Genomic DNA, 72,089 nt, shown 5'->3' with positions numbered 1-72,089 from the left:
TTTTCTCAGAGGACACCATGTCCTTGTGAGGACGGACAATACGACCACAATATCGTATATAAACCGACAAGGGGGTTTGCGCTCTCTCCAGTTACACATGCTGGCACGCAAACTGATCTTGTGGAGCTGCGGCCGTCTCCTCTCTCTGAGAGCGACGCACGTACCGGGTGTGATGAACCTCGGTGCAGACCTGCTGTCCAGAGGTGTACCACTATATGCAGACTGGACTCTACATCCAATGGTTGTGAGCCAGCTGTGGGTGCGTTACGGCCGAGCCGCGGTAGATCTGTTCGCATCAAAAGAAAATGCTCACTGTCAGCTTTTCTTTTCAATGCGCGATCAAAACGCACCATTAGGCGTGGACGCGCTCGCGCACGTTTGGCCTCCGGTCCTCCTGCTTCCTCCACTAGGTCTCTTTATGACTGTAAGTGGAGGGTGTTTGAGGACTGGTGCCTTCAAAAAGGGCACACCTCTTTTCAATGCCCTGTGGGAGTGATTTTATCATTTCTACAGGACCTAATTGATAAACACAGAGCTTTCTCCACGATCGAAGTCTACCTGGCTGCTATTGCTGCATGCCATGTGGGTTTTGGGGGTAAGACGGCCGGCCAGCATCCTCTGGTCTGCCGTTTTATGAAGGGAGCTCGCAGGCTCCTTCCTGTTTCCAGGTCACTGGTGCCCTTATGGGACTTGACAGTGGTTTTAGATGGGCTCACTCGAGCCCCATTTGAACCCCTGGAAGAAGCCGACATGAAGCACCTGTCACTCAAGATAGTGCTGTTACTGACCCTGGCATCCGCCAAGCGAGTCAGTGACATTCATGCGCTATCTGTACATCCTTCATGCACTCAGTTCGCCCGAGGGTTGACGAGAGTGTTGCTGAAGCCCAACCCTGCCTTTATACCTAAGGTGGTTGGTTCATGTACCCCCTTTGACATTGAGGTATTTCCTCCGCCGCTGTGTCCCTCCGGGGAACAGCAGCCGAATTTGCTATGTCCAGTCCGTGCTTTACGCACTTATATGGACAGATCAAAAGAGTTTCGTCATAATGACCAACTCTTTGTGTCCTGGGCTAACCCTCAGAAGGGCAAGCCTGTTACTAAGCAACGGCTCTCTCACTGGATTGTGGAGGCAATTGCTTTGGCTTACACGAGTCAGGGTCTGCAGGCACCTTCGGGTTTGCGTGCTCATTCGACTCGTGGTCTGGCTACATCCTGGGCTTTGTTCAGGGGTGTTTCCATCCAAGACATTTGTGCAGCAGCGAGCTGGTCCTCGCCGCTCACTTTTGTCCGCTTTTACAGATTAGACGTCTTTGCTCCCAGTGTGGCCCATGCAGTGCTGGGCCCCCTGCTGAGTTAGAGCTCTAACTGTTAAGTTCTGGTTGGTCTTGGTGACTTTTGAGATAAGCTCGTCTGGCAATTCGGGAGCTACAATATCCCATAGTGAGACATCGAACGGAGTGTTATGAATGAGAACTATAGGTTACTTACGTAACCCCAGTTCTCAGAGTAACATGAAGTGAGATGTCTCACCAGACGGCCCTCCTTGCTATGGTGAAGCGAGAAGAGGTGCTTATTTTTGAATGACGCATGCGGCGTAGCGCAAGCTACTTATAGGGGGTGGATTCCCTGACGCTGACGTCAAGATCACCAGCCAATCAGGATTGGCGTAATGAGATTAATGCTTCTGTTTGCTCCGCGATGAGGCGCATCCCATAGTGAGACATCTCACTTCATGTTACTCTGAGAACTGGGGTTACGTAAGTAACCTATAATTTTGCATTGACTCCTCCTTTCTGATTGAACATTGTCCTCTTTTAACAGTATTTTATGTTAAAAACATTATCTCTTACAATTTGTATTTGGTAAACATTTATTATTGGGCTGTAAGTCACTTTGTAACATTTAAATATTTGTATGTAATTCAGATTTGTCAAACGAAACAAATAAATAATTGATTTTATTTACTGTTGATTAAAATAAAAATATTAACATTATTGTCATTAAAAAATGCTTTGAGTTAAATCGCTTTTCAGGGTGTATCTACATCTCATGTCTTTAACATTTATATTTTTAATCAAAAATGACGTTTTGTTTCAAATAAAGAACAGAAATGACATCCAACAATTTGTTGTTGTGTTTTGGCTCGTAGATGTAGTGTTTATTATTTGTGAATAAATAGTGTGAACAATATTCTTAGAGCTGAAATTGGTTGTAAAGAAATTTAAATTTAGAGAACAAAATGGAATTCCTGAAAATATGAAATTAAGGATACTTGAAAAGGCTGATGTTTAATAATTTAAAGAAGTGTTATTCATTTTTTTATTCTGGGAATACATACAGTAATGTATCAGTGATTATAATCTCTAAATGTTTAAACTGATGATGCATAGTGAGCTGGTGTTGAGATCATTTCTGGTCTGAGGGCTCCTCCTCTGGTGGCTTCATGTTACAAGTGTTCAGGCTCTGAGGGGTTTTTGTACAGCTCTACTGATGGTGTGTGTCACAGTGTGTCTCTGGCACAGTAATACACAGCAGAGTCTCCAGGCTGCATGCTCTGTCCGTTCAGAGTCACTGTTTTGCTGGAAGAGTCTAAGTCGATACTGAACTTGCTCTTCAGTGAATCTTTGTAGTATGAACCTCCTGTGTTTTTCATTCCTATCCACTCCAGTCCTTTCCCTGCAGGCTGTCTGATCCAGGCTGTGTAGTAGCCAAGAGAATAAGAGACCTGACAGGTGATGGTCAGACGTTGACCTGGCTGCACAGTCACAGAGGCTGGCTGTATCAACTGCTCACACTTCACACCTGTGGAGGGAAACATGTTGAATAGTGAGCGAGGTTAATAACAGTGAGCAGTCAGTGTGAGCGTTCTGTCAGTGTCTCTGCCTCAGTGAGACTCACAGGATCCAGCAGCCAGCAGCAGCAGCAGAGCTACAGAGAACATGGTTGGTGTTGAAGGTGACCTGATGGAGCTTCTCTTCTTCTGCTGCAGCTGACAGCATGATATCAAGTCTTTATAGCAGACTGTGAGGAAGTTCACTTTGCATAGAGAGGGACACTGACAGGCTATAAAAGAGGGATGGACTGTCTTGTCTCGAGCTGTGTTTTGGACTTGAACTTGGACAACTATAAGGATAATAAGCGACTTATCACTAACTTTTATTTAAACGTAAATAAGATGTAATCATTTATTCTGCTCAGCAAAACCCTAACCCACATACTGGATACATCATGCAGAAATCCACTCTCGATACTTTCTGTCAAAATAAAAATAATGGTACAATATTGTTGTAAGAATGCCTGAAGTAAAATGTATATCTAAAAAAGGGGAAGTGAAATTCCACATCAGCTGTTGCTTTCATAGTGTGTTTAGAAAAGCTGTATTTTTCTCCTTACTGTCATCTGACTTTTTATCATTTACTGCCACCTGTTGGTAGTAGTGATAATAAATAGTTAGAGGTTTTTGTATAGCCTCTGGGCTTCCTTTAACCAGTGTGTGTCTCTAGCGCAGTAATACACAGCAGAGTCCTCTGGCTTTAAGTTGGACAGCCTCAGATGCACCATGCTGTTGCTATCATCTCTACTGACTTCTACACGTCCCTCCACACTGCTGGCATATTTGTTTTTACTAGCCGAAGAGAAGCCGCTCCCGATCAACTCCAGTGCTTTTCCAGCAGGTTGTCTGACCCAGATCATAACACAGCAACTAAATGTGAAGCCAGATCCCCTGCAGGAGAGACTGAGAGTCTCCCCAGGCCTCTTCACTACTGAAGAGGAAGGAATAGACTCCATACTCTGACCTGTACAACCTAATGAGATAAAAAGAAAGAGAAAGAGAACCAAAGAAGATAGTGAGATATTTTGAAAATGTTCTGGTATCACTGACTGACCATCAGTGGAAGTTGTCTGATAAAAGATAAAACATCAAGAAGCAGGAGAGCTCACAGGGCAGAGAGAGAGCAACCAGCAGAAGAGAGAGAGTGTTGATCATCCTGAGACTGGAGATGTGACCTCTGATGCTCCACACAAAGTACAGAGCAGTCAGACAGAAGTACTCTGCACACACTGGAGATTTGCATCAGGATAGCATGGGGAGGGAGGGGCTTTTGCAGGGACTGATGTAATTAATTCAAACCATTGAGTCCGACTGGATCCGATCAATAATGTTCATACCTGTGGAAACACAAATCAACATCATCTCATCATTAATCGGCCCACTCAGTGTTTCTGATGTGTTTATTAGTGAGATCTGCACCAGGCTGGTGACACCCATCTTAGATTCTTCAAAGACTGAACCTACAGGGTAACTTTGAGAGGATGTGTGTCTGACCCTCCTCAATGAGGTCCCTCAGGGGTGCGTCCTGGGTCCCCTCTTCTTCTCTCTGTTCACCAATTAATTGGCTCTGTCATTCTAAAAATATCTCAATATCTTGTTTTCAATATAATACATGCAGAGGCCTGAGAAAAGATATTTGGGGATCTCTACGTCATGTTGATCTCTCAAATGTTTAATAAGCCTAAGGAATTATACAAAATACCCCCTAGCTTAACAGTCTCCAAAAGAATAAGATTTTGATTATTATTTCAAACAAAGTCCTCATATTTATGTTGTATTCTTTAAAAGCCATATAACACAGAGGAAGACAAACACATTTGGACATTAACAGTCTGCAAGGATTTTGCATAGCTTCACTGGGGACTTCCACCACTGTTGCCCTTTTGGGGTAACCTTTGACACTGACTTTTTTTTTAAAACACGAAAGACGTCTTGTGACGAAAGCATTGTGTGTGGAAGTATTCACATTTTGTGTATATAAGATATCCTGATTTAAGGTGGAAAATGACTTGCACTCTCTATTGGTTAATGCCACTGACAATGCAGAGGTTTTTGTACAGCTCTGTGGCTTCCTGTATCACTGTGTCTGTCGAGCACAATAATAAACAGCAGAGTCTTCAGACGTCAGGCTGTTCATCTGCAGATACACCTGGTCCACGTTGTTGTCTCTGGAAATGGTGAAGCGATTCTGGACTGATCAAGGTGTTTGACAGAAAGCTAAATGCATACCACCACTGTACCATCCTTGAAAAACACAATTTCTTGATTTTTGACCATTTTAAGTCTTTTCAAAGTTTGTGTTTTTTTTATAAATGTTTACATGGACTGCCCCCCCCCCCCCTCCCTCCCTTAGGGGAATTCATTCACAAAAAACACACTGGACGCTGCACTAGGTCAGAAACCAGAGGAGACTGTGAAGTCCAACGTAGACGGACAACTTTTGGACAAAATGTCCTCTCCATTAAAGGCAGCTCTTTCTGGAATAGCCTTCCAACTGAGATACAGGATTGTCCCACTCTCAATAGTTTTAAAGGTCAACTTAAAGAATGGTTGAGAAACAAACAGACGTGCAATCACCCACTTTTATACAGGGGTTTCTCCTCTTGCACTTTATATGCCGTTGCTGCTAGATTGTACTGCCATGTGGTAAATGCTTGCATGCTGCTCTTGCTCTTCCTGCATATCATGCATTTATTTTTGCTATGTATATAAATGTCATGTTCTTATATGTTGTATGTGTCTGGACTACGGATTGAAATGAGCTCAAAGCTCAAATCTGGCTAATTTACACTTGTAAGCATTATTTTGTTTTAAAGTGTTCATCAATATGCACTGTCCCGATTCAAGTAAACCATGAAATGAAATGAAATTGTTATTATAACAAGAATACAATCACCTCAGTGTTTCAAGAGTCTACCATCAACTTTGTATACTTTGTTTTTGCAAAAACAGATCATTAAATTATTTTTGATCATTTCTACACCAGGTCTTGTCAAAACCTTTATTCCATATTCAATATCCATTACTAAACAAAACAGCACTCCTGAAATGTATATTTAAATACTTTATTAAGGGCAGGGAATTCATTTGTTCTGTATGTTTTTCAAATCAGTGTTATAAGTGTCACAGACAGAGTTACATTGCTATTATTGTCCTTAAAACATTTGTAAAACAAAACCACTTATGACCTTTTTATTTGAGTGGTTTACTAATGACAGTTCATTCTGTTTTTGCTATAGATGGTTTTATTTGTGTCCTTTTCTCATGAGAAGAATTTGAAGAGTTTTTAATGTACCTACATCATTAGTTATGTTATATCATTAGATAATTTAATAGTGAAAAAGGGACGCCTTTAAAAAATATGAGCAATGCAATAAATGTAGTTAAGGATCTATTTAATGTTCAAGTGGTGGGATTGAAGAGAGGAAGTAGTTGTTGTACGACTCTCCTGTTACTGTCTCTCACTGTGTCTCTCTGGCACAGTAATACACTGCTGTGTCCTCGGCCTTCTGACTGTTCATCTGCAGATAAACTTTACTGCTGGAGTCATCTCTGGAGATAGTGAATCTACCCTGGACCGACTGGGAGTAATAGATGGGAGTACTAGCTGTGTGTATAAAAGCGATCCACTCCAGTTCTTTCCCAGGAGCCTGTCTGATCCAGTTCCATCGTGAGCCTCCAAAGTTGAATCTAGATGTTGTGCAGGTGAGTCTGTGAGATTCTCCGGGTTCCCTGACTGCTGGTTCAGACTCAGTTATGGTCTGACCTTCAGCGACAGACCAAACAAACAGAGCAACCACCAAGAGTGTTAGCTTTCCCTGAGCCATGTTCACACAGTTTCTTGTGTTTTCAAAAGCTTGAGTCCCTCTTTAAATATGAAGTAAACTTGATCCCTTTGAGAATCCATTTGACGATTAGCTCCTCCTACTTCACATTCTGCTTTAAAAGTCAAATTCAAGGCTATACAAACAGCATTACACATCATTTAAACTAACAGCAAATAGTTATTTAAGGCAATTATTGACAAAAATTAACTTTTGATTAAAATACTATAATTATAATTTTTCAACGAAAGATCCGGTTGATTATTTTATTTTTATTTTATTTGACTCTAATTCATAATGAGTAAAATCAAAGCTTTACTTCTAATCATTGTTTTAGTTGTAACAATTTGAAACTAATTCAGAAATTGATTGAATCAGGTTTTTATTTGATTTATTTTGTAACTGCAATGAAGGAAAGCATGATGGTCTAAATGTTTACTTGTGTTCGCTGCAGCTGGATGAAGACCTGGGTTTTGTTTATTTTCTTACTTCAAAAGGTTTCAGTATTCAATTAGTGGCAATTTGAGGACAGATACAGAGAAACTTGGAGCCTTAAGAGGACATAAACTACTAAGGAAATGAAACCTATTTGACAATGTGCAAAACCACATTTCTACAGTGCATGAAAAATGCAAACTAAATAAGTTAAAAGACGTAGGATCTCAGATTAGACCATTTTCTAAATGTTAGCACATAAATGCTTTTTATGGTTCAGCTGCTGTCTTCTCTAAAGATACATTTTGATAAGGCTCTGTTCTGCAATAAACATGATACATCGATTTAGTGATTTCATTTCTACATTCAGCTATATGTTAAGAAATATTTTTCTAATCGTACATTGTTTGGTGTAACTACCGTCGTGTCATGATATTGAAAGACTCCAAATCTCACATTAACAGTGTGAGAAAAGTGTGGTAATACTGAGGGGTTTTTGTACAGCTGCTCAACCAGCTTCAGTCACTGTGTCTCTCGAGCACAGTAATAAACAGCAGAGTCTACAGCCGTCAGACTGCTCATCTGCAGATACAGCTGCTGTCTGTTGTTGTCTCTGGAGATGGTGAACCGGCCTTTCACTGACTCAGAGTAGTATGCGGTGCTCCCAGTGTCGAAAGAAGCGATCCACTCCAGTCCTTTTCCAGGAGCCTGTCTGACCCAGGCCATCCAGTAGCTAGTGAATGTGAATCCAGAGGCTGTACAGGTCAATCTGTGAGATTCTCCAGGCCTTTTAGTCACTGAATCAGATTCTGTCAGAGTCTGACCATCAACACCTGTAGAGAGGATAACAAAACATCTGGTGAAATAAGCTGGTGACACAATTAGAAGCTGTGTTAGATACAGATCAGTAAAGATGTTGACCTGCCCAGCAGACAGTGAGCAGCAGCAGTCCTGTCCTATAGTCCATCATGTTAAACTGTGTGTCCTCTGTCCTCTGTCCTCCTCTCTGCAGTCACATAAGTAGAGGGGGAGATATCTGAGTTTTGCATTGACTCCTCCTTTAACTAAGTTTGTGTGTCGTTTTAAGAATAATTTAGCAAGGGCATTTATAAAGCCAATTTACAAAGTGACAACAAATAGAAAATTATAATTTTGATTGCCGGAGGGACACATCTAGGCCTACATCCAATAAGACAATAATGTAAATGATACAACTAACCATTAATCTCGGGTGTATTTGATTTAATTTGGGTTAGAGATTAGATGATCAGAGTTGCTTCTTTCAGGGAAACCTTATTGATATATAATTTGTATTAAATCAACTTCTCAAATGTGTTTAGGGTGGACTTAATGTTTCCAGTTAGGTGACTGGAATCAGTTGTTTGTCTCCAGTGTTAAATATTAAATTTGTTTGATTTGGTTTTGGTTATGTTGCAGAAATGTTTCAAATTCAAACAGATGAAGCTTTCCTGATGATAATGTTTATGATATAATGATGATTTGTGTTCAATCGGCAAATCAAATAGATGTTTTTTTAATGTTTAATGTAATCAAAGTGTGCATTCATTAATGTATTTCTAGAGATACATGGGCACAGTTTAACCATACTGAATCAGATAAACAGCTGCGTTGTTTGAAATGTGACATTTTTACATTATCTTTGATATATTTAGTTGGAGGCACAAAATAAACAAAAATACATATTTTCTGTTTGAATTCACTATATTTCTTTAGGTTGCAAGTGAATTAAACATTGCGTCAAATGAGATGAAACAGGATGTTAATATTCAGTTACTCAGTATTTCAATATAAAGTGAATGCTCTCATGGGTGGTGGTAAATAGAGGAAGTAGTTTTTGTACGACTCTCCTGTTACTGTCTCTCACTGTGTCTCTCTGGCACAGTAATACACTGCTGTGTCCTCGGCCTTCAGACTGTTCATCTGCAGATACACTTTACTGCTGGAGTCATCTCTGGAGATAGTGAATCTACCCTGGACCGACTGGGAGTAATATGTATAAGTACTATAGGTATAAGCGATCCACTCCAGTCCTTTCCCAGGAGCCTGTCTGACCCAGTTCATGCCGTAGCTACTGAATGTGAATCCAGAGGCTGTACAGGTCAATCTGTGAGATTCTCCAGGCCTTTTAGTCACTGGTTCAGATTCTGTCAGAGTCTGACCATCAACACCTGTCAAGATTATGGAGAACAACAAGTTAAATAAACTGTTGACACAATTGGAAGCTGTGTTAGATAAAGATCAGTAAAGATGTTGACCTGCCCAGCAGACAGTGAGCAGCAGCAGTCCTGTCCTATAGTCCATCATGTTAAACTGTGTTCTTCTGCTGCTGCTGACAGCATGATATCAAGTCTTTATAGCAGACTGTGAGGAAGTTCACTTTGCATAGAGAGGGACACTGACAGGCTATAAAAGAGGGACTGACTGTCCTGTCTCGAGTTGTCATTTGGATTTGTGTTTGGACATATGAAAGAACATTTATTGTTTAAGACAATAAATGAAAATGATCTTTTTATTTTCAATCAAACCTCAGACAAATAGTATATTTATTGTCTGATGTAACTTTGGTAGCTGCTATCTGATGGAAGCAGTTTTATTGAGGCTGTATTTCCTTCAGTGTTTTGATTATGTTGAGCTCAAGGTTTTTTTATTGTGATTATTAGAGTGTAGATATCCTTTTGCATATTGAATGCTTATATATTCTTAAATGATAAGGATGAATTTCAAGTTATTTATCAGTTACTTGTGTTTAAACTTAAGTAAGTTTTAATCATTTATTCCCGCAAAACATTGGTTGCCCATCCACATACTGGAAACATCATGCTTAAATATATTATTGATACCTTATGTTAAAAAAATTAATCATGGGATATTATTGTTGCAGGAAAGCTTCAAGACTTTCATAGTGTGTGTTTAGAGACACTCATATTCCAGTTATTGTCATCTGTCTTTTTATCATTTACTGCCACCTGTTGGTGCTTGTGAAAATTAAAGAGTTAGAGGTTTTTGTAAAGCCTCTGGGCTTCCTTTAACCAGTGTGTGTCTCTAGCGCAGTAATACACAGCAGAGTCCTCTGGCTTCAAGTTGGACAGCCTCAGATGCACCATGCTGTTGCTATCATCTCTACTGATTTCTACACGTCCTTCCACACTGCTGGCATATTTGTTGCTGCTAGCCGAAGAGAAGCCACTCCCTATCAACTCCAGAGGTTTTCCAGCAGGTTGTCTGACCCAGATCATAACACAGCAACTAAATAGGAAGCCAGATCCCCTGCAGGAGAGACTGAGAGTCTCCCCAGGCCTCTCCACTACTGAAGAGGAAGGAACAGACTGCATACTCTGACCTGTACAACCTGATAAGAGAAAAGAAGAGAAAGAGAACCAAAGAAGATAGTGAGATATTTTGAAAATGTTCTGGTATCACTGACTGACCATCAGTGGATGCTGTCTGATAAAAGATAAAACATCAAGAAGCAGGAGAGCTCACAGGGGAGAGAGAGAGCAACCAGCAGAAGAGAGAGAGTGTTGATCATCCTGAGACTGGAGATGTGACCTCTGATGCTCCACACAAAGTACAGAGCAGTCAGACAGAAGTACTCTGCACACACTGGAGATTTGCATCAGGATAGCATGGGGAGGGAGGGGCTCATGCAGGGACTTGCAGTTTGATCTAATTGACTCAATTATTTTTCTTTTTTTTATTATATTCACTTATCCTTCTATTTGACATCTGACCATAAACTCAGAGTCATGTTCCCTTTTTGTCTTGAAGTATTTTATCCATGCCAAACAATGAGCCATGGTCCCATAAAAAGAGTGGTTGAGTAACTTGGTTATTGAGTATTTGTTGGCTTTGTTGGTGGTTCGTATCCTTGTACTTCTTACAGTTACACGGTAAAACCCAACAGTGTCCTCAGGCTGCAGAAAAAGTCTCTAAGGAAGTAGAAGAGTCACGATAGTTGATTTAGCTATGATTGTGTTGCCATTATTTAATTTATTGTAAAAAGAAAATCCTAAAACTCTCAAAATGAGTAGAGGTTATTTCAGTAAAAAGTAATTCTCTAATTAAACCACAGTATTCACTGGATTCAAATGTATGTTGTACAGGGTTATCCTTTCAAAAATGCAGGCATTGCTGTGAGTCATGAGAACCTGTCTCAACGCAATAACACACATGTTTTTCTTAATGAAATACATTTCATTATCAGCTGGCGATCATCCAATGGGAATTGTGTTTTCACAGCCCTGACATGCTTCAGTGGTTTTCATACAGGGATCAGTGTTGTTCAGTTTTTGTACTGCGTGGTAGTCGAGTGTGTCACTGTGTCTCTCGTGCACAGTAATAAACTGCAGAGTCTTCTTGTGTCAGACTCTTCACCTCAAAGTACACAACATTTTTGGAAGTGTCTTTGGTGATGGAAAACTGGCCTTGCAGTCTTTGGGCAAATATGGTTCCAGTTCCACTATCAATGCGTCCGATCCACTCCAGTCCTTTCCCTGGTTTCTGCCTGATCCAGTGCAGCCAAGCCAGAGGAAGTCCTTCCACCTTACAGGACAGAGAGACTGGTTCTCCTGCTCTGCTGACCACCGGCTCTGAGGAGGTGAGGGACTGGCCCTGAGCCGCTGAAAGAGACATAGAGTTTAGATGACGGGGAACCAGCACCTCTTCTCCTCCTCTGCTGGACCGACTTCACTCACCTGAAACCAGAGCCAGGAGGACCACGCTTTGTACCAATGTCATGGTGGGAACTTGTCTGAGTCTGCAACAACAGAGGCTGTATGAAGGATATATATTGTGCTCGCAGAATGGGTGGGGATTATCCATCAGTGTGTTGGGATTTGCATTTTTTGGGGGGGTCGCAGTGTTGATACATAAATACTTAATTTGTGAGAGAAGGAGGAGTGCTGAAATATGAGAGAAGCTCCATAACAGACCCAAAAATAAGATGTTGTTTATTCTTTTTTACTTGTTGGTATTTGCATTTCTGAGAAACTAACAGTGTGGTGGGTGATTTAATGTATACAAAACAAGCTGCACTGTCAGTCTCATACTTTCATTTGAAAATGATAGGTCACCTCAGTGAGGGGGATTACTGCAGCAACATGTCACTCAGGAAGACATAGATTTTCTCCCAGAAAGGGAAAGTTTGTCTTATTGCAGAATGATTTATTTATCCAGCTTACACCACACTGCACAATCACAAGAACAAACAGCCATTTTTCCTTCTGTTTATCATGAATTTATTTTAGCAGTGAGATTAACACTTGAGGCTGCTGCACTTCCAACTGAATGTGAGTAATGTGACAGAAATGTCTACATTTAGTTTTTCGTTTTGCCCATACATGAAACATACATTTGGAAGATGATTATTCTGTCCTTGGCTGTTTTATTAGGAAATAACATTTTTTAAGACATTTGTATTTATTAATGTGTTTTATAACTTGGCTCAGTAGCAACTCTTGTTTCCCTTTTCATAAAAATACAACAAGAAAATATTTAGTCAACGTAGAATTCTCTTTGTGCTCTATCAACATATCAAGGATGAGGACTGTAGGTTTTTGTACAGCTGCTCAACCAGCTTCAGTCACTGTGTGTCTCGAGCACAGTAATAAACAGCAGAGTCTACAGCCGTCAGACTGCTCATCTGCAGATACAGCTGCTGTCTGTTGTTGTCTCTGGAGATGGTGAACCGGCCTTTCACTGACTCACAGTAGAACTGTTTGCTACCGTCAGTGTATATTAAAGCGATCCACTCCAGTCCTTTCCCAGGAGCCTGTCGGACCCAGTGCATGCCGTGGCTACTGAATGTGAATCCAGAGGCTGTACAGGTCAATCTGTGAGATTCTCCAGGCCTTTTAGTCACTGAATCAGATTCTGTCAGAGTCTGACCATCAACACCTGTAAAGAGGATAAAAACACATCTAGTTAAATAAACTGTTGACACAATTAGAAGCTGTGTTAGATAAAGATCAGCAAAGATGTTGACCTGCCCAGCAGACAGTGAGCAGCAGCAGTCCTGTCCTATAGTCCATCATGTTAAACTGTGTGTCCTCTGTCCTCTGTCCTCCTCTCTGCAGTCACATAAGTAGAGGGGGAGATGTCTGAGTTTTGCATTGACTCCTCCTCACAGGGTTTGTAAAAAATATCATCCCTCCATCTCAGCTGTTTAGACTTTTCTCTTAACTAGTTTTAAGTTGTGTAGAATAATTGTATTGCAGTTACATCATCACATTTATCTAAACAAATTATATATATATTACATAATTCATGTTATAATAAATGTTATGTTTTGCATATGTCAGTTTGAGCATAATGGAAGCACATTTACTATAATATAAATATTCTGCAGTTTAGTTCTGATAGTAAATGGTAACTGTACTTATATAGTGCTTTATCCAGTCTTTACGACCCCTCAAAGCACTTTACATACTACATGTCATTCACCCATTCACACAGAGCAGTGTACCTTACTCTAGGAACTAACATTCAAACACACTCACACACCGTTGGCCATGCCATCGGGAGCAACTCAGGGTTAAGTATTTTGTGCTCGCAGAATGGGTGGGGATTATCCATCAGTGTGTTGGGATTTGCATTTTTTGGGGGGGTCGCAGTGTTGATACATAAATACTTAATTTGTGAGAGAAGGAGGAGTGCTGAAATATGAGAGAAGCTCCATAACAGACCCAAAAATAAGATGTTGTTTATTCTTTTTTACTTGTTGGTATTTGCATTTCTGAGAAACTAACAGTGTGGTGGGTGATTTAATGTATACAAAACAAGCTGCACTGTCAGTCTCATACTTTCATTTGAAAATGATAGGTCACCTCAGTGAGGGGGATTACTGCAGCAACATGTCACTCAGGAAGACATAGATTTTCTCCCAGAAAGGGAAAGTTTGTCTTATTGCAGAATGATTTATTTATCCAGCTTACACCACACTGCACAATCACAAGAACAAACAGCCATTTTTCCTTCTGTTTATCATGAATTTATTTTAGCAGTGAGATTAACACTTGAGGCTGCTGCACTTCCAACTGAATGTGAGTAATGTGACAGAAATGTCTACATTTAGTTTTTCGTTTTGCCCATACATGAAACATACATTTGGAAGATGATTATTCTGTCCTTGGCTGTTGCATGTTATAATAAATGTTATGTTTTGCATATGTCAGTTTGAGCATAATGGAAGCACATTTACTATAATATAAATATTCTGCAGTTTAGTTCTGATAGTAAATGGTAACTGTACTTATATAGTGCTTTATCCAGTCTTTACGACCCCTCAAAGCACTTTACATACTACATGTCATTCACCCATTCACACAGAGCAGTGTACCTTACTCTAGGAACTAACATTCAAACACACTCACACACCGTTGGCCATGCCATCGGGAGCAACTCAGGGTTAAGTATTTTGCCCAAGGACACATCGACATGTTGACTGGGATCGAACCCACAACCTTCTGATTGAAAGACGAGAGCCCAATATAAAGTAGTGTTTAGGAAATGTGCTTTATTCTCCTCTCACATTTCACCTTTCTAATAATCTAGTCACCCAGCCAAGCTCTGTGTCTGATCAAATATTGTTGTTCAGCATGTTTCTCTTTTCATATTCAATGTAATTTGGGGCTTGTATTTATAAATATGACATATGTTATTTAAAATAAAAGAATAAGAAATAATGAGGGACTATCTGGTGATTAATGGGAAACACATAGAAATCTGATGTGGATACATCCAAGTGCTTTTTTAATTTGTGAGAAAACCCAGAATTGTATAGGATCGCATTGCTTTGTGGCACAAACACACACACACACACACGCGCACGCACGCGCACGCACGCGCACGCACGCACGCGCACGCACGCACGCACGCACGCACACACACACACCCACACACACACCCACACACACACACACACTTTGCTGGTTTATGAGGCAACACACACAGATCATTTACATACTGATGATTGGAAATCAGCTGACTTGAGTTCATGTAAATTATCCAAAAGATGAGGAAATGTTCAGGTGTGGTTTTAATCACATCGAAAAGGTTGAGCAACACAATTTAGATTCTAAAAACAAACTTTTCTATAGTTTTATCAAAATAACATCACCATGAAGTCTGATTAAAATATTAATTATTCTCCTAATCCAGTTATGACACTGATACAGTTGTCTTTTATGTTATTGAATAATTATTTAATAGGAATTGTCTTTTAGAGGATATCATGATTATAATATAGAAAGGAATCTACTATATTATCAGACACTTTAAAAACGAACTTATGGTCTGACTATCCCTTTTAGATGTTATACCTACAGATATACAGTATCAGTGATTGTAATGTCAGATTGTTTGAATTGGTGAAAACCCTTTCTGTTGAATTAAGTTAAGAATATTTCTATGACATCTTAGTACTCTTTCCCTCTTGACTGTAACAGTGAGCTGGTGTTGAGATCATTTCTGGTCTGAGGGCTCCTCCTCTGGCGGCTTCATGTTACAAGTGTTCAGGCTCTGAGGGGTTTTTGTTCAGCTCTACTGATGGTGTGTGTCACAGTGTGTATCTGGCACAGTAATACACAGCAGAGTCTCCAGGCTGCACGCTCTGTCTGTTCAGAGTCACTGTGTTGCTGGAAGAGTCTAAGTCGATACTGAACTTGCTCTTCAGTGAATCTTTATAGTATGAAGCTCCGGTGTATTTCATTCCTATCCACTCCAGTCCTTTCCCTGCAGGCTGTCTGATCCAGGCTGTGGAGGAGCTGCTAACAGAATAAGAGACCTGACAGGTGATGGTCAGACGTTGACCTGGCTGCACAGTCACAGAGGCTGGCTGTATCAACTGCTCACACTTCACACCTGTGGAGGGAAACATGTTGAATAGTGAGCGAGGTTAATAACAGTGAGCAGTCAGTGTGAGCGTTCTGTCAGTGTCTCTGCCTCAGTGAGACTCACAGGATCCAGCAGCCAGCAGCAGCAGCAGAGCTACAGAGAACATGGTTGGTGTTGAAGGTGACCTGATGGAGCTTCTCTTCTTCTGCTGCAGCTGACAGCATGATATCAAGTCTTTATAGCAGACTGTGAGGAAGTTCAATTTGCATAGAGAGGGACACTGACAGGCTATAAAAGAGGGACGGACTGTCCTGTCAAGAGTTGTCTTTTGAATTTGTGTTTGGACATATGACATAACATTTATTTTTTAAAACAATAAATGAAAATGATATTTTATTTCTAATCAAATCTCAGACAAATAGTATATTGATTGTCTGATGTAACTTTTGGTAGCTGCTTTCTGATGGAAGCAGTTTTATTGAGGCGATATTTCCTTCAGTGTTTTGATGATGTTGAGCTCAAGCTTTTTTGTGATTGTGAGAAGCAGAACACAAAGTTTTGACTTTGTTTTGACTTGTTGAGTTTTTGTACAGCATTTCTCCTTTCTGTGTCACTGTCTCTCGAGCACAGTAATAAACAGCAGAGTCTACAGCCGTCAGACTGCTCATCTGCAGATACACCTGCTGTCTGTTGTTGTCTCTGGAGATGGTGAACCGGTCTTTCACTGACTCAGAGTAGTAGATGCTGCTACTGCCACTGCTGATATAAGCAACCCACTCCAGTCCTTTTCCAGGAGCCTGTCTGATCCAAGCAGTATCATAATTACCACTAAACCCTGAATATGTTCAGGTCAGTCTGTGGGACTCTCCAGGCTTTTTAACCGCTGGTTCAGACTCAGCCAGTGTTTGACCCTCAGTACCTACAGACATGTAAACAGCTCATTAGTTTCTGTAAAGCAGCCATATTGTCTTTGTACCAGGAGCTCTGTCAGAAAAACAGGTTTTGTTGTTACCTGCAGAGTAAATTGACAGGATGAGAAAAACCACCAGATAATCAGGTCTGATCATTGTGAAAGCCAGTTGCCTCTGTCCAGTCTACATTGTGTATGTCAGTGATTTAGTGTCTGTCCTTCACTCTGCAACACATATGTAGAGATGGAAGAGGTCCGAGTTTGCATTGACTCCTCCTCCTCAAACAGAAACACAGCACATCCCCTGAATAAATAAGATATAGATTTATTTTGTGCATACTATGATTGAATGCTTATATCCTTAAATTATAAGGTTGAATTTCAAGTTATTTGTCAGTTCCTTTTATCCAAACCTAAATAAGATGTAATCATTTATTCTGCTTTGCACAACATTGGTTGCCCATCCACATACTGGAAACATCATGCATACATATATTATTGATACCTGCTGTTAAGAAATTAATAATGGGACATTATTGTTGAAGGAAAGCCTCAAGACTTTCATAGTATACGTTTAGAGACATTGTCATATTCCCGTTATTGTCACCTGTCTTTTTATCCTCTACTGCCACCTGTTGGTGCTTGTGTGAGTAATTTGACTGACATTTTTGCCCATACATGAAAAACACATATATAAAATATTTTTCCTGTCCTTGGCTGTTTTATGAGGAAATTATTTTTAATAAATAAAAAACACATTTTTATTTATTAATGTGTTTTATAACTTGGCTCAGTAGCAACTGTTTTTTTCATTTTCATAAAAACTACAACAAGGAAAGATTTAGTCAACGTATAACTCTCTTTGTGTTCTTTCAGCACATGAAGGATGAGGTCTGTAGGTTTTTGTACAGCTGCTCAACCAGCTTTAGTCACTGTGTGTCTCGAGCACAGTAATAAACAGCAGAGTCTACAGCCGTCAGACTGCTCATCTGCAGATACACCTGCTGTCTGGTGTTGTCTCTGGAGATGGTGAACCGGCCTTTCACTGACTCAGAGTAGAAGATGTTGCAACTGTCATACACACTCGCAACCAACTCCAGTCCTTTTCCAGGAGCCTGTCTGACCCAGGCCATGTAGTAGTTACTGAATGTGAATCCAGAGGCTGTGCAGGTCAATCTGTGAGATTCTCCAGGCCTTTTAGTCACTGAATCAGATTCTGTCAGAGTCTGACCATCAACACCTGTAAAGAGAATAAAAACACATCTGGTGAAATAAACTGTTGACACAATTAGAAGCTGTGTTAGATACATATCAGTAAATATGTTGACCTGCCCAGCAGACAGTGAGCAGCAGCAGTCCTGTCCTATAGTCCATCATGTTAAACTGTGTGTCCTCTGTCCTCTGTCCTCCTCTCTGCAGTCACATAAGTAGAGGGGGAGATATCTGAGTTTTGCATTGACTCCTCCTCACAGGGTTTGTAAAAAATATCAACTCTCCATCTCAGCTGTTTAGACTTTTCTCTTAACTAGTTTCATGTTTTGTAGAATGTCTATCAGTATTGCGGGAACATCAAAAACAAAAGTATTGTAATAATAGACAGATGATTATGTTTGATCCGACTTTTGACAAGTTTATACTCAAATTATTCAAACCTGTGAAATCATAATTTATCTTTATCACATTTACCTAAACAAATTATATATATGTATATGTATATATATTAGATCATTCATGTTGGTATCAATGCTCTGTTTCACACAAGTCACTTTGATCATAATGGAAGCACATTTACTATAATATAAATAATCTACAATTTTGTTCTGATCACCAATATAAAGTAGTGTTTAGGAAATGTGCTTCATTATAGTCTCACATTTCACCTTTCTAATAATCTCGTCACCCAGCCAAGCTCTCTGTCTGATCAAATATTGTTTTTCTGCTTCTTTCTCTTTTCAGATTCAATGTAATTTGTGGCTTGTATTTATAAATATAACATATGTTATTTAAAATACAATAATAAGATATCATGAGGGACTATCTGGTGATTAATGGAAAATACATAGAAATCTAATGTGGATACATCCAAGTGTTTTTGCAATGTGTGAGAAAACCCAGAAGTGTAGGATCACATTGCTTTGTGGTTAGTGGAGGTTTTTGTGCAGCTGCTCCACTGTCTTTAGTCACTGTGTGTCACGAGCACAGAAGTAAACAGCAGAGTCTCCTGCTGCCAGGCTGCTGACCTCGAGGTACTGAGTGCTGCTGGGAACATCTTCAGTCATGGTGAAGCGGCTTTGAAAGGAGCTGCCATAATCAGCAGAGTTTGAACCTGCGTTCATCCTCCCAACCCACTCCAGAGCTTGTCCTGGTCTCTGTCTGATCCAGTGAATATAATAGCTTGTCATTTTAAAACCAGATGTGATACATGACATCTTCACTGTCCCTCCAGGTCTTTGCACCTGAGAGGAGGACTGCTCCAGTTTGATCTCACTCCAGACTCCTGAAAGTAAATCATTTTTGCTCATTATCCAACATTTCACCAAAGAAATAAAAAAAAGAAGTAAATCAGAATAGATTTTCTCACCATGAATAGTAACTAAAAATAATAAACTCCAGATAATTGTCCTTTCCATTATTTGAGAGACACTGTCAGTGCTTTCTGATCTGAGTGTTTCAGAAACATATAACACTTCTCTGGTGTTCTGCAACAAGTCGCTGATGGTGTGTTTTAAAGAGAGGAAGAGTTTGCATCGACCTCCCTCTACAGATTCAAAAAGGAACATGTGACATCAACATTTCCATAAGCAGAGTATCTCTACGACGGCTGCATTTACATTTCATATTCACTTACATTTCCTGTCAACTTATTTCTGGATTCATGAAAACAAAAAAAGAGGAAATTAGTTTGTTTATGTTCTGCAATGACATCCTGTCTCTTCAGTGGTAGAGCTACTGTTATTTTCTATTCCAGTAGATCTAAACAGAAACACAGAAAATGTGTTCTATATTTAACAGGCACCACAAGGCACACAACTCATTTAGTATGAATTCAATTAGCAATATGTGTTTTGCATTTGTGCAAAATGAAGCTTCTCTCAGTTTCTTCTATACTGATCTTAGCTGCAGTGGAAGGGAAATAATATTACAGAGACATTTAAATACATTTTGTAATGAACTTATCAGAGAGTGAGGTGTGTATCATTGTTCACATTTATACTCTGTGTGGTTGAGTCACATGTTGCTGAGTATTTGTGCAGGACTGCTGGTGGTTTGTGTCACTGTGGGCAGACGTACACAGTAATACACAGCTGTGTCTGCAGGCTGCACACTCTGTCCTGTTAGATTCACTGTTCCAGCAGAAGAGTCTCTGCTGTAGCTGAACTTGTTCTTTAGAGGATATCATGATTCTACTATAGAAAGGATATATTATATTACCAGACACTTTTAAAACAAACTTATGGTCTTACTATCCCTTTTAGATGTTATACCTACAATGATATACAGTATCAGTGATTGTAATGTCAGATTGTTTAAATTGGTGAAAACCCTTTCTGTTGAATTAAGTTAAGAATATTTATATGACATCTTAGTACTCTTTCCCTCTTGACTGTACCAGTGAGCTGGTGTTGAGATCATTTCTGGTCTGAGGGCTCCTCCTCTGGTGGCTTCATGTTACAAGTGTTCAGGCTCTGAGGGGTTTTTGTACAGCTCTACTGATGGTGTGTGTCACAGTGTGTCTCTGGCACAGTAATACACAGCAGAGTCTCCAGGCTGCATGCTCTGTCCGTTCAGAGTCACTGTTTTGCTGGAAGAGTCTACTTCAATACTGAACTTGCTATTCAGTGAATCTTTATAGTATGAAGCTCCGGTGTATTTGCTACCTATCCACTCCAGTCCTTTCCCTGCAGGCTGTCTGATCCAGGCTGTGTAGGAGCTGCTAAGAGAATAAGAGACCTGACAGGTGATGGTCAGACGTTGACCTGGCTGAACAGTCACAGAGGCTGGCTGTATCAACTGCTCACACTTCACACCTGTGGAGGGAAACATGTTGAATAGTGAGTGAGGTTAATAACAGTGAGCAGTCAGTGTGAGCGTTCTGTCAGTGTCTCTGCCTCAGTGAGACTCACAGGATCCAGCAGCCAGCAGCAGCAGCAGAGCTACAGAGAACATGGTTGGTGTTGAAGGTGACCTGATGGAGCTTCTCTTCTTCTGCTGCAGCTGACAGCATGATATCAAGTCTTTATAGCAGACTGTGAGGAAGTTGACTTTGCATAGAGAGGGACACTGACAGGCTATAAAAGAGGGACGGACTGTCCTGTCAAGAGCTGTCTTTTGGATTTGTGGTTAGACAATTATAAGGATACATTTTAAGTTACTTATCACAAACTTTTATTTAAACTTAAATAAGATGTAATCATTTATTCTGCTCAGCAAACCCCTAACCCACATACTGGATACATCATGCATAAATCCATTCGCGATATAAAAATAATGGGAAAATATTGTTGTAAGAATGCCTGAAGTAACATGTATATCTAAAAAAGGGGAAGTGAAATTCCACATCAGCTGTTGCTTTCATAGTGTGTTTAGAAAAGCTGCCTTTTTCTCCTTATTGTCATCTGACTTTTTATCATTTAGTGCCACCTGTTGGTACCAGTGATAATAAATAGTTAGAGGTTTTGTAAAGCCTCTGGGCTTCCTTTAACCAGTGTGTGTCTCTGGCGCAGTAATACAGAGCAGAGTCCTCTGGCTTCAAGTTGGACAGCCTCAGATGCACCATGCTGTTGCTATCATCTCTACTGACTTCTATCCGTTCTTGTAATCTACTGGCATATTCTGTTCCACTTGCATCGCTGTAAACAGGACCCATCCATTCCAGTGCTTTTCCAGCAGGTTGTCTGATCCAGTGCATGTTGCAGCAACTAAATGTGAAGCTAGATCCCCTGCAGGAGAGACTGAGAGTCTCTCCAAGCCTCTTCACTACTGAAGAGGAAGGAATAGACTCCATACTCTGACCTGTGCAACCTGATGAGATTAAAAAAAAGAGAACCAAAGAAGATAGTGAGATATTTTGAAAATGTTCTGGTATCACTGACTGGCCATCATTGGATGTTGTCTGATAAAAGATAAAACATCAAGAAGAAGGAGAGCTCACAGGGCAGAGAGAGAGCAACCAGCAGAAGAGAGAGTGTTGATCATCCTGAGACTGGAGATGTGACCTCTGATGCTCCACACAAAGTACAGAGCAGTCAGACAGAAGTACTCTGCACACACTGGAGATTTGCATCAGGATAGGAATCGGATGGGCTTTTGGAGGGACTGATATAATTAATTTAAACTTTTGAGTATGACTGGATCAGATCAATAATGTTCACACCTGTGGAAAAAAAAATAAACATTATCTCAATCATTAATCGGCCTACTCTGTGTTTCTGATGTGTTTATTAGTAATAGTCTGCACCAGGCTGGTTACACTAAACCAGGGGTACTCAAACTTTTTTATTAAAGGTCCACTTCTGAATTTTAAACAAGGTCACGGGTCCGGAACAATGCCAGTAAAGTGTGTGACATAAATCAACATCCATAACATATACACACACATTCAATACATACATTGTATTGAGCTAGTGGGAGAAATGGCACTGTTTGCCTGTAGCCAATGCCTTGAACCTTGGCACAAAAGGTGTGATAGCCAGGCGGAGGCACTGACCCAAGTGTTCATTTGTCAATCTGCTGCAGTATGAGTTTTTCACAATGTTCATTGTGGAAAATCCAGACTCACAGCAATATGTTGAACCGAACATGGTGAGCAAATGAATGGCCACCTTCTGAAGGTGGGGGACATTTGCTGCAGTAGCCATCTTTGTCCAGAATGTCACAGGGTCACAGTCCACTTCCTTCAGAGCAACATTCTCCTGGAGATCTATGAGCTCAGTTTGCAGAGATGAAACATTTGCCCAAGGGAAGATACTCTGTGTCTCTCTTGAGAATTCTTGAACATTCTTCACCAGAAATGGAGATCCAATACAGAGCAGGACTTGCTTACCAAGACTGAAATCATCAAAACGTTTTTGAAAATTCTCAGCCAGCCTCTCCAGGAATGCAAAATGAGTGTGATGGTGATTACCATTAGTTTGCTCCAATAGTGTTGGAAAGTGGAGATGTGCCTCTGTTATGTCACTCCTGAAGATCTCCAACTTTCTTTGGAAAGAACGTACTGCCGACATAAGGTCACACACTGTGTTGCCTTGGCCTTGGAGTTTGAGGTTGAGCTCATTTAGATGAGATGTCACATCCACCAAAAAGGCCACACATTCCATCTTTTCATCATCCTGCAAAAAAATCAAGGTACTGTTTGGCTCTGGCATTTTTCTGCTCAGACAAAAACATCTGCAGGTCTTTCCTTTTCTTTCTCAGCCACCTCACATTGTTATGAAGGAGAATGTCATCATAAGCTGCATTGACCTGGTGAGAGAGAGTGAGAGAATGAGCGAGAGAGAATGACACACAGTGACAGACACACACATACTTTTCTTTACTATGAACTCAAAATAATACTTTTTTTCAATTTTGATTTAGCCAAATGTCAAGTACCGGTATACTCACACACAGCAAAATAAGAGTAATTATTTTAACAAAGTAAACCTAATCTGTTTAATACAGATGACTGGCCATCATACAATGCAACCAAGAGTATTACACTTACCTCTGTCAAAAATGCACGCATAAGTCGGTGCTGAAGGGCTGAGGAGGCTCTCAGGTAGTTCACAAGCTTCATAATTGTCTCCATGACATCTGAGTATTATTTTCCAAGATTGGCACACCTCTGTGTTCTGGGGATACTCAAAATAGCTGTGCTTCGATTCATAGTGGCGTTTCACATTACCACTCTTTATGATGGCCACGGTTTCTGTGCAAATCAAGCACATTGGTTTGGTGCTGGACTGTGGGAGAATAAATGCATATTTCTCTGTCCATTCTTCTTTGAATTCTCGGTTCTCTTGATCAACTTTCCTTTGCTTTGCGAACTTTGAGAACGACATGCTACCAGCATTTGCAATAACTTGTGCAGGAAAATATCATAGCAATGAAGCTGCGCTTCTGATTGGGGAAAAACTCCCTCGATCCCTGACTCCTCCCCCTCCCGAATGCTACCAATGTTCTCATTCATAACACTCCGTTCGATGTCTCACTATGGGATGCGCCTCAACGCATATGCACCAGAAGCATCAATCTCATTACGCCAATCCTGATTGGCTGGTGATCTTGACGCCAACGTCAGGGAATCCACCAACCCTATAAGTAGCTTGCGCCACGACGCAGGCGTCATTCAAACACCTCTTCTCGCTTCGGAGCACATCTCGAGAAAGATCAGTAGCTAGCTAGCTTAACGGTCCACAGACTGATATACGAAGCTAACCTTCGGTCGACGGGCGCTCGCCAGCTACTTTTGCTTCGCACGGGAATTTACTGTATTAACACTCCAGTTAATATCAGAATCTACCCTGCCGTTTTTTTCCAACGGATAACGGTAAGGTTTTTGGATTTTTTCCCGCAAACGGTAACACGCCTGTTGCTCGTTTGTCCTTTCTACGCCGCACCAAGGCTAGCTAAGATGGACTCTTCCCTCCCTCACACCAGAGGAAACGGAGTGTCGGAGGCTCGGCTCTGCGGCTGCGGGCTAAAGATATCGAGTACTGACTCACACCAGGTCTGCTCGTCTTGCCTCGGGCTGCAACATGCCCAGGAGGCTATCGACACCCCCGGCGCGTGCGGGCATTGTTCCCGTTTTACCGCCAAAAGCCGCCGCCGGCGGCTAGCGCGCCAAGCTAGCATGCCGGTCCGAGACCTCCCCATGCCTGTAGACTCGCCGGCCGGCGAGCAGGGCATGGTGGCGACCGCCACGGGTGCCGGGTCCCGCGCTGTGTCAAGCTGGGACTCGGTGGCGGCGACAGCCGCGGGAAGGGGGCCCCGTGCTGTGTCAAGCTGGGGCTCCCAACTGGACCTCACCATGGCCTCACCCGCGGAGGATGTCCTGGAGCTGGACTATGAGGAGGAGGAAGAAGAATACGCCTCGGAGTTTCTTCTTTCCGACTCAGACGAAGGCGAAGATGACATCTTCGTCTCGTCTGCCCAGGCTGCCAAGCCTGAGGCCATGTCTACCTCCCCGGGCGGGGACGAGCCACCGCTCCCCCGCCTCAGCATGGACCTGCAGGCCGTGTGTCAACGCGCTGCATCTAAGCTGGACATCCCCTGGCCTGAAGCGGCCAGAGAGCCCTCCAGGTCTAGATACGAGGGAAAGAACTTGCCCCAAGCCGCAAGGCTGACCAGGCAACTTCTCCCCGTATTTCCGGAGCTGCTGGATGAGGTGTCGGTCTCCTGGAGAGACCGCCCCTTCAGCAGCAAGGCCCCAATCCAGGGAGCCTCCTCTCTGGACTGTGAGGGCATGGAGAAGCTCGGGTTACTCCGCATGCCTCCTATGGAGCCGCTTGTGGCAGCCCACCTCCAACCGCGGGTGTCGGCGGCCCCGAGCAGGAACCCCACACTGCCGACAAAGGCGGACCGGTTCCAGTCCGCAATGACTGAACGGGCCTACAAAGCGGCTGCTTTGTCCGCCAGGGCGCTAAATGTCTCCTCCATGCTAACCGCGTACCAAGCGGAGCTGTGCGCGGACATGACGGTGAAGCCTGAACCGGCCGTGTGGGAGGAGATCATGGCGATCACGGATATTTGCCTCCGCGTGCAGCGCTGTGCAGTACAGGCCACAGGAAAATCGCTGGGGATGATGGTGGTGCAGGAGAGAGCCAGATGGCTGAACCTGACAAACCTCCCCGACCGGGAAAAGGAGGACGTGTTGGACATGCCAATCGTCCCTGAGGGCATATTCGGCTCAGCTCTTGCCTCCATGCAACAGCGGTGTGAGGCCAAGAAGAAGGAGGATGAAGCTCTCCAGCTTTGCCTCCCTCGGAAAGCCCAGCCGCCGCCCCCAACGGTCCTGCGACGGACCTTCCCCCAGGCTACCCCGCACTCGGCCCTGTTCAAGGTCCCGAGATGGCAGAAGCCACAGCCCGCCCCCGGTCTCCCACCGAGACGCGAGGCGCGGACGAATTGGCCGAGAAAGTCCCCGGTCCCGGCAGCAGCCACACAGGCACCGCCGACCCAGACTTTCAGTCACCAGGCGAGGAAGAAGAAGAGGGCAGCCTGACAGCCTTCCCTCCCCCCCTCGGGGAAAGGGCTGGAGGTTTCCTGTTCTCTTTCAGCCCTGGATCGTGTTCCACACGTATCCAGCACCCATGTGTTTCCGGGGGACAACCACGCTCCCGCCTTCCCGCCGCCTCGGGTGATGACTGCACGTCATCCTCCAGTTCGCGCCATGAGGGAAGCAGACTTCACAGCACTGGCAGCAGTTCCTGCCAGTCGTTCAAGTCACACAAACACACACAAGGGTCTAAAAATAAAATGTTTGCCACTGTTGCTTCCAGGCTTAAAGCCAAGGGCACAGTCGAAAATATTAAAAAGACAAATAATAATGTCAATAAACAGTCAGGCGACTGCTCCGCTTCTGAGAGTGGCTATGAACGCCTCTCTCGGAATGCGGACGGTGGCCGGGCCTGTGAACGCACCATCACCGCGCGCATGCGCAGTGTCAACCGAGGTTGTCACCCTAGAGCGCCACCGTGTTCAGACACTAGAGGGCGCCATAACACAACCAATGCGGTCACAGGGTGCAGACAACAGAGATATGGTGACATCCCCGCTCGCTCTGAGGAGCGAAAGGTGGAAAATGCTCACATGCTCTGCTTGGGTTTTCAAAACGATATCACGGGGCTACAGACTCCAATTCGCTGTCACCCCCCCTCGCTTCTCGGGCATTGTGCAATCACATGCCCGGGGAGCGTCGGCTCACATTCTAGAGCAGGAGATTCTCTCGCTACTAGAAAAGAAAGCCATATCCATCGTACCCTCCAAACGGAGTCAGAGCGGCTTCTATTCCAAATATTTCCTCGTTCCCAAACGGGGAGGGAATGGAATTCGCCCCATCCTAGATTTAAGGGCTCTGAACGGGTATCTCAGAAAATACAAATTCCGGATGCTCACTCACACATCCCTACTGCGTCTCGTGCGTCAGGACGATTGGTTCACATCAATCGACCTGAAAGACGCGTATTTTCACATCCCAGTATATTATCCACACAGGAAATATCTGAGGTTCGCTTTTCAGGGTGTCTGTTACGAGTACAGAGTGCTTCCCTTCGGTCTGTCTCTCAGCCCACGGGTGTTTGTGCGATGTACGGAGGCAGCGATAGCCCCGTTAAGACAACAGGGGATTCGCCTGGCAACCTATTTAGACGACTGGCTCCTTCTGGCACAGTCGGAGCAGGAGGCTATTATGCAGACGAATATCCTCATGAAACACCTGCTCGACCTGGGTTTTGTAATAAACACAGAAAAGAGCATGTTGTCCCCAGCCCAGTCGGTGCTCTTCCTGGGCTTACGCCTGAGCTCGGTGCCCTTCACAGCCCGCCTGTCAGCGGAGAGAGTGAGAGCCTTCAGGGCTTGCCTCGCTCGTTTCCAGCCACGCAAATATGTTCTCTTCAGATCGTGTCTGCGGTTACTGGGGCTCATGGCGTCAGCCATCCTAGTAGTACGTCTGGGCCGCTTACACATGAGGGAATTTCAGCGCTGGGTAGCTGCCCTCAGACTAAACCCCACGCGTCATGGCGCGCGGAGAGTGATGGTCACTGTGCACTGCGTAACGGCGCTACGCCACTGGCTGCACCCGACTTTCCTGGTGCGAGGCGTGCCTATGGGTGCTGTCTTATCGCGGAAGGTGGTCACCACGGACGCATGTCTGACGGGCTGGGGGGGCATATACGAAGGTCGACCTGTGAGGGGTCTCTGGAGCAGAGACCTCCAACGGTCACACATAAATTATCTGGAGCTCTTAGCGGTGTTTCTCACCCTAAGACGCTTTCTGCCTTCTCTCAGGGGACATCATGTCCTCGTGAGGACAGACAACACGACCACGATATCGTATATAAACCGCCAAGGGGGTTTGCGTTCTCTACAGTTACACAGGCTGGCACGCAAACTGATCTTATGGAGCTGCGGACGTCTCCTCTCTCTGAGAGCGACACACGTACCGGGAGTGATGAACCTCGGGGCAGATCTGCTGTCCAGAGGTGCACCACTGTACGCAGACTGGACTCTACATCCAACGATTGTGAGTCAGCTGTGGGTGCGTTACGGCCGGGCCGCGGTAGATCTGTTCGCATCAAAAGAAAATGCTCAATGTCAGCTGTTCTTTTCAATGCGCGATCTAAATGCACCGTTAGGCGTGGACGCGCTCGCGCACGTTTGGCCCCCGGTCCTTCTATACGCGTTCCCACCCCTGGCTCTAATTCCTCCAACTCTGGCCAGAGTGAGAGAACAACGCCACACACTGATCCTGATAGCTCCACACTGGCCTGCAATGTACTGGCTGGCGGAGATATATCAGCTGCTGTGCGGACAGCCATGGCAGCTCCCGCTACACAGGGACATTCTATCTCAGGCGGGGGGAATGATTTTTCACCCTCACCCGGAGCACCTGGCGCTATGGGCCTGGCCCGTGAGTGGTATAACCTGAGTACAGTGGGGCTCCCTCAGAAAGTGATAAACACTATTCAGAGTGCAAGGGCTTCCTCCACCAGGTCTCTCTATGACTGTAAGTGGAGGGTGTTTGAGGAGTGGTGTCTTCAAAAGAAACACATCTCTTTTCAATGCCCTGTCGGTGTGATTCTATCATTTCTACAGGATCTGATTGATAAACACAGAGCTTTCTCCACGATCAAAGTGTACCTGGCTGCTATTGCCGCATGCCATGTGGGCTTTGGGGGAAAGACGGCTAGTCAACATCCCTTGGTCTGCCGTTTTATGAAAGGGGCTCGCCGGCTCCTCCCCGTTTCCAGGTCATTGGTGCCCTTGTGGGACTTGACGGTGGTTTTAGATGGGCTCGCTCGAGCTCCATTTGAACCCCTGGAAGACGCTGACATGAAGCACTTGTCACTGAAGACAGTGTTGTTACTGGCTCTGGCATCTGCCAAACGAGTCAGTGATATTCACGCGCTCTCTGTGCATCCTTCGTGTACTCAGTTTGCCCCGGGGCAAACGAGAGTATTGCTGAAGCCCAACCCGGCCTTTGTGCCTAAGGTGGTTGGCTCATGCACTCCCATTGACCTTGAGGCATTTCCTTCACCGCTAGGTTCCTCTGGGGAACAGCGGCCGAATTTGCTTTGCCCGGTTCGTGCTTTGCGCACTTATATGGACAGGTCGAAAGAGTTTCGGTGCAATGACCAACTCTTTGTATCTTGGGCTAACCCTCATAAGGGCAAGCCCGTTACCAGGCAACGGCTCTCCCACTGGATTGTGGAGACGATTGCTCTGGCTTATACGAGTCAGGGTTTGCAGGCACCAACGGGCCTGCGCGCTCATTCTACTCGTGGATTGGCTACATCCTGGGCTTTGTTCAAGGGTGTTTCCATTCAAGACATTTGTGCAGCAGCGAGCTGGTCCTCGCCGCTCACTTTTGTCCGCTTTTACAGGCTAGATGTTTCTGCTCCAAGTGTGGCCCGCGCAGTGCTGGGCCCCGTATTGGGACAGGGTTCTACCTGTTAAGTTCTGTTTTTGTGTTGGTGATTTTCGAGATAAGCATGTCTGGCAATGCGGGAGTCTCAATATCCCATAGTGAGACATCGAACGGAGTGTTATGAATGAGAACTATAGGTTACTTACGTAACCCCAGTTCTCAGAGTAACATGAAGTGAGATGTCTCACCTGACGGCCCTTCTTGCTGAGGCGAAGCGAGAAGAGGTGCTTATTTTGAATGACGCCTGCGTCGTGGCGCAAGCTACTTATAGGGTTGGTGGATTCCCTGACGTTGGCGTCAAGATCACCAGCCAATCAGGATTGGCGTAATGAGATTGATGCTTCTGGTGCATATGCGTTGAGGCGCATCCCATAGTGAGACATCTCACTTCATGTTACTCTGAGAACTGGGGTTACGTAAGTAACCTATAGTTTTATGGGAGCATTAGAAAGTCAAGTTAAACTTGCGGTTAACATGCGGTCTGCAATGCGTGTCACGCTCACGTACACAAGTAAATGTATATGCACGTTCATTCTGACAACGCGTAAGACACAAGAAAATATTGTAACGTTCACAGAAGGAGTCGGAAACCGGCTTCAAGTTATTAGGCTTTAATAACTCTTCTTAGCTTATAGGAATAGGCTACAGGTACAGATAGGCTACAGGTACAGGTACAGGTACAGCTTGGGGTTTCCACCTTACACACTCTGACGCTAACTCCCACACATACCCATATATATAACAGTGTCTACGTCACAACTTCCCCGCCTGCTCCCCCAACCACAGGACCGCACCTAGACCAGCATCACTGTGCAGCTCTGTGATTGGCAAAGAGATGGGGGATGCCTGAGTGACACCCTCAGCATCCTATCAGGGTCGCTACAATATACATTAATGTTAGGGATGCTCCGATTGATCGGCCGCCGATCGTTATCGGGCGATATTCACTCTCGGCCGATCGATCGGTGCTCTCTATAAAGGCCGATCAGGAGAGCCGATCACATGACGTAAAATACATGACACTTTTCTCTGTGCCTGGCAAAACAACATCGCCAAAATGGCTTCACTGGCAGTATTTTAAGGTGTCCGAAAAAGACAATAAAATAGCGGTATGCTCCGTGTGTGTGAAGCAGAAATCCTGCCGCTGTGACGGACCAGTAAGCAGAGCAAAACACACACATCTAGTTAGACCTAACATATTTAGCTATTTTATCTACCTCCTGAACAAGCTAAACTAGTAATAAATATGTTTATTCTTCATTGTCAGGTCACTCATTACTGGATCAGTGAGCTGCATGAGGTACTGACAGGCTGTCAGGGGAGGGAGAGAGAGAGAGAGAGGGAGAGTGAGAGAAGAAATGAGAGCGCTTCCGCTCATTTCTCAGACATCTCCTGTTTCTCCTAACCCTCCAACAAAGCAATCTAATTTACATCAGAATCGGAACGTTTTTATTTTTTTAATTTTTTTTTACAATGGGACACAGGGCTCGGTCCGGATTGATTTGCAGTTCGGTCCGGATGCGGACCTTGGTCCGGAGTTTGAGAAGCCCTGCACTAAACTGAGATTGTCAGTTCCCCTCATTCCCCTTCACTGTCGTCCTACTTTTTGACCTTTCCACTGTGTTCAACATTAAGTTTAAATGAAAAATATGAGGTTCAAGTCAATATTATTGCTTTCAACTAACTTAATTTAGTTATGTGACATTTGCTGACATAGTACATTTAATTAAAGTTAATGTCTCAGTTTTTTCAGTGAAGTAACCCACAAGATCTTTCTTCACACCCTCCAATAACTATTGGAGTCTCAGGCTCTGCACTCTCCCTGCTCACATCCTTCTTCAAAGACTGAACCTAAAGGGTAACTTGGAGTGGAGTTGTGTCCGACCCTCCTCACTGAGGTCCCTCAAGGGTCTATCCTAGGTCCCCTTTGCTTTTCTCTGTTCACCAATGCGTTGGCTCTGTCATTCCATACATTTGTTTATATCTTGTTTTCAATATAATACGTGGTCGACACATGCAGAGGCCTGATCTGATTTAACTAATTGGTAGCTGCTATCTGATAGAAGCAGTTTTATTCAGACGAGGTTTCTCTCAGTGTCTTGATGATGTTGAGCTCAAGCTTTTGGTGGTTGTGAGAAGCAGAAACCAAAGTTTTGACTTGTTTAGTTTTTGTACATGTTTTTCCTTTGTGTGTCACTGTGTCTCTCTGGCACAGTAATACACTGCTGTGTCCTCGGCCTTCAGACTGTTCATCTGCAGATACACTTTACTGCTGGAGTCATCTCTGGAGATAGTGAATCTACCCTGGACCGACTGGGAGTAATAGGTAGAAGTACTATAGGTATAAGCGATCCACTCCAGTCCTTTTCCAGGAGCCTGTCTGACCCAGGCCATCCAGTGGCTACTGAATGTGAATCCAGAGGCTGTACAGGTCAATCTGTGAGATTCTCCAGGCCTTTTAGTCACTGAATCAGATTCTGTCAGAGTCTGACCATCAACACCTGTAAAGAGGATAAAAACACATCAGTAAAGATGTTGACCTGCCCAGCAGACAGTGAGCAGCAGCAGTCCTGTCCTATAGTCCATCATGTTAAACTGTGTGTCCTCTTTCCTCTGTCCTCCTCTCTGCAGTCACATAAGTAAAGGGGGAGATATCTGAGTTTTGCATTGACTCCTCCTTTCTGATTGAACATTGTCCTCTTTTAACAGTATTTTATGTTAAATATTATCTCTTACATTTTTAATTGGTAAACATTTCTTATTGGGCTGTAAGTCACTTTGTTATATTTAAAAAAAAAAATTTTTAATTCAGATTTTTCAGATGTGACAAATAAATAATGGATTTTATTTACTGTTGATTAAAATAAACGTATTAACATTATTGTCATTAAAAAATGTTTTGAGTTAATTTAGTAAATTAATCACTTTACAAGTTTTATCTACATCTCATGTCAAACTCAATGTCTTTGAGAATTCATCCTCCTACTTCACATTCTGCTTTAAAAGTCAAATTCAAAGCTATACAAACAGCATTAAACATCATTTAAACGAACAGCAAAGAATTATTTAAGGCAATTGTTGACAAAAAGTAACTGTTGATTAAATTAAAATGCTATAATTACTCTTTTTAAACAAAAGATCCAGTTGATTATTTTTGTTTTCTTGAATTGACTATGACTCATATGAGTAACATAAAAGCTTTACTTCTAATCATTGTTTTAGTTGAAACAATTCAAAACTAATTCAGAAATTGGTTGAACAATGTGTTTTGTATTATTTTTATTTTGTGACTGCAATGAAGGAAAGCATGATGGTCTAAATGTTCACTTGTGTTTGCTGCAGCTGGAAGAAGACTGCAGCAGTCCTGTCCTATAGTCCATCATGTTAAACTGTGTGTCCTCTGTCCTCTGTCCTCCTCTCTGCAGTCACATAAGTAGAGGAGGAGATATCTGAGTTTTGAATTGACTCCTCCTTTCTGATTGAACATTGTCCTCTTTTAACAGTATTTTATGTTAATAGCAATATGTCTTACATTTCAAATTGTTAAACATTTCTTATTGGACTGTAAGTCACTTTGTAACATTTAAATATCTTTATGTAATTCAGATTTGTCAGATGAAAAAAAACAAATAATGGATTTTATTTACTGTTGATTAAAATAAAGGTATTAACATTATTGTCATAAAAAAATTATTCAAGTTAATTTAGTAAATAAATCACTTTACAGGTTTTATCAACATCTCATTTCTTTAACATTTATATTTTTAATCAAAGATGACTTTTTGTGTCAAATAAAGAACAGAATGCATGCATTTGTTTTTGAAAAGAAAATCTGACGTCCAACAATTTTGTGTTGTGTTTTGATCATAGATGTATTGTTTAGTATTTGTGAATAAATAGTGTGAACAATATTCTTAGAGCTGAAATTGGTTGTAAAGAAACTTAAATTTAGAGCAAAAAATTCAATTACTGAAAATATATAATACTGGATACATGAAAAGGCTGATGTTTAACAATTTAAAGAAGTGTTATTCATTTTCTTATTCTGAGAATACATACAGTAATGCATCAGTGACTATAACCTCTAAATGTTTAAACTGGTGATGTAACAGTGAGCTGGTGTTGAGATCATTTCTGGTCTGAGGGCTCCTCCTCTGGTGGCTTCATGTTACAAGTGTTCAGGCTCTGAGGGGTTTTTGTTCAGCTCTACTGATGGTGTGTGTCACAGTGTGTCTCTGGCACAGTAATACACAGCAGAGTCTCCAGGCTGCACGCTCTGTCCGTTCAGAGTCACTGTTTTGCTGGAAGAGTCTAAGTCGATACTGAACTTGCTCTTCAGTGAATCTTTATAGAATGAAGTTGAACCAACTCTCACTCCTATCCACTCCAGTCCTTTCCCTGCAGGCTGTCTGATCCAGGCTGTGTAATAGCCAACAGAATAAGAGACCTGACAGGTGATGGTCAGACGTTGACCTGGCTGCACAGTCACAGAGGCTGGCTGTATCAACTGCTCACACTTCACACCTGTGGAGGGAAACATGTTGAATAGTGAGTGAGGTTAATAACAGTGAGCAGTCAGTGTGAGCGTTCTGTCAGTGTCTCTGCCTCAGTGAGACTCACAGGATCCAGCAGCCAGCAGCAGCAGCAGAGCTACAGAGAACATGGTTGGTGTTGAAGGTGACCTGATGGAGCTTCTCTTCTTCTGCTGCAGCTGACAGCATGATATCAAGTCTTTATAGCAGACTGTGAGGAAGTTCACTTTGCATAGAGAGGGACACTGACAGGCTTTAAAAGAGGGACGGACTGTCCTGACTCGAGCAGTCCAAGTTTGGATTTGTATTTGGACATTTATAACACAACTTCTCACACAGGTCAGAAAAACAGACTCAAATGTACACTCAGATTAAAAGAATACCAAATGTGTGCTTTGACTATATTTTGTGAAGCCGCCATCTTAACAAGCAGTTTTTATTAAATCTCTTTGAGTGTCTTGATGATGTTCAACCTCATTTTTTATGTGGTGATGAAAACTTCTTTTTGACTTGTTGAGTTTGTGTACAGCGTTTCTCCTTTCTATGTCACTGTGTGTATCGAGCACGGTAATAAACAGCCCTTTTATTTAAACCAAAATAAGATGTAATCATTTATTCTGCTTTGCACAACATTGGTTGCCCATCCACACACTGGAAACATCATGCATATATATATTATTGATACCTTCTGTTAGGAAATTAATAATGGGACATTATTGTTGCAGGAAAGCCTCAAGAATTTCAATGTATACGTTTAGAGACATTGTCATATTCCCGTTATTGTAACCTGTCTTTGTATCCTCTACTGCCACCTGTTGGTGCTTGTGTGAGTAATGTGACTGACATTTCTATATTTACTGTTTATTTTTGCCCATACATGAAAAATACATATACAATCTCTTTCCTGTCCTTGGCTGTTTTATGAGGAAATAATTTTTTATAAATAAAAAACACATTTTTATTTATTAATGTGTTTTATAACTTGGCACAGAAGCAACTGTTTTTTTCATTTTCATAAAAACTACAACAAGGAAAGATTTAGTCAACGTATAACTCTCTTTGTGTTCTTTCAGCACATGAAGGATGAGGTCTGTAGGTTTTTGTACAGCTGCTCAACCAGCTTCAGTCACTGTGTATCGAGCACAGTAATAAACAGCAGAGTCTACAGCAGTCAGACTGTTCATCTGCAGATACAGCTGCTCTCTGCTGTTGTCTCTGGAGATGGTGAACCGGCCTTTCACTGACTCAGAGTAGTAGATGCTGCTACTGGTAGTAGGGTGCATAGCAGCGATCCACTCCAGTCCTTTTCCAGGAGCCTGTCTGACCCAGGCCATGTAGTTGCCACTGAATGACAGTCCAGAGGTTTTACAGGTCAATCTGTGAGATTCTCCAGGCCTTTTAGTCACTGGTTCAGATTCTGTCAGAGTCTGACCCCCAACACCTGTCAAGAGGATAAAAAGTAACATGAATGTAACATTGTATAAGATGCACATAAAACAAAATAAAGAATTGTAAAAATGAAGAAGAAAGTAACATGAGTTTAGTTGGCACACAAATAGGATCTATGTCAAATAATTATTGGTTAAAATATTGACCTGCCCAGCAGACAGTGAGCAGCAGCAGTCCTGTCCTATAGTCCATCATGTTAAACTGTGTGTCCTTTGTCCTCTGTCCTCCTCTCTGCAGTCACATAAGTAGAGAGGGAGATATCTGAGTTTTGCATTGACTCCTCCTTTCTGATTGAACATTGTCCTCTTTTAACAGTATTTTATGTTAATAACTTTATCTCTTACAATTTAAATTGGTAAACATTTCCTTTTGGGATGTAAGTCACTTTGTAACATTGTATGATTGTTATGGTATTCAAATTTTTCAGATGAAACAAACAAATAATGGAATTTATTTACTGTTGAATAAAATAAAGGTATTTATTCACATTATTGTCATTATAAAATGCTAATTAAAAACAATAATCGTGGCTTGATATTGAGTAAGAACCATAGACTGTACTGTATATATAAAGAACATGTTTTTATGAACCACACGGCTTCCGGTCTTCCAAGACCCGACCGGACAAAAAGACGAAACACACTACCAATAGAAATACATTGCTTTTAAAATCGTTCTGTGTGACACGAAAAAAAGGGGGAAATGGTGTTGGTGAACACGAATCAATAGATGAAATGTTGTGACTATAACACGACATGCCGTGAGACTGGGTTGTTCTATCCCACATTGAATACTGTTTGACAAACTGGTCGTTTGCTTGTGCCACAAACCTGAAACCCATAGAACAACAGTACAAGATAGCTATCAAGGTGTTTGACAGAAAGCTAAATGCATACCACCACTGTACCATCCTTGAAACCCCCCCCCCCCCCCCCCCCCCCCTCCCTCCCTTAGGGGAATTCATTCACAAAAAACACACTGGACGCTGCACTAGGTCAGAAACCAGAGGAGAGTGTGAAGTCCAACGTAGACGGACAACTTTTGGACAAAATGTCCTCTCCATTAAAGGCAGCTCTTTCTGGAATAGCCTTCCAACTGAGATACAGGATTGTCCCACTCTCAATAGTTTTAAAGGTCAACTTAAAGAATGGTTGAGAAACAAACAGACGTGCAATCACCCACTTTTATACAGGGGTTTCTCCTCTTGCACTTTATATGCCGTTGCTGCTAGATTGTACTGCCATGTGGTAAATGCTTGCATGCTGCTCTTGCTCTTCCTGCATATCATGCATTTATTTTTGCTATGTATATAAATGTCATGTTCTTATATGTTGTATGTGTCGGGACTAAGGATGGAAATTAGCTCAAAGCTCAAATCCGGCTAATTTACACTTGTAAGCATTATTTTTTATTTAAAGTGTTCATCAATGTGCACTGTCCCGATTCAAGTAAACCATGAAATGAAATGAAATTGTTACTATTACAAGAATACAATCACCTCAGTGTTTCAAGAGTCTACAATCAACTTTGTATACTTTGTTTTTGCAAAAACAGATCATTAAATTAGTTTTGATCATTTCTACACCAGGTCTTGTCAAAACCTTTATTCCATTTTCAATATCATTTACTAAACAAAACAGCACTCCTGAAATGTATATTTAAATACTTTATTAAGGGCAGTGAATTCATTTTTTCTGTATGTTTTTCAAATCAGTGTTATAAGTGTCACAGACAGAGTTACATTGTTATTATTGTCCTTAAAGTATATGTAAAACAAAACCACTTATGATCTTTTTATTTGAGTGGTTTACTAATGACAGTTAATTCTGTTTTTGCTAAAGATGGTTTTTACTGCTGGAGTCATCTCTGGAGATAGTGAATCTACCCTGGACCGACTGAGAGTAAGATATAGGAGTACTCTTGAGTGTGTATCCAGTTCCATCGTGAGCCTCCAAAGTTGAATCCAGATGTTGTGCAGGTGAGTCTGTGAGATTCTCCGGGTTTCCTGACTGCTGGTTCAGACTCAGTTATGGTCTGACCTTCAGCGACAGACCAAACAAACAGAGCAACCACCAAGAGTGTTAGCTTTCCCTGAGCCATGTTCACACAGTTTCTTGTGTTTTCAAAAGCTTGAATCCCTCTTTAAATATGAAGTAAACTTGATCCCTTTGAGAATTCATTTGACGATTAGCTCCTCCTACTTCACATTCTGCTTTAAAAGTCAAATTCCAAGCTATACAAAAAGAATTACACATCATTTAAACTAACAGCAAATAGTTATTTAAGGCAATTGTTGACAAAAATGAACTGTTGATTAAATTAAAATACTATAATTATTATTTTTCAACAAAAGATCCAGTTGGTTTATTTTTTTCTTTAATTTGACTATGACTCATATGACTCACATAAAAGCTTTACTTCTAATCATTGTTTTAGTTGTAACAATTCAAATCTAATTCAGAAATTGGTTGAACGATATGTTTTTATTTATTCTTATTTTGTAACTGCAATGAAGGAAAGCATGATGGTCTAAATGTTTACTTGTGTTTGCTGCAGCTGGATGAAGACCTGGATTTTGTTTCTTTTTTTACTTTAAAGGTTTCAGTATTCAAATAGTGGCAATTTGAGGACAGATACAGAGAAACTTGGAGCCTTAAGAGGACACAACTACTAAGGAACTGAAACCTATTTGGCAATGTGCAAAAACACATTCCTGCAGTGCATGAAAAATGCAAAACTAAATAAGTTAAAAGACGTAGGATCTCAGATTAGACCATTTTCTAAATGTTAGCACATAAATGCTTTTTATGGTTCAGCTGCTGTCTTCTCTAAAGAGACATTTTGATAAGGCTCTGTTCTGCAATAAACATGATAACTCTATTTAGTGATTTCATTGCTATCTGTTAAGAAATATTTTTCTAATCTTACATTGTTTGGTTTAACTACCGTTGTTTCATGATATTGAAAGACTCCAAATCTCACATTAACAGTGTGAGAAAACTGTGGTAATACTGAGGGGTTTTTGTACAGCTGCTCAACCAGCTTCAGTCACTGTGTGTCTCGAGCACAGTAATAAACAGCAGAGTCTACAGCCGTCAGACTGCTCATCTGCAGATACAGCTGCTGTCTGTTGTTGTTTCTGGAGATGGTGAACCGGCCTTTCACTGACTCAGAGTAGAAGATGTAGCTACTGCCATCACTGTAGATATAAGCAATCCACTCCAGTCCTTTCCCAGGAGCCTGTCTGACCCAGTGCATGTTGTAGCTACTGAATGTGAATCCAGAGGCTGTACAGGTCAATCTGTGAGATTCTCCAGGCCTTTTAGTCACTGAATCAGATTCTGTCAGAGTCTGACCATCAACACCTGTAAAGAGGATAAAAACACATCTGGTTAAATAAACTGTTGAAACAATTAAAAGCTGTGTTAGATAAAGATCAGTAAAGATGTTGACCTGCCCAGCAGACAGTGAGCAGCAGCAGTCCTGTCCTATAGTCCATCATGTTAAACTGTGTGTCCTCTGTCCTCTGTCCTCCTCTCTGCAGTCACATAAGTAGAGGGGAGATATCTGAGTTTTGCATTGACTCCTCCTGTTTGATTGAACATTGTCCTCTTTTAACAGTATTTTATGTTAAAAACATTATCTCTACAAATTTCATTTGGTAAACATTTCTTATTGGGCTGTAAGTCACTTTGTAACATTTACATATCTTTATGTAATTCAGATTTGTCAGATGAAACAAACAAATCATGGATTTTATTTACTGTTGATTAAAAGAAAGGTATTAACATTATTGTCATTCAAAAATGCTTTGAGTTAATTTAGTAAATAAATCACTTTAAAGGTCTTGTCTACATCTCATGTCTTTAAAATTTGAATTTGTAATCAAAGATGACGTTTTGTGTCAAATAAAGAACAGAAATGCATGCATTTGTTTTCGGAAAAAAACTGACATTCTACTATTTTTTGTTGTGTTTTGGCTCGTAGTTGTACCGTTTAGTATTTGTGAATAGATAATGTGAACAATATTATTAGAGCTGAAATTGGTTGCCAAGTAATTTACATTTAGAGAAATAAATTAAATTACTGAAAATATATAATTATGGATACTTGAAAAGGCTGAGTGAAAAAAAGTGTTTATTGTTTATTCAGGGAATACATACAGTAATGTATCAGTGATTATAACCTCTAAGATAAGATAGAGATAAGATAAGACTTTATTTATCCCGAAGGAAATTGTTGTGCCAGAGTAACAAAATACAATAAACACAATAAACACAGCAGCAAAAGGAGCAATTAAACATCCACAGACAACATGAAACGTAGAAACATAGAAAGTCACACAATAAATGCAATTATTATTAGCAGTATTTAGTAGTTATAGTGCAAAAATTAAAACGTAGTGGCAGTTACGTAATTGCACGTTATCATAGTATTATTAATAATACTAATAATAATAATATGATATAATATTGCACATAGTTATATATATATAGCAGCGAGTGTATTGCAGTGATGGAACTTACAGTATATTGCACATAGTGTTGGTGTGGGAGTTCTCAGTGCCCTTTACTTAGGGGTGAAGAGTTAAAGAGTTTGATTGCCACTGGGAGGAAAGACCTCCTGTGGTGCTGTGTGGTGGTTATGGGTGATCTCAGTCTGTGGCTGAAAGTGCTCCGGTAGGAAACCAGAGTGGCATGCAGGGGGTGAGACCCGTTGTCCAGAATGCTGAGAAGTTTCCTCAGCATTCTCCCCTCCGACACCATTGCCAACGACTCCTGATCCACTCCCAGGACAGAGCCTGCTCTCCAAACTCACTAGATGTTTAAACTGATGATGTAACAGTGAGCTGGTGTTGAGATCATTTCTGGTCTGAGGGCTCCTCCTCTGGTGGCTTCATGTTACAAGTGTTCAGGCTCTGAGGGGTTTTTGTTCAGCTCTACTGATGGTGTGTGTCACAGTGTGTGTCTGGCACAGTAATACACAGCAGAGTCTCCAGGCTGCACGCTCTGTCCGTTCAGAGTCACTGTTTTGCTGGAAAAGTCGATACTGAACTTGCTCTTCAGTGAATCTTTGTAGTATGTAGTTGAACCACCTCTCATTCCTATCCACTCCAGTCCTTTCCCTCCAGGCTGTTTAGTAGCTGCTAACAGAATAAGAGACCTGACAGGTGATGGTCAGACGTTGACCTGGCTGCACAGTCACAGAGGCTGGCTGTATCAACTGCTCACACTTCACACCTGTGGAGGGAAACATGTTGAATAGTGAGCGAGGTTAATAACAGTGAGCAGTCAGTGTGAGCGTTATGTCAGTGTCTCTGCCTCAGTGAGACTCACAGGATCCAGCAGCCAGCAGCAGCAGCAGAGCTACAGAGAACATGGTTGGTGTTGAAGGTGACCTGATGGAGCTTCTCTTCTTCTGCTGCAGCTGACAGCATGATATCAAGTCTTTATAGCAGACTGTGAGGAAGTTCACTTTGCATAGAGAGGGACACTGACAGGCTATAAAAGAGGGACGGACTGTCCTGACTCGAGCAGTCCAAGTTTGGATTTGTATTTGGACATTTCTAACACAACTTCTCACACAGGTCAGAAAAACAGACTCAAATGTACACTCAGATTAAAAGAATACCAAATGTGTGCTTTGACTATATTTTGTGAAGCCGCCATCTGAACAAGCAGTTTTATTAAATCTCTTTGAGCGTCTTGATGATGTTCAACCTCATTTTTTATGTGGTGATGAAAACTTTTTTTTGACTTGTTGAGTTTGTGTACAGCGTTTCTCCTTTCTATGTCACTGTGTGTATCGAGCACGGTAATAAACAGCCCTTTTATTTAAACCAAAATAAGATGTAATCATTTATTCTGCTTTGCACAACATTGGTTGCCCATCCACATACTGGAAACATCATGCATACATATATTATTGATACCTTCTGTTAGGAAATTAATAATGGGATATTATTGTTGCAGAAAAGCTTTAAGACTTTCATAGTATACGTTTAGAGACATTGTCATATTCCCGTTATTGTCATCTGTCTTTGTATCCTCTACTGCCACCTGTTGGTACTTGTGTGAGTAATGTGACTGATATTTCTACATTTACTGTTTATTTTTGCCCATACATGAAAAATACATATATCAAATATTTTTCCTGTCCTTGGCTGTTTTACAGTATAAGGAAATTATTTTTAATAAATAAAAAACACATTTTTATTTATTAATGTGTTTTATAACTTGTCTCAGAAGCAACTGTTTTTTTCATTTTCATAAAAACTACAACAAGGAAAGATTTAGTCAACGTATAACTGTCTTTGTGTTCTTTCAGCACATGAAGGATGAGGACTGTAGGTTTTTGTACAGCTGCTCAACCAGCTTCAGTCACTGTGTCTCGAGCACAGTAATAAACAGCAGAGTCTACAGCCGTCAGACTGTTCATCTGCAGATACAGCTGCTCTCTGCTGTTGTCTCTGGAGATGGTGAACCGGCCTTTCACTGACTCAGAGTAGTACGGGGTGCCACCATTGGTGATATAAGCAATCCACTCCAGTCCTTTTCCAGGAGCCTGTCTGATCCAGGCCATGCCGTAGCTACTGAATGACAGTCCAGAGGTTTTACAGGTCAATCTGTGAGATTCTCCAGGCCTTTTAGTCACTGGTTCAGATTCTGTCAGAGTCTGACCCCCAACACCTGTCAAGAGGATAAAAAGTAAAATGAATGTAACATTATATAAGATGCACATAAAACAAAAATAAAGAATTGTAAAAATGAAGAAGAAAGTAACATGAGTTTAGTTGGCACACAAATAAGATCTATGTCAAATAATTATTGGTTAAAATATTGACCTGCCCAGCAGACAGTGAGCAGCAGCAGTCCTGTCCTATAGTCCATCATGTTAAACTGTGTGTCCTCTGTCCTCTGTCCTCCTCTCTGCAGTCACATAAGTAGAGGATGGGATATCTGAATTTTGCATTGACTCCTCCTATAACTAAGTTTGTGTGTGTTTTTAAGAATAATTTTGCAAGCCAATTAACATAGCTACAACAAATGGAACATTATGATTTTGATTGCCAGAGGGACACGCCTAGGCCTACATGCAATACGACAATAAACTCAATTCATTAACTAACGATTAATCTCAGGTGTATTTGATTGAATTTGGGTTAGAGATTAGATGATCAGAGCTGCTTTTTTAAGGGTAACCTTATTAATATATATGTTGTATTGAATCAACTTCTCCAATGTGTTTACGGTGGATTAAAGTTTGGCAGTTAGCTGACTGGAATCAGTTATTTGTCTCCAGTGTTAAATATAGAATTTGCTTCATTTGGTTGTGTTTATGTTACAGTAATGTTTCAAATTCAAACAGAGGAAGCTTTCCTGATGATAATGTTTATGATATAATGATGATTTGTGTTCAATCGGCAAATCAAATAGATGTTTTTTTAATGTAATCAAAATGTGTATTCATTAGTGTACTTCTAGAGATACATGGGCACAGTTTAACCAAACTGAATCAGATAAACAGCTACGTTGTTTAAATGTCACATTTTTATATTATCTGTGATACATGTTGTTGGAGGCTCAAAAGAAACAAAAATACATATTTCCTTCAAAACATACAAATTATCTGTTTAAATTCACTATATTTCTTTAGGTTGCAACTGAATTAAACATTGCGTCAAATGAGATGAAACAGGATGTCAATATTCAGTTACTCTGTATTTCAATATAAAGTGAATGCTCTCATGTGTGGTGGTAAATAGAGGAAGTAGTTTTTGTACGACTCTCCTGTTACTGTCTCTCACTGTGTCTCTCTGGCACAGTAATACACTGCTGTGTCCTCGGCCTTCAGACTGTTCATCTGCAGATACACTTTACTGCTGGACTCATCTCTGGAGATAGTGAATCTACCCTGGACCGACTGGGAGTAAGAGATCGGAGAACTGCTTGTGCCGATATAAGCGATCCACTCCAGTCCTTTCCCCGGAGCCTGTCTGATCCAGTTCCATCGTGAGCCTCCAAAGTTGAATCCAGATGTTGTGCAGGTGAGTCTGTGAGATTCTCCGGGTTTCCTGACTGCTGGTTCAGACTCAGTTATGGTCTGACCTTCAGCGACAGACCAAACAAACAGAGCAACCACCAAGAGTGTTAGCTTTCCCTGAGCCATGTTCACACAGTTTCTTGTGTTTTCAAAAGCTTGAATCCCTCTTTAAATATGAAGTAAACTTGATCCCTTGGAGAATTCATTTGACGATTAGCTCCTCCTACTTCACATTCTGCTTTAAAAGTCATATTCAAGGCTATACAAACAGCATTACACATCATTTAAACTAACACCAAATAATTATTTAAGGCAATTGTTGACAAAAATGAATTGTTGATTAAAATACTATAATTATTATTTTTCAACGAAAGATCCTGTTGATTATTTAATTTAATTTGACTATAACTCATATGAGTAACATAAAAGCTTTACTTCTAATCATTGTTTTAGTTGTAACAATTCAAAATTAATTCAGAAATTGATTAAATTATGTTTTTTTATTTTGTAACTGCAATGAAGGAAAGCATGATGGTCTAAATGTTTACTTGTGTTTGCTGCAGCTGGATGAAGACCTCGGTTTTGTTTATTTTCTTACTTCTAAAGGTTTCAGTATTCAAATAGTGAAAATTTGAGGACAGATACAGAGAAACTTGGAGCCTTAAGAGGACATAAACTACTAAGGAACTGAAACCTATTTGACAATGTGCAAAAACACATTTCTGCAGTGCATGAAAAATCTAAACTAAATAAGTTAAAAGACGGAGGATCTCAGATTAGACCATTTTCTAAATGTTAGCACATAAATGCTTTTTATGGTTCAGCTGCTGTCTTCTCTAAAGAGACATTTTGATAAGGCTCTGTTCTGCATTAAACATGAACACTGACTCAGAGTAGTATATGCTGCTACTGCCACTGCTGATATAAGCGATCCACTCCAGTCCTTTGCCAGGAGCCTGTCTGATCCAGGCCATCCAGTTGCTACTGAATGACAGTCCAGAGGTTTTACAGGTCAATCTGTGAGATTCTCCAGGCCTTTTAGTCACTGGTTCAGATTCTGTCAGAGTCTGACCCCCAACACCTGTCAAGAGGATAAAAAGTAACATGAATGTAACATTGTATAAGATGCACATAAAACAAAATAAAGAATTGTAAAAATGAAGAAGAAAGTAACATTAGTTTAGTTGGCACACAAATAGGATCTATGTCAAATAATAGATAATAGACATTTTGATAAGGCTCTGTTCTGCAATAAACATGATAAGTGTATTTAGTCATTTCATTTCTACATTCATATATATGTTAAGAAATATTTTTTACAGTGTTTGGTGTAACTACCGTTGTGTCATTATATTGTAAGACTCCAAATCTCACATTAACAGTGTGAGAAAACTGTGGAAATAATGAGGGGTTTTTGTACAGCTGCTCAACCAGCTTCAGTCACTGTGTCTCTCGAGCACAGTAATAAACAGCAGAGTCTACAGCCGTCAGACTGTTCATCTGTAGATACAGCTGCTCTCTGTTGTTGTCTCTGGAGATGGTGAACCGGCCTTTAAATGACTCAGAGTAGTACGGGGTGCTACCAGTGTCGAAAAAAGCGATCCACTCCAGTCCTTTCCCAGGAGCCTGTCGGACCCAGGCCATCCAGTAGCTACTGAATGTGAATCCAGAGGCTGTACAGGTCAATCTGTGAGATTCTCCAGGCCTTTTAGTCACTGAATCAGATTCTGTCAGAGTCTGACCATCAACACCTGTATAGAGGATGAAAACACATCTGGTGAAATAAACTGTTGACACAATTAGAAGCTGTGTTAGATACAGATCAGTAAAGATGTTGACCTGCCCAGCAGACAGTGAGCAGCAGCAGTCCTGTCCTATAGTCCATCATGTTAAACTGTGTGTCCTCTGTCCTCTGTCCTCTGTCCTCCTCTCTGCAGTCACATAAGTAGAGGGGGAGATATCTGAGTTTTGCATTGACTCCTCCTTTAACTAAGTTTGTGTGTCGTTTTAAGAATAATTTAGCAAGCCAATTAACAAAGTGACAACAAATAGAAAATTATAATTTTGATTGCCAGAGGTACACATCTAGGCCTACATCCAAGAAGACAATAATGTAAATGATACAACTAACCATTAATCTCGGGTGTATTTGATTTAATTGGGGTTAGAGATTAGATGATCAGAGTTGCTTCTTTAAGGGAAACCTGATTAATATATCATTTGTATTAAATCAACTTCTCCAATGTGTTTAGGGTGGACTTAATGTTTCCAGTTAGCTGACTGGAATCAGTTGTTTGTCTCCAGTGTTAAATATTTAATTTGTTTGATTTGGTTTTGGTTATGTTGCAGAAATGTTTCAAATTCAAACAGATGAAGGTTTCTTGATGATAATGTTTATGATATAATGATGATTTGTGTTCAATCGGCAAATCAAATAGTTGTTGTTCAATGTTTAATGTAATCAAAGTGTGCATTCATTAATGTACTTCTAGAGATACATGTGCACAGTTTAACCATACTGAATCAGATAAACAGCTGCGTTGTTTGAAATGTGACATTTTTTTATTATCTTTGATATATTTAGTTGGAGGCATAAAATAAACAAAAATACATATTTTTTGTTTGAATTCACTATATTTATTTAGGTTGCAACTGAATTAAACATTGCGTCAAATGAGATGAAATAGGATGTCAATATTCAGTTACTCAGTATTTCAATATAAAGTGAATGCTCTCATGGGTGGTGGTAAATAGAGGAAGTAGTTTTTGTACGACTCTCCTGTTACTGTCTCACACTGTGTGTCTCTTCTGGCACAGTAATACACTGCTGTGTCCTCGGTCTTCAGACTGCTCATCTGCAGATACACTTTACTGCTGGAGTCATCTCTGGAGATAGTGAATCTACCCTGAACCGACTGGGAGTAATAGATAGGAGAACTGCCTGTGTATACATAAGCGATCCACTCCAGTCCTTTTCCAGGAGCCTGTCTGACCCAGTGCATGCCTTAGCTATTGAATGTGAATCCAGAGGCTGTACAGGTCAATCTGTGAGATTCTCCAGGCCTTTTAGTCACTGAATCAGATTCTGTCAGAGTCTGACCATCAACACCTGTCAAGATTATGGAGAACAACAAGTTAAATAAACTGCTGACACAATTAGAAGCTGTGTTAGATAAAGATCAGTAAAGATGTTGACCTGCCCAGCAGACAGTGAGCAGCAGCAGTCCTGTCCTATAGTCCATCATGTTAAACTGTGTTCTTCTGCTGCAGCTGACAGCATGATATCAAGTCTTTATAGCAGACTGTGAGGAAGTTCACTTTGCATAGAGAGGGACACTGACAGGCTATAAAAGAGGGACGGACTGTCCTGTTTTGAGTTGTCATTTGGATTTGTGTTTGGACATGTGAAAGAACATTAATTTGTTAAGACAATAAATGAAAATGATCTTTTTATTTTCAATCAAACCTCAGACAAATAGTATATTTATTGTCTGATGTAACTTTGGTAGCTGCTATCTGATGGAAGCAGTTTTATTGAGGCTGTATTTCCTTCAGTGTTTTGATTATGTTGAGCTCAAGGTTTTTTATTGTGATTATTAGAGTGTAGATATCCCTTTTATATATTGAATGCTTATATATTCTTAAATGATAAGGATGAATTTCAAGTTATTTATCAGTTACTTGTGTTTAAACCTAAGTAAGTTGTAATCATTTTTTCCCGCAAAAATATTGGTTGCCCATCCACATACTGGAAACATCATGCTTAAATATATTATTGATACCTTATGTTAAAAAAATTAATAATGGGATATTATTGTTGCAGGAAAGCTTCAAGACTTTCATAGTGTGTGTTTAGAGACACTCATATTCCAGTTATTGTCATCTGTCTTTTTATCCTCTAGTGCCACCTGTTGGTGCTTGTGAAAATTAAAGAGTTAGAGGTTTTTGTAAAGCCTCTGGGCTTCCTTTAACCAGTGTGTGTCTCTTTGGCGCAGTAATACACAGCAGAGTCCTCTGGCTTCAAGTTGGACAGCCTCAGATGCACCATGCTGTTGCTATCATCTCTACTGACTTCTACACGTCCTTCCACACTGCTGGCATATTTGTTGCTGCTAGCCGAAGAGAAGCCACTCCCTATCAACTCCAGAGGTTTTCCAGCAGGTTGTCTGACCCAGATCATAACACAGCAACTAAATAGGAAGCCAGATCCCCTGCAGGAGAGACTGAGAGTCTCCCCAGGCCTCTTCTCTACTGAAGAGAAAGGAATAGACTCCATACTCTGACCTGTACAACCTGATAAGAGAAAAGAATAGAAACAGAACCAAAGAAGATAGTGAGATATTTTGAAAATGTTCTGGTATCACTGACTGACCATCAGTGGATGCTGTCTGATAAAAGATAAAACATCAAGAAGCAGGAGAGCTCACAGGGCAGAGAGAGAGCAACCAGCAGAAGAGAGAGAGTGTTGATCATCCTGAAACTGGAGATGTGACCTCTGATGCTCCACACAAAGTACAGAGCAGTCAGACAGAAGTACTCTGCACACACTGGAGATTTGCATCAGGATAGCATGGGGAGGGAGGGGCTCATGCAGGGACTTGCAGTTTGATCTAATTGACTCAATTATTTTTCTTTTTTTTATTATATTCACTTATCCTTCTATTTGACATCTGACCATAAACTCAGAGTCATGTTCCCTTTTTGTCTTGAAGTATTTTATCCATGCCAAACAATGAGCCATGGTCCCATAAAAAGAGTGGTTGAGTAACTTGGTTATTGAGTATTTGTTGGCTTTGTTGGTGGTTCGTATCCTTGTACTTCTTACAGTTACACAGTAAAACCCAACAGTGTCCTCAGGCTGCAGAAAAAGTCTCTAAGGAAGTAGAAGAGTCACCATAGTTGATTTAGCTATGATTGTGTTGCCATTATTTAATTTATTGTAAAAAGAAAATCCTAAAACTCTCAAAATGAGTAGAGGTTATTTCAGTAAAAAATAATTCTCTAATTAAACCACAGTATTCACTGGATTCAAATGTACGTTGTAATGGGTTATCCTTTCAAAAATGCAGGCATTGCTGTGAGTCATGACTCTCTACGCAATAACACACATGTTTTTCTTAATGAAATACATTTCATTATCAGCTGGTGATCATCCAATGGGAATTGTGTTTTCACAGCCCTGACATGCTTCAGTGGTTTTCATACAGGGATCAGTGTTGTTCAGTTTGTGTACAGCGTGGTAGTCTAGTGTGTCACTGTGTCTCTCGTGCACAGTAATAAACTGCAGAGTCTTCTTGTGTCAGACTCTTCACCTCTAAGTACACAACATTTTTGGAAGTGTCTTTGGTGATGGAAAACTGGCCTTGCAGTCTTTGGGCAAATATGGTTCCAGTTCCACTATCAATGCGTCCGATCCACTCCAGTCCTTTCCCTGGTTTCTGCCTGATCCAGTGCAGCCAAGCCAGAGGAAGTCCTTCCACCTTACAGGACAGAGAGAGTGGTTCTCCTGCTCTGCTGACCACTGGCTCTGAGGAGGTGAGGGACTGGCCCTGAGCCGCTGAAAGAGACACAGAGTTTAGATGATGGAGAACCAGCAGCTCTTCTCCTCCTCTGCTGGACACCGACTTCACTCACCTGAAACCAGAGCCAGGAGGACCACGCTTTGTACCAATGTCATGGTGGGAACTTGTCAGAGTCTGCAACAACAGAGGCTGTATGAAGGATATATATTGTGCTTGCAGAATGGGTGGGGATTATCCATCAGTGTGTTGGGATTTGCATTTTTTGGGGGGGTCGCAGTGTTGATACATAAATACTTAATTTGTGAGAGAAGGAGGATTGCTGAAATATGAGAGAAGCTCCATAACAGACCCAAAAATAAGATGTTGTTTATTCTTTTTTACTTGTTGGTATTTGCATTTCTGAGAGACTAACAGTGTGGTGGGTGATTTAATGTATACAAAACAAGCTGCACTGTCAGTCTCATACTTTCATTTGAAAATGATAGGTCACCTCAGTGAGGGGGATTACTGCAGCAACATGTCACTCAGGAAGACATAGATTTTCTCCCAGAAAGGGAAAGTTTGTCTTATTGCAGAATGATTTATTTATCCAGCTTACACCACACTGCACAATCACAAGAACAAACAGCCATTCTTCCTTCTGTGTATCATGAATTTATTTTAGACTTGAGATTAACACTTGAGGCTGCTGCACTTCCAACTGAATGTGAGTAATGTGACCGAAATGTCTACATTTAGTTTTTCGTTTTGCCCATACATGAAACATACATATAGAAGATGATTATTCTGTCCTTGGCTGTTTTATTAGGAAATAACATTTTTTAAGACATTTGTATTTATTAATGTGTTTTATAACTTGGCTCAGTAGCAACTCTTGTTTCCCTTTTCATAAAACTACAACAAGAAAATATTTAGTCAAAGTAGAATTCTTTTTGTGCTCTATCAACATATCAAGGAGGAGGACTGTAGGTTTTTGTACAGCTGCTCAACCAGCTTCAGTCACTGTGTGTCTCGAGCACAGTAATAAACAGCAGAGTCTACAGCCGTCAGACTGCTCATCTGCGTTCTGTCAGTGTCTCTGCCTCAGTGAGACTGTGAGGGTATTAAAATAAATTGGTCAGTAAGTCAGAGATGTGGAACTATTTGTAACTTTTAGTTTTAAAACATTTTTTTATAAATGATTATGGGAAGTACCCTTTTTCTCACTTGAGCTCCTGACCCCAAAATGTCTGTGCACGTCCCTGCTGACAGAGGAGAGGGGAACTCTCTAGTGTGTTTATGAGAGCAGCTGCTACATGATTTTACTGCCATATATATGCATTATTGTGGCTGAAATGTGTTCATGACGTGATGATTTTATTCCTATACGGACATTTAATTCATTAAGATATTTTTCGTATTGTTGTGTCATTAAACATAGTTATTAATGATCTCTCTCAAAGCTGATTTTCCTCCTTTCATAAAATAACAACCAAAGCGAACGATAAATGAAGAATATCATTGATTTTAAGGCTCTTTCTAAGATAAGGATTGGTGCTGTAGGTTTTTGTACAGCTGCTCAACCAGCTTCAGTCACTGTGTGTCTCGAGCACAGTAATAAACAGCAGAGTCTACAGCCGTCAGACTGCTCATCTGCAGATACACCTGCTGTCTGCTGTTGTCTCTGGAGATGGTGAACCGGCCTTTCACTGACTCAGAGTAGTACTTGGTGCCAACATTGATCGAAGCGATCCACTCCAGTCCTTTTCCAGGAGCCTGTCTGACCCAGGCAATGTAGTAGCTATCTATGTTAAATCCAGAGGCTGTACAAGTCAATCTGTGAGATTCTCCAGGCCTTTTAGTCACTGAATCAGATTCTGTCAGAGTCTGACCATCAACACCTGTAAAGAGGATAAAAACACATCTGGTGAAATAAACTGTTGACACAATTAGAAGCTGTGTTAGATACAGATCAGTAAAGATGTTGACCTGCCCAGCAGACAGTGAGCAGCAGCAGTCCTGTCCTATAGTCCATCATGTTAAACTGTGTGTCCTCTGTCCTCTGTCCTCCTCTCTGCAGTCACATAAGTAGAGGGGAGATATCTGAGTTTTGCATTGACTCCTCCTTTCTGATTGAATGTTGTCTTGTCTGATATCAATGTTATCCTTATATTGCTTCGTTACATTTACATTTCTTATTTTATTCAGTTTCTTCGATGCAACTAGAATTACTGCTGCTGTTTATTGAAAAAAGGCATTACAATTGTTATGATTAAGTTGTGTATATCACTTTGAAGGCTAGGTTTGAAATAGACATGCAGCGTCCCATGTCTTTTAATTAATTTTTTATTAAAGCTGACGTTGTGTGTCACTTCTATCGGTGCAGCAATTAATGCATTTGTTTCATGAGAAATTGTGACATCACATTACATGTTACTTTTTAGACGCTTTTATCCAAAGTGACTTACATACTCAATACTATGGGCAATCCCCACAGGAGCAATTTGGGGTGAAGTGTCTTGCCCAGGGACACAACGACATGCTGACTGCAGTGGGGTTTGAACCTGTGACGCCCTGATTCCAACACCAAGGCTCTATCCACTGCGCCACACGCCTCCCTGACATCCAAAAAAATTTAAGTTTTGGCTCGTAGCTTGTACTAATTGATATTTGTGTGGGGAATACATCCTGCTACACTTTTAAGTTTAATGTTCGACAATTTGTCATTTGAATTTGTATTGGGAATACATACAGTAATGTATCAGTGATTATAACCTCTAAATGTTTAAACTGATGATGTAACAGTGAGCTGGTGTTGAGATCATTTCTGGTCTGAGGGCTCCTCCTCTGGTGGCTTCATGTTACAAGTGTTCAGGCTCTGAGGGGTTTTTGTTCAGCTCTACTGATGGTGTGTGTCACAGTGTGTCCGTTCAGAGTCACTGTGTATATATATATATGACATAATTCATGTTGGTATCAATGCTCTGTTTCGCATAATGTCAGTTTGAGCATTATGGAAGTGCATTTACTATAATATAAATAATTTACAATTTTGTTCTGATAGTAAACGGTAACTGTACTGATATAGCGCTTCATCCAGCCTTTATGACCAGAGACCTCAAAGCACTTTACATACTGCATGTCATTCACCCATTCACACAGAGCAGTGTACCTTACTCTAGGAACTAACATTAATACACACTCACACACCGTTGGCCATGCCATCGGGAGTAACTCAGGGTGAAGTATCTTGCCCAAGGATACATCGACATATTGACTGCACAGGTTGGGATCGAACACACAACCTTCTGATTGAAATACGAGAGCACTCCCTCGCAATCACAGTCACTCAATAAATAGTAGTGTTTAGGAAATATTCAATGTAATTTGTGGCTTGATTTTATAAATATGACATATGTTATTTAAAATAAAATAATAAGCTATCATGAGGGACTATCTGGTGCTTAATGGGAAACACATAGAAATCTAATGTGGATACATCCAAGTGTTTTTGCAATGTGTGAGAAAACCCAGAAGTGTAGGATCACATTGCTTTGTGGTTAGTGGAGGTTTTTGTGCAGCTGCTCCACTGTCTTTAGTCACTGTGTGTCACGAGCACAGAAGTAAACAGCAGAGTCTCCTGCTGCCAGGCTGCTGACCTCGAGGTACTGAGTGCTGCTGGGAACATCTTCAGTCATGGTGAAGCGGCTTTGAAAGGAGCTGCCATAATCAGCAGAGTTTGAACCTGCGTTCATCCTCCCAACCCACTCCAGAGCTTGTCCTGGCCTCTGTCTGATCCAGTGAATAAAATAATCTGTCATTTTAAAACCAGATGTGATACATGACATCTTCACTGTCCCTCCAGGTCTTTGCACCTGAGAGGAGGACTGCTCCAGTTTGATCTCACTCCAGACTCCTGTAAGTAAATCATGTTTGCTCATTATCCAACATTTTATCAAAGAAATTAAAAAAGTAGTAATTCAGAATAGATTTTCTCACCATGAATATTAACTAAAAATAATAAACTCCAGATAATTGTCCTTTCCATTATTTGAGAGACACTGTCAGTGCTTTCTGATCTGAGTGTTTCAGAAACATATAACACTTCTCTGGTGTTCTGCAACAAGTCGCTGATGGTGTGTTTTAAAGAGAGGAAGAGTTTGCATCGACCTCCCTCTACAGATTCAAAAAGGAACATGTGACATCAACATTTCCATAAGCAGAGTATCTCTACGACGGCTGCATTTACATTTCACGTTCACTTACATTTCCTGTCAACTTATTTCTGGATTCATGAAAACAAAAAAAGAGGAAATTAGTTTGTTTATGTTCTGCAATGACATCCTGTCTCTTCAGTGGTAGAGCTACTGTTATTTTCTATTCCAGTAGATCAAAACAGAAACACAGAAAATGTGTTCTATATTTAACAGGCACCACAAGGCACACAACTCATTTAGTATGAATTAAATTGGTCATATGTGTTTTGCATTAATGCAAAATGAAGCTTCTCTCAGTCTCTTCTATACTGATCTTAGCTGCAGTGGAAGTGAAATAATATTACACAGACATTTAAATACATTTTGTAATGAACTTATCAGATAGTGAGGTGTGTATCATTGTTCACATTTATACTGTGTGTGGTTGAGTCACATGGTTGCTGAGTATTTGTGCAGGACTGCTGGTGGTTTGTGTCACTGTGGGCAGACGTACACAGTAATACACAGCTGTGTCTGCAGGCTGCACACTCTGTCCTGTTAGAGTCACTGTTCCAGCAGAAGAGTCTCTGCTGTAGCTGAACTTGTTCTTCAGAGCATTGTTTTGATAAAAGCCACCTCCACCCCACATGTGTGAAATCCAGTCCATTGGTTTTCCTTCACACTGTCTGATCCAACCTGTTGCATAGCTGCTATCAGTCAGAGAATAACCAGAGACCTGACAGGTGATGGTCAAAGGCTGTCCAGGCTGCACAACCATTGAGTCTGGCTGGATGAGATCAATACTGTTCACACCTGTGGAAACACAAAGCAACATTATCTCCATCATTCATCTGACCACTCAGTGTTTCTGATGTGTTTATTAGTGAGAATCCACTGAAAGCTCCTCACAGGATCCAGCTGCCAGCAGCAGTATCAGAGCTGCAGAGAACATGTTGATGTTGAAGCTGAACTGATGTGAGCTTTTCTGTCCTCTCTCTGACACACACACACACTTCGCTGGTTTATGAGGCAACACACACAGATCATTTACATACTGATGATTGGAAATCAGCTGACTAAAGTTCATGTAAAATATCCAAAAGATGAGGAAATGTTCAGGTGTGGTTTTTAATCACATAGCCCATGAATTGATAATTGATAATAGACGTCACATGGATGTTCCTATGGAGTGCATCATACACAATGACAAGGTAGAAATTGTCACATCATACAAATACTTGGGCACCATTTTCGATGACCACCTCAAATTTGATTTGAATACTGAGTGTATTGTGAAGCGGGGTCAATAGAGAATGCACCTTCTTCGCAAACTGAACACTTTCTCTGTTAGGTCTTTCATTCTTTGTTGTTTTTACCAAGCATTCATTGAGAGCCTTATTTGTTTTTCTTTTATCTGCTGGTTCCATAGCCTTACACTGAAAGACAGGAACAGCCTGAACAGCATTGTTAAAACCTGCTCTAAGGTCATCGGCATGAAACAGAGAGACTTAAACTCCTTCTGTAACCAACAGATTCTGCGGAAAGCAGAGAGCATTCTGGCCTCTCCAGGTCCTGTTCTTTCACATGAATTTAATCTGTTGCCATCAGGGCGAAGATATGCTCTACCTGCTCTAAAGACTAATCGCTTTTCAAAATCAATCATCCCTCTGCACTCAAACTTTTTAATTCTTGAAAGGCTTTTAACTTGATTATTTATTCATGTATTATTGTGATGCTATGAACTATTTTTTGTGTAAATTGGAATGATCCACATCTGTGCTCCCGGGTGTATCTGTGTGTTTTCTTCCTGTATGTTCCTGCCTGTGTACTTGACACAAGCTGCTGCTCATAACCAATTGCCCCTTGCGGGATTAATAAAGTTGTTGAGCAAAGAAAAGGTTGAGAAACACGATTTAGATGATAAAAACAAACTTTTCTATAGTTTTATAAAAATATGAAGTCGGATAAAAACTATTAATTCTTCTCCTAATCCAGTTATGACACTGATAAAGTTGTCTTTTACATATGTTATTAATTAATTATTTTATAGGAACTGTCTTTTAGAGGATCCCATTCTGCTATAGAAAGGAATCTACTATATTATCAGACACTTTTAAAACTAACTTATGGTCTGACTATCCCTTTTAGATGTTATACCTACAATGATATACAGTATCAGTGATTGTAATGTCAGATTGTTTAAATTGGTGAAAACCCTTTCTGTTGAATTAAGAATATTTCTATGACATCTTAGTACTCTTTCCCTCTTGACTGTAACAGTGAGCTGGTGTTGAGATCATTTCTGGTCTGAGGGCTCCTCCTCTGGTGGCTTCATGTTACAAGTGTACAGGCTCTGAGGGGTTTTTGTTCAGCTCTACTGATGGTGTGTGTCACAGTGTGTCTCTGGCACAGTAATACACAGCAGAGTCTCCAGGCTGCACGCTCTGTCCCTTCAGAGTCACTGTGTTGCTGGAAGAGTCTAAGTCAATACTGAACTTGCTCTTCAGTGAATCTTTGTAGTATGAAGCTCAAGTGTGTTTCATTCCTATCCACTCCAGTCCTTTCCCTGCAGGCTGTCTGATCCAGGCTGTGTAGTAGCTGCTAACAGAATAAGAGACCTGACAGGTGATGGTCAGACGTTGACCTGGCTGCACAGTCACAGAGGCTGGCTTTATCAACTGCTCACACTTCACACCTGTGGAGGGAAACATGTTGAATAGTGAGCGAGGTTAATAACAGTGAGCAGTCAGTGTGAGCGTTCTGTCAGTGTCTCTGCCTCAGTGAGACTCACAGGATCCAGCAGCCAGCAGCAGCAGCAGAGCTACAGAGAACATGGTTGGTGTTGAAGGTGACCTGATGGAGCTTCTCTTCTTCTGCTGCAGCTGACAGCATGATATCAAGTCTTTATAGCAGACTGTGAGGAAGTTCACTTTGCATAGAGAGGGACACTGACAGGCTATAAAAGAGGGACGGACTGTCCTGTCTCGAACAGCCCAAATGTGGATTTGTTGTTGGACATGTGAAAGAAATGATATTCTTTTAAAAAAATAACTGAAAGTTCATTGTTGTATTCTTCACAAAGCTTCTAACAGACATATCAGGCAAACAGACTCACATTTACACTCAGATTATCAGAATATTTAAATTCTGCTTTGACTATATTTTGTGAAGCTACAATCTGAATGAACAGTTTTATTAAGACAATGTTTCTTTTAGTGTCTTGATGATGTTGAACTGAAGCTTGTTCTGTGGTTGTGAGAAGCAGAGCACAAAGTTTTGACTTGTTGAGATTTTGATCAGTTGCTGGTTGCACTCAACTGAGATTGTCGTCCTCAATTCAAGAACTGCACACTGTTAGAGCAGCATCTGCATCGCTCTCCTCTGTCATCATCCTTCTGGATCTTTCTGCTGTGTTTTTCATGGTAACCCGCAAGATCCTTCTTCACACCCTCCAAGAACTATTGGAGTCTCAGACTGTGTACTGCCCTGCTCACATGATATATTTAGATATTTTGTTATATTCAATATAATATGTAGTTATCACATGCAGAGGCCTGAGAAAAGACATTTCGGGATCTCTACGTCATTTTGATCCCTCAAATGTTTAAGGAGCCTACGGTATTATAAAAAAATACCCACTAGCTATACAGTCTCAAAATAATGGTATTGATATTAATATTTCAAACAAATTCATCATATTTATGTTTTCTTATAACACAGAGGAATAAAAACACATTCGGACATTAACATTATCACTAAAGTCCGATTCAAACTCAAGTAGGAAGTAAAAAACACAATAATCTACATTTGGAGTTTTTCTTTTCTTAGTGGAATTAGTGACATAATTCCTCCTGGCTCTTTCTGCCATGATATTTTAAACTTTCTGCTGTACCCCGTTAGACATTGTTAAAAACTAAATCTTCAAGGTTTTTGCATAGCTTCACTGGGGACTTCCACCAGTGTCGCCTTTTTGCGGTAACCTTTGTCCCTGAATTATTATTTTTTTGAACACTAAAAACTTCTTGTGACAGAAGCATTGTGTGGGGAAGTATTTGCATCTTGTGTATATAAGATATCCTGATTTAAGGTGGAAAATGACTTTCACTCTCTATTGGTTAATGCCACTGAAAACCACACTGGTTTTTGTACAGCTCTGTGGCTTCCTGTATCACTGTGTCTCTCGAGCACAGTAATAAACAGCAGAGTCTACAGCCGTCAGACTGCTCATCTGCAGATACAGCTGCTGTCTGTTGTTTTCTCTGGAGATGGTGAACCGGCCTTTCACTGACTCAGAGTAGTAGATTTCTGCACTGTCATATCTGATTATAGCGATCCACTCCAGTCCTTTCCCAGGAGCCTGTCTGACCCAGTGCATGTAGTAGCTACTGAATGTGAATCCAGAGGCTGTACAGGTCAATCTGTGAGATTCTCCAGGCCTTTTAGTCACTGAATCAGATTCTGTCAGAGTCTGACCATCAACACCTGTAGAGAGGATAAAAACACATCTGGTGAAATAAACTGTTGACACAATTAGAAGCTGTGTTAGATAAAGATCAGTAAAGATGTTGACCTGCCCAGCAGACAGTGAGCAGCAGCAGTCCTGTCCTATAGTCCATCATGTTAAACTGTGTGTCCTCTGTCCTCTGTCCTCCTCTCTGCAGTCACATAAGTAGAGGAGGAGATATCTGAGTTTTGCATTGACTCCTCCTCAAAGGGTTTGTAAAAAATATCAACCCTCCATCTCAGCTGTTTAGACTTTTCTCTGAACTAGTTTCATGTTTTGTAGAATGTCTATCAGTATTGCGGGAACATCAAAAACAAATGTATTCTAATAATAGACAGATGATTATGTTTGATCCGACTTTTGACAAGTTTATACGCAAATTATTCAAACCTGTGAAATCTTAATTTATCTTTATCACATTTATCTAAACAAATTATATATGTATATATATATATTAGATCATTCATGTTGGTATCAATGCTCTGTTTCACACAAGTCACTTTGATCATAATGGAAGCACATTTACTATAATATAAATAATCTACAATTTTGTTCTGATCACCAATATAAAGTAGTGTTTAGGAAATGTGCTTCATTATAGTCTCACATTTCACCTTTCTAATAATCTCGTCACCCAGCCAGACTCTCTGTCTGATCAAATATTGTTTTTCAGCTTCTTTCTCTTTTCAGATTCTATGTAATTTGTGGTTTGATTTTGATAAATATAACATTTAAAAGTAAAATAATAAGATATCATGACGGACTATCTGGTGATTAATGGGAAACACATAGAAATATAATGTGGATACATCCAAGTGTTTTTCCAATGTGTGAGAAAACCCAGAAGTGTAGGATCACATTGCTTTGTGGTTAGTGGAGGTTTTTGTGCAGCTGCTCCACTGTCTTTAGTCACTGTGTGTCGAGCACAGAAGTAAACAGCAGAGTCTCCTGCTGCCAGGCTGCTGACCTCGAGGTACTGAGTGCTGCTGGGAACATCTTCAGTCATGGTGAAGCCGCTTTGAAAGGAGCTGCCATAATCAGCAGAGTTTGAACCTGCGTCCATCCTCCCAACCCACTCAAGAGCTTGTCCTGGCCTCTGTCTGATCCAGTGAATAAAATCATCTGTCATTGTAAAACCAGATATGACACATGACATCTTCACTGTCCCTCCAGGTCTTTGCACCTGAGAGGAGGACTGCTCCAGTTTGATCTCACTCCAGACTCCTGTAAGTAAATCATTTTTGCTCATTATCCAACATTTTACCAAATAAATAAAAAAAGAAGTAAATCAGAATAGATTTTCTCACCATGAATAGTAACTAAAAATAATAAACTCCAGATAATTGTCCTTTCCATTATTTGAGAGACACTGTCAGTGCTTTCTGATCTGAGTGTTTCAGAAACATATAACACTTCTCTGGTGTTCTGCAACAAGTCGCTGATGGTGTGTTTTAAAGAGAGGAAGAGTTTGCATCGACCTCCCTCTACAGATTCAAAAAGGAACATGTGACATCAACATTTCCATAAGCAGAGTATCTCTACGACGGCTACATTCACATTTCACGTTCACTTACATTTCCTGTAGACTTATTTCTGGATTCATGAAAACAAGAAAAGAGGAAATTAGTTTGTTTATGTTCTGCAATGACATCCTGTTTCTTCAGTGGTAGAGCTACTGTTATTTTCTATTCCAGTAGATCAAAACAGAAAAAATATGTTTTGTATTTTCTATGCAATGCAATAATAATTTTGTAAAAATTCAAACGTATCATATATGTTTTGCATTTGTGCAAAATGAAGCTTCTCTCAGTCTCTTCTGATCTTGGCTGCAGTGGAAGTTAAATAATATTTCCCAGACATTTAGAGGAATTATTTAATGAACTTATCAGAGAGTGAGGTGTGTATCATTGTTCACATTTATACTCTGAGTGGTTGAGTCACATGGTTGCTGAGTATTTGTACAGGTCTGCTGGTGGTTTGTGTCACTGTGGGCTGACGTACACAGTAATACACAGCTGTGTCTGCAGGCTGCACACTCTGTCCTGTTAGAGTCACTGTTCCAGCAGAAGAGTCTCTGCTGTAGCTGAACTTGTTCTTCAGAGCATTGTTTTGACGCAGGGTGCCACTACCCCACATGTGTGAAATCCAGTCCATTGGTTTTCCTTCACACTGTCTGATCCAACCTGTTGCATAGCTGCTATCAGTCAGAGAATAACCAGAGACCTGACAGGTGATGGTCAAAGGCTGTCCAGGCTGCACAACCATTGAGTCTGGCTGGATGAGATCAATACTGTTCACACCTGTGGAAACACAAAGCAACATTATCTCCATCATTCATCTGACCACTCAGTGTTTGTGATGTGTTTATTAGTGAGAATCCACTGAAACCTCCTCACAGGATCCAGCTGCCAGCAGCAGTATCAGAGCTGCAGAGAACATGTTGATGTTGAAGCTGAACTGATGTGAGCTCTTCTGTCCTCTCTCTGACACACACACACACTTCGCTGGTTTATGAGGCAACACACACAGATCATTTACATATTGATGTTGGGAAATCATCTGACTTCAGTTTATGTAAATTATCCAAAAGATGATGAAATGTTCAGGTGTGGTTTTTAATCACATTGAAAAGGCCTAGCAAACATTATTTAGATCATAAAAACAAAATTATCTATAGTTTTATCAAAATATGAAGTCAGATAAAAACTATTAATTATTCTCCTAATCCAGTTATGACACTGATGAAGTTGTCTTTTACATATGTTACTGACTCATTATTTAATAGGAACTGTCTTTTAGACGATCCCATTCTGCCATAGAAAGGAATCTACTATATTATCAGACTCTTTGAAAACAAACTTATGGTCTTACTATCCGTTTTAGATGTTATACCTACAATGATATACAGTATCAGTGATTGTAATGTCAGATTGTTTAAATTGGTGAAAACCCTTTCTGTTGAATTAAGAATATTTCTATGAAATCTTAGTACTCTTTCCCTCTTGACTGTAACAGTGAGCTGGTGTTGAGATCATTTCTGGTCTGAGGGCTCCTCCTCTGGTGGCTTCATGTTACAAGTGTTCAGGCTCTGAGGGGTTTTTGTTCAGCTCTACTGATGGTGTGTGTCACAGTGTGTCTCTGGCACAGTAATACACAGCAGAGTCTCCAGGCTGCATGCTCTGTCCGTTCAGAGTCACTGTTTTGCTGGAAGAGTCTAAGTCGATACTGAACTTGCTCTTCAGTGAATCTTTGTAGTATGAAGCTCCGGTGTATTTCATTCCTATCCACTCCAGTCCTTTCCCTGCAGGCTGTCTGATCCAGGCTGTTTAGTAGCTGCTAACAGAATAAGAGACCTGACAGGTGATGGTCAGACGTTGACCTGGCTGCACAGTCACAGAGGCTGGCTGTATCAACTGCTCACACTTCACACCTGTGGAGGGAAACATGTTGAATAGTGAGCGAGGTTAATAACAGTGAGCAGTCAGTGTGAGCGTTCTGTCAGTGTCTCTGCCTCAGTGAGACTCACAGGATCCAGCAGCCAGCAGCAGCAGCAGAGCTACAGAGAACATGGTTGGTGTTGAAGGTGACCTGATGGAGCTTCTCTTCTTCTGCTGCAGCTGACAGCATGATATCAAGTCTTTATAGCAGACTGTGAGGAAGCTCACTTTGCATAGAGAGGGACACTGACAGGCTATAAAAAAGGGACGGACTGTCCTGTCAAGAGTTGTCTTTTGGATTTGTGGTTAGACAATTATGAGGATACATTTTAAGTTACTTATCACTAACTTTTATTTAAACTTAAATAAGATGTGATCATTTATTCTGCTCAGCAAAACCCTAACCCACATACTGGATACATCATTCAGAAATCCATTCTCGATACTTTCTGTTAAAAATAAAATAAAAATAATGGGACAATATTGTTGTAAGAATGCCTGAAGTAAAATGTATATCTAAAAAAGGGGAAGTGAAATTCCACATCAGCTGTTGCTTTCATAGTGTGTTTAGAAAAGCTGTATTTTTCTCCTTATTGTCATCTGACTTTTTATCATTTACTGCCACCTGTTGGTACTAGTGATAATAAATAGTTAGAGGTTTTTGTAAAGCCTCTGGGCTTCCTTTAACCAATGTGTGTGTTTGGTGCAGTAATACAGAGCAGAGTCCTCTGGCTTTAAGTTGGACAGCCTCAGATGCACCATGCTGTTGGTATTATCTCTGGTGACTTCTATCCGTTCTTGTAATCTACTGGCATAATCTGTTCCACTTGCATCGCTGTAAACACGACCCATCCATTCCAGTGCTTTTCCAGCAGGTTGTCTGATCCAGTGCATGCTACAGCAGCTAAATGTGAAGCCAGATCCCCTGCAGGAGAGACTGAGAGTCTCCCCAGGCCTCTTCACTACTGAAGAGGAAGGAACAGACTCCATACTCTGACCTGTGCAACCTGATAAGAGAAAAGAAAGATTAAGAGAACCAAAGAAGATAATGAGATGCGTCCTGGGTCCCCTCTTCTTCTCTCTGTTCACCAATTCATTGGCTCTGTCATTCTATAAATATCTCAATATCTTCTTTTCAATATAATACATGCGGAGGCCAGTGAAAAAATATTTGGGGATCCCTACGTCATGTTGATCACTCAAATGTTTAATAAGCGTAAGGAATTATACAAAATACCCCCTAGCTTAACAGTCTCCAAAAGAATATGATTTTGATAAATATTTCAAACAAAGTCCTCATATTTATGTTGTATTCTTTAAAAGCCATATAACACAGAGGAAGACAAACACATTTGGACATTAACAGTCTGCAAGGTTTTTGCATAGCTTCACTGGGGACTTCCACCAGTGTCGCCCTTTTGGGGTAACCTTTGTCTCTGACTTTATTTTAAAACACTAAAGACTTCTTGTGACAGAAGCATTGCATGGGGAAGTATTTACATCTTCTATATAAGATATCCTGATTTAAGGTGGAAAATGACTTGCACTCTCTATTGGTTAATGCCACTGTCAATGCAGAGGTTTTTGTACAGCGCTGTGGCTTCCTGTATCACTGTGTCTGTCGAGCACAATAATAAACAGCAGAGTCTTCAGACGTCAGGCTGTTCATCTGCAGATACACCTGGTCCACGTTGTTGTCTCTGGAAATGGTGAAGCGATTCTGGACTGACGTTGAATAATATTTACCGCTTCCACTCGGAGCAGAGATACGAGCAACCCACTCCAGTCCTTTTCCTTCAGCTTGTCTGATCCAGCTGATATCAGCACCACTATCTGATATTCCTGCATATGTACAGGTCAGTTTGTGGGACTGTCCAGGGAGCTTTACCACCGCTTCAGACTCAGTCAGAGTCTGACTGCAAACACCTGGAGAGAAAAGCAGTTTGATCACAACAGAGCCAAACATAAAGCTAAGAAAAAGAAGAGTGCAGGAGTATGTGCTCACCAGAAATCCATGAAAGCATCAGAAACATTAAACATGTAGCTAAAGTCATAGTGGAAATGTGTTGTGTGTTCTGCAGTGGTTTGAGCTCTCCTCTTCAGTTTGCAGTGAGATAAATAAAGATGGAAGAGATGAAGATTTGCATTGGCTCCTCCTCTCAGTGCTGAACATGAAGAATATTTAAATTAATATTTAAATTCTGATAAAATGAACAATCTGCCTAAACTGTTTAGCTGTTTTATATATAAACCATTCGTTATCAAACAAGACACACAGGAAGAAATGCCTGAGATACTGAAATCTGTTTGAGGGAGAACTAAATGAACTCATGAATCTGCAGTGACTGCTGATCCAGATCTTAAAATGTTTGTTGTGTGTTTTAATGAAGCAACTTCTCAAAGGGAGAGAGTATAAACCTGTAATTCAGTCCAGGGTCTGAGTGTGAGTTAAGATCAGTGAGAGCAGCAGATCTGAGTCTTTCCTTTTACTGACAGAGGAGAGGGGAACTCTTGTTCCGTTTATTAGAGCAGCTGCTACATGATTTGACTCACATATATATGCATTATGTGTCTGAAATGTTTTCATGTATTTTTGATTGTATTCCTTTTCTGGACATTGATTTCAGGAGACTTTTTGTTTTTTTCTTCTTGGCTATTTTGTGTTCCAGCGATCAACACATGGATAATATTATTCCAACAATGTGTTAATTAAACATTGCTGGTAATTGATGATCTTTCTCAAGTCTGAATCTCCTACTTTTATTCAAAACAACAAAAGCAAAAGATAAATGAATAATATAACTGATTTTGAGGGTCTTTCCTGGTCTACGGATGGATACTGTAGGTTTTTGTACAGCTGCTCAACCAGCTTCAGTCACTGTGTGTCGAGCACAGTAATAAACAGCAGAGTCTACAGCCGTCAGACTGTTCATCTGCAGATACAGCTGCTGTCTGTTGTTGTCTCTGGAGATGGTGAACCGGCCTTTCACTGACTCAGAGTAGAACTGTTTGCTACCGTCAGTATATATATAAGCGATCCACTCCAGTCCTTTTCCAGGAGCCTGTCTGACCCAGTGCATGTCGTAGCTACTGAATGTGAATCCAGAGGCTGTACAGGTCAATCTGTGAGATTCTCCAGGCCTTTTAGTCACTGAATCAGATTCTGTCAGAGTCTGACCATCAACACCTGTAAAGAGGATAAAAACACATCTGGTGAAATAAGCTGTTGACACAATTAGAAGCTGTGTTAGATAAAGATCAGTAAAGATGTTGACCTGCCCAGCAGACAGTGAGCAGCAGCAGTCCTGTCCTATAGTCCATCATGTTAAACTGTGTGTCCTCTGTCCTCTGTCCTCCTCTCTGCAGTCACATAAGTAGAGGGGGAGATATCTGAGTTTTGCATTGACTCCTCCTCACATGATTTGTAAAACATATCAACCCTCCATCTCAGCTGTTTAGACTTTTCTCTTAACTAGTTTCATGTTTTGTAGAATGTCTATCAGTATTGCGGGAACATCAAAAACAAAAGTATTGTAATAATAGACAGATGATAATGTTTGATCCGACTTTTGACAAGTTTATACACAAATTATTCAAACCTGTGAAATCATAATTTATCTTTATCACATTTACCTAAACAAATTATATATATATATAGATATATATATTATATATATCTATATATTTATGATATATATATATATTAGATCATTCATGTTGGTATCAATGCTCTGTTTCACACAAGTCACTTTGATCATAATGGAAGCACATTTACTATAATATAAATAATCTACAATTTTGTTCTGATCACCAATATAAAGTAGTGTTTAGGAAATGTGCTTCATTATAGTCTCACATTTCACCTTTCTAATAATCTCGTCACCCAGCCAAGCTCTCTGTCTGATCAAATATTGTTTTTCTGCTTTTTTCTCTTTTCAGATTTAATGTAATTTGTGGCTTGTATTTATAAATATGACATATGTTATTTAAAATAAAATAATAAGATATCATGAGGGACTATCTGGTGATTAATGGGAAATACATAGAAATCTAATGTGGATACATCCAAGTGTTTTTGCAATGTGTGAGAAAACCCAGAAGTGTAGGATCACATTGCTTTGTGGTTAGTGGAGGTTTTTGTGCAGCTGCTCCACTGTCTTTAGTCACTATGTGTCGAGCACAGAAGTAAACAGCAGAGTCTCCTGCTGCCAGGCTGCTGACCTCGAGGTACTGAGTGCTGCTGGGAACATCTTCAGTCATGGTGAAGCCGCTTTGAAAGGAGCTGCCATAAGTAGGAGAGTTGTTTCCTGTGCTCATCCTCCCAACCCACTCCAGAGCTTGTCCTGGTCTCTGTCTGATCCAGTGAATATTATTGCTTGTCATTGTATAACCAGATGTGATACATGACATCTTCACTGTCCCTCCAGGTCTTTGCACCTGAGAGGAGGACTGCTCCAGTTTGATCTCACTCCAGACTCCTGTAAGTAAATCATTTTTGCTCATTATCCAACATTTTACCAAAGAAATAAAAAAAAGAAGTAAATCAGAATAGATTTTCTCACCATGAAAAGTAACTAAAAATAATAAACTCCAGATAATTGTCCTTTCCATTATTTGAGAGACACTGTCAGTGCTTTCTGATCTGAGTGTTTCAGAAACATATAACACTTCTCTGGTGTTCTGCAACAAGTCGCTGATGGTGTGTTTTAAAGAGAGGAAGAGTTTGCATCGACCTCCCTCTACAGATTCAAAAAGGAACATGTGACATCAACATTTCCATAAGCAGAGTATCTCTACGACGGCTGCATTTACATTTCACGTTCACTTACATTTCCTGTCAACTTATTTCTGGATTCATGAAAACAAAAAAATAGGAAATTAGTTTGTTTATGTTCTGCAATGACATCCTGTTTCTTCAGTGGTAGAGCTACTGTTATTTTCTATTCCAGTAGATCAAAACAGAAACACAGAAAATGTGTTCTATATTTAACAGGCACCACAAGGCACACAACTCATTTAGTATGAATTAAATTGGTCATATGTGTTTTGCATTTATGCAAAATGAAGCTTCTCTCAGTCTCTTCTATACTGATCTTAGCTGCAGTGGAAGTGAAATAATATTACACAGACATTTAAATACATTTTGTAATGAACTTATCAGAGAGTGAGGTGTGTATCATTGTTCACATTTATACTGTGTGTGATTGAGTCACATGGTTGCTGAGTATTTGTGCAGGTCTGCTGGTGGTTTGTGTCACTGTGGGCAGACGTACACAGTAATACACAGCTGTGTCTGCAGGCTGCACACTCTGTCCTGTTAGAGTCAATGTTCCAGCAGAAGTGTCTCTGCTGTAGCTGAACTTGTTCTTAAGTTTAGAGGATATCATGATTCTACTATAGAAAGGATATATTATATGATCAGACACTTTTAAAACTAACTTATGGTCTTACTATCCCTTTTAGATGTTATACCTACAATGATATACAGTATCAGTGATTGTAATGTCAGATTGTTTAAATTGGTGAAAACCCTTTCTGTTGAATTAAGTTAAGAATATTTCTATGACATCTTAGTACTCTTTCCCTCTTGACTGTAACAGTGAGCTGGTGTTGAGATCATTTCTGGTCTGAGGGCTCCTCCTCTGGTGGCTTCATGTTACAAGTGTTCAGGCTCTGAGGGGTTTTTGTTCAGCTCTACTGATGGTGTGTGTCACAGTGTGTCTCTGGCACAGTAATACACAGCAGAGTCTCCAGGCTGCACGCTCTGTCCCTTCAGAGTCACTGTTTTGCTGGAAGAGTCTGCCTCAATACTGAACTTGCTCTTCAGTGAATCTTTATAGAATGAACCATGTGTGTATTTGCTACCTATCCACTCCAGTCCTTTCCCTGCAGGCTGTCTGATCCAGGCTGTCCAGGAGCCGCCTCTACCAACAGAATAAGAGACCTGACAGGTGATGGTCAGACGTTGACCTGGCTGCACAGTCACAGAGGCTGGCTGTATCAACTGCTCACACTTCACACCTGTGGAGGGAAACATGTTGAATAGTGAGCGAGGTTAATAACAGTGAGCAGTCAGTGTGAGCGTTCTGTCAGTGTCTCTGCCTCAGTGAGACTCACAGGATCCAGCAGCCAGCAGCAGCAGCAGAGCTACAGAGAACATGGTTGGTGTTGAAGGTGACCTGATGGAGCTTCTCTTCTTCTGCTGCAGCTGACAGCATGATATCAAGTCTTTATAGCAGACTGTGAGGAAGTTCACTTTGCATAGAGAGGGACACTGACAGGCTTTAGAAGAGGGACCGACTGTCCTGTCTCGAGTTGTCTTTTGGATTTGTGATTGGACAATTATAAGGATACATTTTAAGTTACTTATTACTAACTTGTATTTAAACTTAAATAAGATGTAATCATTTATTCTGCTCAGCAAAACCCTAACCCACATACTGGATACATCATGCAGAAATCTATTCTCGATACTTAACATTAAAAATAAAATAATGGGACAATATTGTTGCAAGAATGCCTGAAGTAAAATGTATATCTAAAAAAGGGGAAGTTAAATTCCACATCAGCTGTTGCTTTCATAGTGTGTTTAGAAAAGCTGTCTTTTTCTCCTTACTGTCATCTGACTTTTTATCATTTACTGCCACCTGTTGGTACTAGTGATAATACATAGTTAGAGGTTTTTGTAAAGCCTCTGTGCTTCCTTTAACCAGTGTGTGTCTCTTTGGCGCAGTAATACACAGCAGAGTCCTCTGGCTTTAAGTTGGACAGCCTCAGATGCACCATGCTGTTGCTATCATCTCTACTGATTTCTACACGTCCCTCCACACTGCTGGCATATGTGTTGCTGCTAGCCGAAGAGAAGCCGCTCCCTATCAACTCCAGTGCTTTTCCAGCAGGTTGTCTGACCCAGATCATAACACAGCAACTAAATGTGAAGCCAGATCCCCTGCAGGAGAGACTGAGAGTCTCCCCAGGCCTCTTCACTACTGAAGAGGAAGGAATAGACTCCATACTCTGACCTGTACAACCTGATGAGATAAAAAGAAAGAGAAAGAGAACCAAAGAAGATAGTGAGATATTTTGAAAATGTTCTGGTATCACTGACTGACCATCAGTGGATGTTGTCTGATACAAGATAAAACATCAAGAAGCAGGAGAGCTCACAGGGCAGAGAGAGAGCAACCAGCAGAAGAGAGAGAGTGTTGATCATCCTGAGACTGGAGATGTGACCTCTGATGCTCCACACAAAGTACAGAGCAGTCAGACAGAAGTACTCTGCACACACTGGAGATTTGCATCAGGATAGCATGGGGAGGGAGGGGCTCATGCAGGGATTGTAGTTTGATCTAATTTACTCAATTATTTGTCTTTTTTTATATTCACTTATCCTTCTATTTTACATCTGACAATAAACTCAGAGTCATGTTCCCTTATTGTTTTGAAGTATTTTATCCATGCCAAAAAATGGTTGCAGTGTTGATACATGAAGTATGTGCTCAACTCTGAGAGAAGGTCCATTACCATAACAGTGCAAATAATAAGATGTTGTTTGATAATAATAATAATAATAATAATAAATGGGATTTATATAGCGCTTTTCTAGACCCAAAGACGCTTTACATTATGAGTCAGGTCGACAAACAAAACAAGAACAAAAACACAAACAAAAACAAAAACAAAAACAAAACAGAAAAGCAGTCAGGAGGATGTTGGTTCAGAGGGGGGAGGGGCGGGTTTAAGGATAAGCAGAGTTGAAGAGGTGGGTTTTGAGACAGGACTGGAACAGGGTGAGGGAATCAGACTCACGGAGGTCTTGGGGGAGGGACTTCCAGAGCTTCGGGGCTGCCACAGAGAAGGCTCTGTCCCCGAAGCTCCGGAGTTTGGCCTTGGGGATTGAAAGCAAACCGGCTGAGGTGGATCTGAGGGACTGGGGTGGATGGTAGAGGATGAGGAGGTCAGTGAGGTAGGGGGGGGCCAGATGGTGGAGGGCTTTATAGGTGAGGACCAGGAGTTTGTAGTGAATGCGGTGTGAGACGGGGAGCCAGTGGAGTTCTTTGAGGACCGGGGTGATGTGATGCCATGATTTGGTGTGGGTGAGGAGTCTGGCGGCTGCGTTCTGGACACGCTGGAGTCTGTTGAGGGATGTTGCGCTGATGCCGAAGAGGAGTGAGTTGCAATAGTCAAGGCGGGAAGAGATGAAGGCGTGAATGAGTCGCTCAGCTGCGGGGCGGGTGAGAGAGGGACGGAGTTTAGTCTTCCTATTTATTTTGAGTGTTGGTATGTGCTTTTCTGAGAGACTCCTATCCTCGACTCCTATCCTCGTGTCTTAGTCCCGCCCACAGGAGATGCGAGCGGAGGAGCCGTGGAGGACCCATCAGTGTATCCTCGATTATAGCTCCTCCAGAGAGCCTCCTCGACGCTCAACGCTCAACGCTCGATCCTCGGTCCTCGAAGTGCAAATCTCAGAAATGAGATACGGCCTAACAGTGTCTGGTGGGTGATTTAATGTATACAAAACAAGCTGCACTGCTATGACAGCAACATGTCACTCAGGAAGACATAGATTTTCTCCCAGAAAGTGAAAGTTTGTCTTATTGCAGAATGATTTATTTATTCAGCTTACACCACACTGCACAATCACAAGAACAAACAGCCATTCTTCCTTCTGTGTATCATGAATTTATTTTAGCAGTGAGATTAACACTTGAGGCTGCTGCACTTCCAACTGAATGTGAGTAATGTGACAGAAATGTCTACATTTAGTTTTTCGTTTTGCCCATACATGAAACATACATTTAGAAGATGATTATTCTGTCCTTGGCTGTTTTATGAGGAAATAACATTTTTTAAGACATTTGTATTTATTAATGTGTTTTATAACTTGGCTCAGTAGCAACTCTTGTTTCCCTTTTCATAAAACTATAACAACAAAAGATTTAGTCAAAGTATAATTATCTTTGTGCTCTATCAACACATCAAGGATGAGGTCTGTAGGTTTTTGTACAGCTGCTCAACCAGCTTCAGTCACTGTGTGTCGAGCACAGTAATAAACAGCAGAGTCTACAGCCGTCAGACTGCTCATCTGCAGATACACCTGCTGTCTGCTGTTGTCTCTGGAGATGGTGAACCGGCCTTTCACTGACTCAGAGTAGTAGATGTAGCTACTGCCATCACTGCTGATATAAGCGATCCACTCCAGTCCTTTCCCAGGAGCCTGTCTGACCCAGTGCATCCAGTAGTCACTGAATGTGAATCCAGAGGCTGTACAGGTCAATCTGTGAGATTCTCCAGGCCTTTTAGTCACTGAATCAGATTCTGTCAGAGTCTGACCATCAACACCTGTAGAGAGGATAAAAACACATCTGGTGAAATAAACTGTTGACACAATTAGAAGCTGTGTTAGATAAAGATCAGTAAAGATGTTGACCTGCCCAGCAGACAGTGAGCAGCAGCAGTCCTGTCCTATAGTCCATCATGTTAAACTGTGTGTCCTCTGTCCTCTGTCCTCCTCTCTGCAGTCACATAAGTAGAGGGGGAGATATCTGAGTTTTGCATTGACTCCTCCTCACAGGGTTTGTAAAAAATATCAACCCTCCATCTCAGCTGACTTTTCTCTTAACTAGTTTTAAGTTGTGTAGAATAGTTGTATTGCAGTTACATAATCACATTTATTCTAATAATACACAAATGATTATCTTAGCTTCGACATGTGACATATTTATCTAAACAAATTGTATATATATATATATATTACATAATTCATGTTGTAATAAATGTTATGTTTTTCATATGTCAGTTTGAGCATAATGGAAGCACATTTACTATAATATAAATAATCTGCAGTTTAGTTCTGATAGTAAATGGTAACTGTACTTATATAGCGCTTTATCCAGTCTTTACGACCCCTCAGAGCACTTTACATACTACATGTTATTCACCCATTCACACAGAGCAGTGCACCTTACTCTAGGAACTAACATTCATACACACTCACACACCGTTGGTCATGCCATCGGGAGCAACTCAGGGTTAAGTACCTTGCCCAAGGACACATCGACATGTTGACTGGGATCGAACACACAACCTTCTGATTGAAAGAAGAGAACCCAATATATAATAGTGTTTAGGAAATGTGCTTTATTCTCCTCTCACATTTCACCTTTCTAATAATCTAGTCACCCAGCCAAGCTCTGTGTCTGATCAAATATTGTTGTTCAGCTTGTTTCTCTTTTAATATTTAATGTAATTTGGGTCTTGTATTTATAAATATGAAATATGTTATTTAAAAAAAAAGAAATAATGAGGGACTATCTGGTGATTAATGGGAAACACATAGAAATCTGATGTGGATACATCCAAGTGCTTTTTTAATTTGTGAGAAAACCCAGAAGTGTATAGGATCGCATTGCTTTGTGGCACACACACACACACACACACACACACACACACACACACACACACACACACACACACACACACACACACACACACACACACACACACACAAAGACACACACACACACACACACACACACACACACACACACACACACACACACACACACACACACACACACACACACACACACTCACACACTTTGCTGGTTTATGAGCCAACACACACAGATAATTTACATAGGCTACTGATGATTGGAAATCAGCTGACTTGAGTTCTTGGAAATTATCCAAAAGATGAGGACATGTTCAGGTGGGGTTTTTAATCACATAGAAAAGGTTGAGCAACAACATTTAAATTATAAAAACAAACTTTTTTATAGTTTTAGCAAAATAACATCACCATGAAGTCTGATTAAAATATGAATTCTTCCTCCAATCGAGTTAGGACACTGATAAAGTTGTCTTTTACATATGTTATTGAATAATTATTTAATAGGAATTGTCTTTTAGAGGATCCCATTCTACTATAGAAAGGAATCTACTA

This window comes from Notothenia rossii, assembly GCF_949606895.1.
Source record: "Notothenia rossii genome assembly, chromosome: 8".
NCBI lineage: Eukaryota > Metazoa > Chordata > Actinopteri > Perciformes > Nototheniidae > Notothenia > Notothenia rossii.
Note: the sequence above shows the minus strand (reverse complement) of the source record.